Below are 72,089 nucleotides of genomic sequence, written 5' to 3'. Positions count from 1 at the left end.
ACCGGCTCACCTACATACATAATATAAACTGTAAGCGAAAGCTCAGTAAACAATAACAGAGTAAAGGGGTTTCAATGAATGAGTCTGTACAGATTCAAAAATCATAATTCAATTTCTTATCAAATTCATAATTTGTCCAGATCATATACAGAAATCATGAGGTATGCTTAAGTATACGTGATACATCCATTAGCATTAACAGAGCAGATACAGAACAGATGCAGACACGTGAGTGTAGACACCCCATTTTTGACCATTCTCAAGACTTGGACATCATCATTTGAACACTTGATGATTATCCACGTTCGTGTTCGTCTTGAGTTCTCGGAGGTTTCGACCGCGCGCCTTGCCTCAAGACCTCTCGACCTGTTTATTTTGGTCTTGGTTGTGGACCAAACACTTGTGTTTTTTTTGCTTCTGAGGGCAGGGAATGGCTTTTTGGCCATCTCCACACCTCACCGGCCATGGCTTGAGGACACCGGCCCTATTTTATTGCTACCGGCCAAAAGTATTAGCCGGTCGGCATTGTTTTTGGTCGGCCGGCCTTTGTTTCGGTCAACCGGCTACTTTTTCTGGCCAAGCCCTTTTTTTAGGATGCTTGACCCTCTTGAACCCCTATTCTAGCTTCTTGAGGAAGCTTGAACCCTTTGAACATTTGTTTTAGCTTCTTGATGAAGCTTGAATCTTTTGAACCCTTTTTTTAGCTTCTCAAAAAAGCTTGAACCTGTTTTTAGCTTCTCCAAGAAACTTGAACCCTTTGCTCTAGCTTCTCTAAGAAGCTTGACTCTTTGCTCCAAGTTTCTAAGAGAAGCTTGAACCTCTCTTAGCTTCTTAAGGAAGCTTGACCCCTTTGCTCTAGCTTCCTCAAGAAGTTTGACCCTTTTTGCTTTAGCTTCTAAGAGAAGCTTGGCCCCTTTGCTCCAAGCTTCTCTTAGAAGCTTGGACCATTGTTCCTCTATAAGAGAGAGCCTCTCCCTCATTAGAAAAGGTTCCAAAAAATTTTGCTAAGGCATACACATATATCTCTCTTTGTCTCTACACTTAGGCTTAGAAAGAGTGAAGCTCTTGGCTCCTTTGCACACCAACTCTTAGCCTAACACCTCCATCATCAACCTAAGGATCTTGGAAGCCATTTTCAGAGGTTGAAGGTCTGGTTTTTTGGTCTCAAAGCTGCTGGTTTTGCTGAAGCTACAAGGGTAACACACTTTACCTTCTTTTGGTCTTTATTTTGCTTCATCTTTTAGCCATACTTGCAAGAATTTTCGAGCTTTGTCATAAACTAAAAAAAAGTCTTATTTTGAGCACCTTTTGAAGTTTGTTTAAGACCACTTTTGTGTTTGGGGTTGTCTACCACCTCTTAGGCCTTGTTTGGCCTCATTTTTGTGCCTTTTTTGTGAGCTTCGGGACCACCTTGTATTGGCCTTCTCACCACTGAAATCCAAAGGAATTTCAGTGGTGGGGATGATGTTTTGAGGTCCTAAGAAGGAGAGGGCCATCCCCTCTTCTTATTGTCTTGTTTACTTGCATTTTTGGCCTTACAAAGGAGCCCATATTTGCATGCATTCCAAGTTTGGTTCAGGCCCCTTTTGGGTGAGTTTTAGGACCTGCATAAGCTCTATCCAGAGCTGGTTTTGCCATATTAGATGTCCTTCTTGCATGTGTAGAACAACTCCTTTCATGGCCTTTTAAAGGAGCACCTCATTCTTGCATGTCTTAGACACATTTCAGTGGGTATTTGGTCATATTTTGGCATGCCATGAATCTGTTTTTGGCTGGTTTGGTGGTCCCTCATATGCTCCATGTGCTTGTAGTGTAAACCATTGCTTACTAGCTTACATTGCATGTTATTTTGGCCCTCCATTCTAGCACATTTTGGCCATGCCTTAAACTGATTTTGTTCATGATTTAGGCTGCCTAAGCTCTATTTTGTGGCCTCATGGTCAAAAAATGCTTGCCATGCATACTTGTTGTGTAATAGCCTTGCATGGCTTTGAGTTTCAGGGTCCCTTGCATGCTTGACTTGAGCTATTTACATGTTTTGGCATCATTGGGTATGATATTTTAGAGCTTATACTTGTGCCATACTCCCATGTTTTCCATGCTTTAAGTGCTATTGAGAGTTGTGCTTGTATGCCCTGTTACAATGTGTTGTGCATGTTATGTTGTTAGCATTGTGTATGCCATGTCACTCCTTGCATTGTGTATGCTAGGTGGTTAGTTGCATTGAGCATGCCATAGTTCATATAGCATTGTGTGTGTCATATAGTCCATAGTATTGTGTATGCTAGGTTGCATGTTTGCATATTTAGGTTGTATGCCTATTGCATATTGCTTGCTAGCATACTCATTTTGCATTAGTTTGTCTGCATGCTTAGGTTGCATAGCATTGAGCATGCATCCCTTGTCTCTTGATCAATCATGATAAAGGTTGGGGCCCTTTGTGTGTGTTGTGCATTTCATTCCATATTGAGTTGCACACTTGGCTTCTTTGGCCACCATGCATTGAAATGCGTGATTGATGGTCCGAGGGTCGAGAGCCATACTCCCTTGAGTCCATAACATGATAGGGAGGGTGGTTGTGCACACATTGCTTTAAAAATGCATTGACATGCCTTGTCTGTCCTCTGCTGCTGCAAAACAGGGTTCTGCAGGAATGAATGGTCGACCGACCATATTCAGTGCCGGCCGACTACAAATCTCTGGCCGAGAGCCACACTTCTGGTCAATGACCACTTTTCCATGGCCGGTGACCATTTCTCTTGGCCGGTGACATCCCACAGTGATCATGGAGTGATTCTGAAGCATCCTTGGGACTTGTGCCGTCTTCAGATGTGCAGAGCAGTGCAAACAGAGGCAACATGAGCATGGCGACGGATTTTGGAGCAAAGCCGAGCATACATGCATTCATCCCTCTTCTCGGGGCCTCTTTACTGCTTTCTTAGCTTAATTAATTCATTTAATTAGTTAAGTGTTGTGTAATAATTAATTAGCTTGTTAGTTGATTAATTTGTATTATTCATTCGGTCCCTCCGAGAGAGGGCAAATTGTGTAATAAGCGTGCGTGTGTGTGATGCATGTCTTCCAACCCCCACGTCTTTCTCCCTTTTATTTAACCGCTTACAATGGTTAGTTTTAGGACACGTTTCAATTAGCATACTTATGATAGCATGTTTGCACACATTCATTCGTATTGCATGCACTGGGCTCGGCGCATCATGCTAACTGCATTGTATTTCAATTCCAATTTGAATACATGTATCAAGTTGCATTTCACATGACATCTTAGAATAGCCGAGCCTATTTCTAGTTGCATTTTGCATGTGTTGCATTAGCCATCTTAACATGAACTAAGATCATGCATTTGATTACTAACTATTTTCTGTTTTGGCTTGGAGTACTAGGTAAGCATTTACGCTTTAGCATCCTTGCATGTGTGTGAGTGTTACCATGACAGTATGCTTACCATGAGGCTATTTACGTACGTGATGTAATTGTCTGAATGCCTGTGGGTGAAGGTTGGATTGCTTGAATTGGGACAATTCATTGAAATCCGTATTTTAGCCTACTTGCGAGTAGCAAAACTCAAACCATTTTCCCAAACAAATGAATATGCAATGCTTTGGTTCAAATTTGGCGATCTAGTCTATACTTGTTTTGCTGCGCGCATCACATAGTAATTCTAGCTAATTAATCAGAATAAGAACGCATGTGTTTTCAAAAATGAGATATCATGTTTAGTAGTGGCCGATCTTTGATCGGGCGAGCGGGGGTGCTCATAGCTGACCTTCTCCAATCGTACCCAAGTTCCCGATCCGAGGCAACTTTGGTGATGATGGACATGTGGCCTTAGGCAACGAGTCAGGGTTTCCTAAATTTTTCAAAAAAATAAAACATTTAGATGGCGACTCTGTATCTGGCAAAGCAGTCCATGTTTGGCACTTCTTTCTAAAAATCTGTTTTTCAAAACGATTTGCCAGATTTGGACTCTTTAGTGATTTATCAATCTTACATCGCACATTGTGAGATCAGATTAAGAACCGTGACTATTTCAGTCCGAACTGTAGCCTGAGGCCCACGGGCGCGTCTATAGTGAGGGTTACGAATAACCAATTCTATAAAGGAACCTCCGGATCCGGGTAACAGAGAATAAACACGCTGAGCCCTATGATGGGGCCTCCGATACGGGTAACAGAGTGCAGACATATTAAGTTCCATGATGGAACCTCCGATAGCGGGTAACAGCCAACACATATCACGTGATACTAAGGATACCACGAATACATATCAGAAATTGGACAATCATTCATTGTACAGAACATATCATTTCAGAAAACATATCTTAATTTATCACACAGAAAATAAGTAAAGTTGAACATAGCTTTACTATGTTATTACTCACAGTTGGCCTTGAGACAAATAGACGGAGCAGATTAGTCAAACGATACACGACACGTGACCTACATGACACATAACAAACACACACTTAAAACACACGTTCTAATTATACATAACTTACCTCGTTGGCTCTTAGTGTGTTTCTAACCTTTAATCCTCATTATGGAATCTTAAACATGGCCTAGGAATGCCTAGGATGGAATGAGAATGCAAGAATGCATTGGAAAACATTTCTTGAAACTTGCTGAAAATAAGGTCCACGCTCGAGCGTGGTTTTCCCCGCTCGAGCGGACATGCAGACAATGAAGCTCCGCTCGAGCATGACTTTCCCCGCTCAAGCGGACTGCAAACATTTTGAAAAAGTATTGGATGCATGATTTTCACGCTCGATGGCCGCTCGACCAACGCTCAAGTGTGAGACTCAGAACCTCGCTCGAGCGTGGATTCCCCCGCTCGAGCGGACTGTAAAACACAAGAACTTCTGGGCATATGCATTTCACGCTTAAGCGTAAACATCATCGCTCGAGCGGAAGTGCATGTTCTCAGAGTGTACGCTCGAGTGTGAAGTTCCTCGCTCAAGCGTGGATCAAAAATCTGGAATTTCCAGATTGATCCTCAAGCTCAAAACTCAACCTCAAAAACATTAAACTCGATTTTTCTGGGCCAAAACTTGAGAAAATACATGAAGACCCTTAAAACAACATAATTTAAAGATCCATTCAAGAAGTCATTGTTCAATGGCTTGCCAATTGTACAAAATTCCAACACAAACTTTATGAATATGTCATTAATACAACATGCAAGAACCTCCTTTAATTCAAACACTCCAGCACATGATCAAACTTGGTAATTTAATGGAAAACAACATAAATGACCAAAATGTAAGTGGGGTTAACACATGCATGAAAGAAACCTTTGAAATCATGCTCAATTTGTGAGGAAATGTACATGCATGCATGGTATGGTCCATTTCTCCCGAACTCTAGTGCAATACCTACTTAAATTCACTTAATTCACCGATAATCTTGTAGAATCTAAGTTAATTACTCAATTAAGAGTCTAGTCCCTTACCTAGAGGCTTTAATTTACAAAATTAAGGTTAAAGCTCCACAAATCTTCTTCAACTATCAACAATTCTTAGCACCTCCTTGAATTTGAGCTCAACCTCCAAATCTTGAACCAATTCCCCTACTCTCACCCTCTCTCACATTTTTTGGAGCTTAGGGGACTCAAAGATGCATGTAGATGGAAGAAAGGAGTGAGTGGAAGTGTAATTAGACCACTAAGGCTTTAAACCAAAAGTGTGGTTAATAGGGTTAATTAGTGGGCATTAATTTAATCTAATTTAATCGCTCCAAATCAAATTTCAATTTAACTTACCATAAAATTCTATAAATCCAAATTAGCACATAAATCAAGTCAATTTCTAGTTCGGACGCCGATAAGGCTTTTAATTCGCAAATCGAAACTAAAACATGAACAATCTTTCTACGCCTAATAGATATAGACACAAACAATGCAACACACACATGCAGTTTGATTCAGAATTTCACCTTAATTGCTAATTAGGCATAATTAATCATGGATTAACATTAATCGGAGGTCGGGGTTGTTACAGTCTTCCCCCCTTAAAAGAGTTTGGTCCTCCAAACTCGAATTACCTTCATTCTGGAACAACATTGGGTCCAATAGGAACAAATTCGGATATCTCTTCATCATGTCTTCTTCTGTTTCCCAAGTTGCCTAGGTTCCTCTGTGGTTTTGCCAATCAACTTTTACCAACGATATTTCTTTATTTCTCAATCTTTTGATCCTGCGATTCACAATATGGATAGGCCTTTCCTCGTAAGTGTATGTCATGGTGTACCGGTGTCTATTGTATCTGAGAGGGATTCAAAGTTTGTGTCAAGATTTTGGTAGAGTTTGCAACAATCTTTGGGGACAAAACTAAGGTTGAGTAGTGCCTATCACCCACAGACAGATGGACAAACTGAACGAACTAATCAAACTTTAGAGGATATGCTCAAAATGTGTGTGTTAGACTTCCAGGGGAATTAGGAGACCTATTTGCCATTAGCTGAATTTGTGTACAATAACAGTTACCATTCAAGCCTTGGAATGGCTCCTTACGAAGCTTTGTATGGAAGAAAATGTCATTCTCCAATATGTTGGGCTGAAGTAGGTGATAGACCTTTGTTGGGACCGGCACTTGTGCAAGAAACAACCGAGAAAGTGAAACTGATCCTGTAACGTCTGAAAACTGCACAGAGTCGGCAGAAGAACTATGCTGACGTCCGAAGAAGAGATAGGGAATATGAAGTTGGGGACCATGTGTTCATTAAAGTGACCCCGATGAAGGGTCATACTCGGTTTGGTGTTAAGGGCAAATTGGCACCAAGGTATGTTGGAGCTTATGAAGTCCTTGAAAAGATCAATCCAGTAACCTATCGTGTAGCCTTACCATCAGTAATGGAGCATATGCGCAATGTATTTCATGTATCGATGCTTCGAGAGTATTTGAGAGATCCGCTCCATGTCATTGAACCAACACATGTGCTCTTGAAGGAAGTTCACATACAAGTTAGCCAATTTATCCACATTATAAATAGTTTTGACAGGCAGAAAATGGGCAGACTTAGTTAAACGGTCTACAATGACCCAGATAGAGTCCATACCTCGAGAAGAGCAAGGCAATCCCACTATGAAATCCATGGTTATGTGCTCTCATTTCCATTCTGGTATTAAGAGTGGTTGTAGCAAACCAGCAAGTCGTTGATGTTCAACTTTAACATGTTGACAATGTAGACACCTAGCCACAAAATCTACAATACTCTTTTTCATTCCAGGCCACCAAAAATTCTGTTTTAAATTGTGATACATTTTCGTGTTCCCCGGGTGCATGGCAAACTTACTGCTGTGAGTTTCGGTCATCACACGTTTTCTCAAATCACAATAATCAGGTACACAAAGACGGTTTTGAAATTTTAGCACGTCATTCTCAAACACAAATCCCAGCCTCAACTTTGAATCAAATTCCTCTATGATCTTTTTCAAGTATTCATCTTCGTATTGTTTTTGTTTGATCTCGTCAAGAATTGTAGGTTGAGCGGAAATAGCAGTTAAGATCCCACCTTGTTCTCGCACGACAATCTCAATCTCCTTCTGTTCCAGGTCATCTAGCAATTCCTTTCGGTTGGATAACAGACATGAAAAATTTGCAATAGATTTTCGGCTCAAGGCATCTGCCACGTCATTAGCTTTCCCTGGGTGATATAAGATCTGCAAATCATAACCTTTGATTGACTCTAACCATCGCCTCTGCCTCATGTTCAATTCCTTTTGGGTGAAGAAATATTTCAAGCTTTTATGATCGATATACACCTCACAAGTTACTCCATACAAGTAGTGACGCCAGATTTTCAAAGCAAACACCACAGCTGCTAATTCAAGATCATGTGTTGGGTAATTCTTTTCATGAGGTCGGAGTTGTCGAGAAGCATAGGCAATCACTTTTCCGTTTTGCATTAATACACAACCCAAACCTTTGTAGGAAGCATCATTGTAAACTTGAAACCCATCAGTACCATTGGGCAAAGTTAAAATTGGTGCAGTCACTAACCTGATTTTCAATTCTTGAAAGGCTACCTCTCTTTGTTCGTACCAGTCAAATGGCACATTTTTCTGAGTTAACTGGGTCAATGGCTTGGCAAGCTTGGAAAAGTCTTTTACAAATCTCCTGTAGTAACCTGCAAGTCCCAGAAAACTTCTAATCTCTGTCACATTTGTCGGTTTAGGCCAATCCACAATAGCTTCAATTTTCTAAGGGTCAGCAGAAACACCATCTTTGTTGATTACATGACCCAAAAATGCCACACTATCAAGCCAGAATTCACATTTGGACAATTTAGCGTATAATTTATTTTCTCTCAAAGTCTGTAGGGCAATTCTCAAATGATTCTCATGTTCTTCCCTGCTTTTGGAGTAAATCAGGATATCATCAATAAACACAACAATAAACTCATCCAGAAACAATTTAAACACTCTGTTCATAAGGTCCATAAAGGCGGTAGGTGCATTGGTCACCCTAAACGACATTACTAAAAATTCATAATGCCCATATCTAGTTCTGAATGCAGTTTTCTCTATGTCTTCAGCCTTAACCTTTAATTGGTGATACCCAGATCTGAGGTCAATTTTGGAAAATACTTGGGCACCCTGAAGTTGGTCAAAAAAGTCATCTATTCGGGGTAGAGGGTATTTGTTCTTGATAGTTACTTTGTTCAATTCCCGGTAGTCTATACATAGCCTCAAAGACCCATCTTTCTTTTTGACAAATAGGACCGGAGCACCCCAAGGTGAAGTGCTCAGACGGATGAATTTCTTGTTTAGCAGTTCCTGGCGTTGAATTTTCAATTATTTCAGTTCTGAGGTAGACATTCTATAGGGAGTCTTGGAAATAGGTTGTGTCCCCGGAAACACCTCAATAGTAAATTCAATTTCTCTATCAACTAAGTCCCAGGTAAGTCATTCGGAAACGCATCGGGAAATTCACAAGCAACAGGGATAGTTTCTACATTAGTACTGTCAAATGGTGCAGTTAGTATACAACACAAGTAACCCCTACATCCTTTCTTAAGCAGTTTTCTGGCTTTCAGAGCTGAAATCAGATATGGGGAAGGAACTACCCCATTCCCAGTAAAAGTAAATTCAGGCATACCTGGTGGTCTAAACACAACAGATTTACTTGCACAGTTAATGGTAACACAGTATTTAGTCAACCAGTCCATTCCCAAAATACAATCAAAATGATCAATGTTCAAGGGTAATAAGTCAACATATAACATCATATTGCCCATCATAATATCACATGCAGGATAAACATGAGCACACATCATAGAACCCCTAGACGGCGTAGACACAGATAACATATATGTCATAAGTTCTAATGGTCAAGTCAATTTCCGAGAGAAAGCATGTGATACAAAGGAATGTGTAGAACCAGAATCTATCAGTACACACGCATTTTGAGAACATACAGAGAGTGTACCTGACACCACAGTATAGGTGTTTTGTACATCACCGGGCACTAAGGCAAGCACTCGACCTTGTCTCAGAGGTTTTTTCTCAGTATTGGCTTTTGCATTTGTTTTGGCTGTAGAAGCGGATCCAGCTGAAGTTGTCGTAAGACAGCTAGTATTCTCAGACCTGAGTGGGCAATCCTTCACTATATGACCTGGCTGGCCACATTGGAAACAAGCACCGGATACTCGGTAGCACACACCCCTATGCCTTCTACCACATCAGAACAGACCGGGATAGACCCACTACTCTGGCTCGAGCTGCTTGTAGACCCCGTGTTCTGCTTCTTATTGACATAAGACCGGCCTCTTCTAAAACCAATCCCAAACCTTTTTCCTCTCCAATCAATTGCTGTAGCTGTTGGGGCATTACTTTGTTTCATACCGGCTAGGGTGGCTTCTGCCATTAGGGACCTGTCTAAAACTTCCACATAAGTAGGCAATTTCAGTACGCCTACTCGATCAAACACCTCCAAATCCAGTCCACCTTCAAATTTCCGTGCTTTCTTGTAATCAGTACCCACCATATGTGGAGCAAACCGTGCCAGTTCGGTGAATTTGGCTTCATACTCAGCTACGGACATCCTTCCATGTTTAAGTTCTTGAAACTCAGACACTTTCCGATCCCTGAAACATTGGGGAAAATATTTATCATAGAAGAAGGCATTAAACTGTGCCCACGTCATATTCCCATCGCTACTTCGAATTAGTAACCACCACCTTTGGGCTTCATCCTTCAGAGTATAGGTGGCTAGGAGGACTTTCTGGACTTCAGAACAAGGAAACACTTCATATAGCTTTTCCATTTCAAGTAACCACGTCTCTACTTTCAACGGTTCAATTCCACCATAGAATGTCGGCGGTTTCATTTTCATAAATTTCTGTGTCAAGTTGATGATGTCATTATTATCTGCTTCAGCCAGTGCCGGGGGAGGTGGAGGGGGCAAAGGTTGTTGTCTTTGCTGTTATGACAAAGTTTCAGTCAATGCTGCAAGCATTTGTTCCATTCGGCCCATGCGAGCCTCTGAAGATTCATTTACATTACTTCCCCTTGCATTCTCCATGTTACTATAGAGACATCAAACGATACTAAACACAGGCATAATCTTATTCATTTTTTTCAATCCATTAGCTCAAATTTACATTCAGTTTTCACATTCATTTGGATTACCACACACTCACACATGCAGATGGAATGCCCCTAACTCTTACTAGGACATCCTAAGCTCATATGGACCTGTGTGTGCGGTACGACACGTGCTCTGATACCACTCTGTCACGACCCAAACCCGCCCCTGTAGGTTTAGCATCGCAACCGACTAGTAATCCGTGGATTACCAAAGGCCTTTTAACAAAAAAGCACATAGTAAGGGGCTACAGAAGCAATTATACAAAATAGACAAGGTCCAATGAGCTGTGATAACATACATGGGACAGAAGATTTCAAAACTTGCATATACATAAGCGTCTCAGTCGAAGGACATCAATATTTACATAACATTTACAAAAGTGTAATTCCCAAGACCCGACTTTACAAAACAGACAGAGACTAGCATAAGTACAAAAACGGCCATGTAACTAGACTTCGGTTAGAACTGACTCGGGACGCACAATGGTTGGCTGACAAAAACAAAAATGAAGGCCATCAACTGTGACCTTGATCACGCGCCGGCTCACCTACATACATAATATAAACTGTGAGCGAATGCTCACTAAACAATAATAGGGTAAAGGGGTTTCAATGAAGGGGTCCGTACAGATTCAAAAATCATAATTCAGTTTCGTATCAAATTCATAATTTGTCCAGATCATATACAGAAATCATGAAGTATGCATAAGTATACGTGATACATCCATTAGCATTAACAAAGCAGATACAGAACAGATGCAGACACGTGAGGGTTACGAATAACTAGTTCCATAAAAGAACCTCAAGATCTGGGTAACAGAGAATAAACACGCTGAGCCCCATGATGGGGCCTCCGGTACGGGTAACAGAGTGCAGACATATTAAGTTCCATGATGGAACCTCCGATAGCGGGTAACAGCCAACATACATCACATGATGCTAAGGATGTCACGAATACATATCAGAAATTGGACAATCATTCAATGTACAGAACATATCATTTTAGAAAACAGATCTTAATTCATCACACAGAAAATAAGTAAAGTTGAACATAGCTTTAGTATGTTTTTACACACAGTTGGCCTTGAGACAGATAGACGGAGCAGATTGGTCAAACGGTACGCGACACGTGACCTACATAACACATAACAGGCACACACTTGCAACACACGTTCTAATTATACATAACTTACCTCGTTGGCTCTTAGTGTGTTTCTAACCTTTAATCCTCATTATGGAATCTTAAACATGGCCTAGGAATGCCTAGGATGGAATGAGGATGCAAGAATGCATTGGAAAACATTTCTTGAAACTTGCTGAAAATAAGGTCCATGCTCGAGCGTGGCTTTCCCCACTCGAGCGGACATGCAAACAATGAAGCTCCACTCGAGCGTGACTTTCCCCGCTTGAGCGGACTGCAAACTTTTTGAAAAAGTATTGGATGCATGATTTTTACGCTCGACGGGCGCTTGACCTACCCTCGAGCATGAGACTCAAAACCTCGCTCGAGCGTGGATTCCCCCGCTCGAGTGGACTGTAAAACACAAGAACTTCTGGGTATATGCATTTCACGCTCGAGCGTAAACATCGTCGCTCGAGTGGAAGTGCATGTACTCAGAGTGTACGCTCGAGCGTGAAGTTCCCCGCTCGAGTGTGGATCAAAAATCTGGAATTTCCAGATTGATGCCCAAGCTCAAAACTCAACCTCAAAAACATTAAACTCGATTTTTTTGGGCCAAAACTTGAGAAAATACATGAAGACCCTTAAAACAACATAATTTAAAGATCCATTCAAGAAAACATGGTTCAATGGCTTACCAATTGTACAAAATTCCAACACAAACTTTATGAATATGTCATTAATACAACATGCAAGAACTTCCTTGAATTCAAACACTCTAACACATGATCAAACTTGGTAATTTAATGGAAAACAAGATAAATGACCAAAATGTAAGTGGGGTTAACACATGCATAAAAGAAACCTTTGAAATCATGCTCAATTTGTGAGGAGATGTACATGCATGCATGGTATGGTCCATTTCTCCCCAACTCTAGTGCAATTCCTATTTAAATTCACTTAATTCACCAATAATCTTGTAGAATCTAAGTTAATTACTCAATTAAGAGTCTAGTCCCTTACCTAAAGGCTTCAATCTACAAAATTAAGGTTGAGGCTCCACAAATCTTCTTCAACTATCAACAATTCTTAGCATCTCCTTGAATTTGAGCTCAATCTCCAAATCTTGAACCAATTCCCTACTCTCACCCTCTCTCACATTTTTTGAAGCTTAGGGGACTCAAAGATGCATGTAGATGGAAGAAAGGAGTGAGTGGAAGTGTAATTAAACCACTAAGGCTTTAAACCAAAAGTGTGGTTAATAGGGTTAATTAGTGGGCATTAATTTAATCTAATTTAATCGCTCCAAATCAAATTTCAATTTAACTTACCATAAAATTCTATAAATCCTAATTAGCACATAAATCAAGTCAATTTCTGGTCCGGACGCCGATAAGGCTTTCAATTCGCAAATCGAAACTAAAACATGAACAGATCTTTCTACACCTAACAGATATAGACACAAACAATACAACACACACATGCAGTTTGATTCAGAATTTCACCTTAATTGCTAATTAGGCATAATTAATCATGGATTAACATTAATCAGAGGTTGGGGTTGTTTCACCAACTCCTTTCTCCTACCAAATAATCATTCATACATATGCATTGTATTTAAACACAACATCAAACAATAGATCACATCCCCTTTCCACTCCCATGTAATCATACATGTACAATGTATATAAACATAGTCATATTCAATGACAAACAACAAGAGATTAGTTTCAATTCACCTAATCCTCATGCAATTTCTACAACACTCATAGCTATCCTCCATCGATAGCCCAATACATTTATTTTTAAACAGGTATTCAATCTCATGACAGATAATTTATTCAAATTTCCAAAGGATGAGTTAATACATAACTTATAGCACCATTCATATCAATACTCTCTCAATTCCACATTTTCAATAACAATTTCAATTATCTTTATAACATAATCATGATAGTCATTTTAGGGCAAAACTTCCCCTTTCTCTAATTATCAACCCAAATATCATTTCCAACCATTTTGACGCAACATCATTTTATTTTCACAACCCACATTCATGTATTCATGTTCATCAACAATCCTTCTTTCCATATCATACCCAAACCCTAGGTTTGCTTGTAACACCCTCATGTCACATCATTGTTACAAAGATACACATAACTAAGCTAAATAACATATGAAGGTGTAGAAGCACAGCAACAAAAGCAGCACTTCTGAGCCAAAATCCAGGTTTTAGGCTCCCAACAAGACCTCCAAGTATCTCAGCAACAAGGTAGAGTGTTTGGGTAAGAGAGTTGTAGGCAAAAATGTGAAGAACACTCACTTTTGAGCACAATGTAACATAATATAGAGAGAGAGGGAGAGAATTCTAGAGAGATAGTGAAATTTTTTACTCTCAAAACTTTGAACCCTTCTCAAGGGGGAGGAAGCTCCCCTTATATAAGCAAAGCAAGAACAAGCTTGCTTGACAAGCTTAGAGCTTGTTTGAATCCCTCTATACACGTATATGGAGGATGCATTTTGTGCCTAACAGCTGGCACAACTGGCACCAAAAATATCTGCAAAAATAGAAAAAAGGTCATAGGCCACTTCAAGTAGCCTACTGGCCACTTAAAGTGGCCTATAGGAGGAAAAAGAGGCCTACAACCACCAAAAGTGGCCGACGGCCTCTCATCTCCCTCTAGGCAAGGAGTAACAAGGTATGGCACAAAAACAAACCAAAAAGAAGGGATCCAAGAGACCCCAAGACAAGGCACTCAGCCGAAAGCTCCCGAAACTAGCCTACCAGCCACCGCAAGTGGCCTACAAGAGAGAAAAGTAACCTACAACTACAAAAAGTGGCCTACATGCCTCTCTTCCTCTGGGCAAAGGCACCAAGGTCTAGTCCAAAAACTAGGCCAAGAAGAAGAGAGTTAAGAGGTTCCGAGAGTAGGTGCACAGCCGAGAGCTTCAGAAACTCATAACGAGCACAAACATGCGTAATCACCGAGTGCACAAACGATGACGTCTGAGTCTTAAGGTCAGTCAAATATGGGGTGTCTACAGATGCACAAGAAAGCGCGAGTGTAAATTGCACAAGAAAATGCAATGCATAAGAAAGCGCGAGTGTGAATGCAAAGTGCACAAAATAGTGTGAGTGTGATACAAAGTGCACAAAATAGTGCGACCAAAGTGAGTAATTGTGTGATAGATGTACTGAGTAAGATTATTGTGCCATAAATGCACAGAAGTGAGATTATTGGTTCACAATGCAATACATTGACAATGCATGTTCCATGCAAGATAAACAACTGATGCATGATGTTCATTGAAAGCATGCATGAATTGAAAGCATTTTCTATGCATGAATCATAAACGATGCAAGGCATGCGTGCAACATAAGTTTATGTGAAAGTGCACATTCTATGCAGTAGAAGAGAATCAAATATGTACTTTGGTGCCTCCGATTTACCTCTCGAAGGACTTTGCAACATGCTCAGCTCAAAAAGGATACATCCCGTTCATATTAGCGAGGGGTAACATCTGCATGTGAAAACCATGGGTGCTGCTTGGACTACCATTCTGACTTGAAGCAGGCTTAAACTTGGGGTCGAGATACACTTATACTCCAGCGAAAGGCGAGGCCTGAGAAGGTGCACCTGGAATGCAGACTTGGAATTTGCTGAAGTTGAAACAAACTCAGATGCTCCAATTTTCCCTCTTTTCTTTTCCTTTGCAGTCCGGAACCTATATAGCTTCAGATAAGTCATAGTTCAGTTACTCCTCTTGATCTGGGTTGAACCCTGCAGTTTATGAAAGAAGAAATTCTATTTTGCACATATGTTGAAAATGGCACAGCACTCTGAGCACAAAACGATTTTTTGAAATTGAGATTGAGAATGAGTCCTTGACCAGGTATTGAGCCTACAACTGACCACAGTCAAAACGACTCAACAAAGGAAAACAAAGGTAAAACAACCTAAACACATAATACACTCGAAACAACTCAAAACAAGAATCGAGACAAACAAAAACACACACACAATACTCAGATACTCTGCTATCATCGGTGGGAGACCTCTCGATTCACGAGGAGAAATAGAGGAGCCTGTTTCTTCGGATATTGTTTCCCACCCTTTATTATTTGTGATTCTCACATCACTCTGGCATTCAATCTCCAGTTTTCTAAAAAGCCCTTTTCCTCACTTTTTCTTTCAGCACACATCTCTCTATTCTTCAATCTCTCTTATATTTTATCCCTCCGCTAGGTTGTTGATGGATAAGTAGGAAGTTGTGGGCTCTTGCCCCTAGTATTCTACTAGATTCTCATTCTTTCGCTCACAACTAGTGAGCTGCCCTATAGAGGGGTTGTGGTACGACTGGATTAGCAGCAGATCTGCAGCTGACATCGATTGATGATGCCCTTGGCTTAATTTGACCGGGATGAGTTACAACATGTCCCACCAGCCAGGTATACAATTGATTAGTCTGATACATTGCATTTTCTACGTCCCCATTCTGGGCCAGATACCAATTTGGGTGTGATCATCCAGATAAGGGACGAACATCCCGCTCCATTTTTAATTCGTGCTTCGCACTTGGCTTGATATCTCACTGCTTAGAAGATATGAGAGCTTTTGGCCTTCTGTTGTTAGCATTAATAGTGCCCTTTTCTAGCAAGTATGTTGATAATGGGGAAAAGACAGAAAACCTGACTCAACTGTGTTCATTATTTCGACCATTTTTTGTTTTGCTTTCTGTTAAAACAATTTTGACCAACTGAGAGTTTGATTAACAGGCTTATTCAACTTTCTGATTTGAAATCATGTAAATCAGGTTGCGAACACTGAAAATTTCCTTTTTTGGGTCCAAGAAATAGTCCAATTTTGGAAAAATAGAATACTTTTCGAGAGAATTAGTCAACCTCATTAAAAATTCTCAAAAACTATTTTTGCAAATGGCCACTGCTCGACCAACATAGAATTTACTCTTGAGATGCACAACCTCAGATCTGAACTTGAATTGTCTTGTAGCTGAATCTTTCTAACGGAATAGGACTGTCTGATTTTGAATGAAACTGAGCCAATTTGCACATGAATAAGATAGCCGAGTTTGAACAAGGATAAACCAATCAACATGGATGAGCCAAGCAGGCTGAAAATGGTTGGGGCCAAACTTCAAGATGAAGTTGCCTACGTATCCCAAACATGGAAATCAGGCCGTATGTAGTTCTGGGTTGAGGTTCACTCGGGTGTTGACACTCTCGTTTTGCACTGTAACTTTTGCCAAGGCCATCCTTTCAGGTTTTCAACCTTGCGAGCTCTGTTTTTCTTTTCTTTTCATTTCTTTTCTTTCTTTTTTCCATTTGTTTGTTCTTCTTTTTTTCTTTTTCTATTTTCATTTTTTTCTTTTTCTTGCTCTAACTTTTACCTGGGTCACCCTTCCGAGTTTTCGACCCAGTGAGTTTCTCAAGGATAAAAAAAGTTTAACTTGCCCGTGTTGATCGATTTTGAGATCTCGAAGCCATCTGAATCCAGGAGAATGGCTACTGTTCGTTGATGATGTAGGAGTCCATCCAACCGAGTCTGAATTGCCCCTAATGTTGTGGATAAGAACTCGATTGTCTTTTCAGCAAAAAAACTTATCTTCTCTCAGATTTTGGGATTTGGCTTTCTTGCCGGTCTTCATTAACTTGAGAAATGACTCATATTTGACTCTTCGAGCACATCTGACCTTTTTGCCCCTAGTTTAAGGGCTACTTTTGATCTAGCTTTGCAAGCTTCCTTTGATCACATCTAATCTTCTTGCCCCTAGTTCAAGGGTTGCTTCTGATCTGGCCATACAAGCCTTATATTTTGGTTGATCGTTGACTATTCAGAGTCAAGGTTCAAGGTTTGAAAGCACAAGGGGTCAAGTCTTAAGGCCGAGAGTGATCCTATGTTGTACAATCTCAAAATTAATTCCACTCATGTCTTCGTAGGACCACGCAATAGATTTTTTGAAATCTTTTAAGAAAGTGACTAGTCGCTCGTGAAGACAGTGTAGAACCAATCTGGACTAAGCCAGGATCCTTCTCATTACTCACATTAACAAACATGATCTCATTCATTAAGGGCTTAGCACGCCTCTCTCCCTCTCTTAATTGATCAAATTTTTACAAATCCCAAGGAATTCCTTCCTCTTTGTTTTCATCACAGTGTTCAAAAAGTTTTGAAAAACTTAGGTCAATGCAATGATTTCAAGGCACAGAAAAGTAGGTGAAAAATCTCTGCCATTTCATTCAGATCTTCTAGCGCTATTGGCTCAATGGCAGAAACAAACGCAAAAAGAAAGGGTGTAAAAGGCAAGCATAAAACAAGATAGTGATGTCCGAGGTAACACCCCCAAAATCACCCGACTCTAACACAACAGGACTAACTCGATACAACAAGATAGACTCAATACAACACAACAGAACTAACTCAATACCCAAGTCAGAAAGTACAATAAGCAACATTTTCAAAGTGCTCAAAATAGTGCGTGCCATCCACTATATCTAGGGTAAAATGAGCGCCATCAGTAGGTGGTTCATCCCCTGATCAAATGGTCACATTATCCCCCAAGTTCACTGATCTAGTGCCGATAGACTTTGCAGAGCCTGGTACGCCGATGACCTCCTTATCAATCAAATCTTGTATTTCATGGCGAAGACGAAAGCAACCATCAATGTCATGGCCGATTTGTTGATGGAAGGCACAATAATTGGTAGCATTTTGCTTGGCCGAAAGGGGATCCGAGAGAGGCCGAGGCTCTAGGGGTTTAAGATGGCCCTTTTTGATCAACACACCCATGGCTTTGGATATGGACATGTAAAGTGGGGTGAAGACCCTTTGGCCTCGGGGTTGGTGCTTCGAGGTTTATGGAGTTGTGTTGGATGTACCGGTAAAAGGGTTGGCAGGTGCTAACTGGGTTTAATGCTCTCTTCCGAGTGTAGGATTGGACCTAAAAGAGGTGTTTTTGGTATGACAGCCTTTTTCCCGACTTGCCCCTTGATTCAAAATGCCCCCAACTTGAGTGGCGAAACTGCCATCCATAGTCTTTGCAACAACTACCAACACTTGTTGTTTGTTCAGTCCTTTGGCTTTCAAAGCCTCAACAGCCCACTGAAGGTATTCATAAGGACCAATACCTGCCCCAACCTTGTTCTTGCCATTTGCCTTCACTTTGCCAAGGGATTGGGTCGCTATATTAGAGCGAAGCCCAGTTATTGTCGACATCTTATTACCCAGACCTAGGATGGCTTTAGGTTGGCCATTTTCAATTGCAGCTTGCCCCAAGATCGGGGAGCCTTTTGGCGTGAAATTTTTGGCATGTGATTTGGTTAATGATGTAGCCAAAACCCCAAAGGCTAAATCTTCCATTGTTCTCTGCAAATCTTTAATCATGCTCATCAGCTCAGAAGGAGTGGGTTCATGGGTTTGAGATGATTGGGGTTCGAGTGCATCCATCATGCACAAGTTCGTACTTTCTGGAATGAATACCTTAGGCTTGGGAAAATGGGCTGGGGTGATGTATATTTTGGGGTTGTAAGTAGATGGCAGTGTATGGATGAGGTTAAGATGTGGATGAGGTACTTGGTCATTAGGGTCTTGAGGTGGAGCTATCATCTGGTTGTCAATGAGATTCTAGACCTCATAACGAAGGTGGTAGCAACGATCGGTGCCATAACCGCACTGCTGATGGTACACACAATACTTAGTGGGGTTATGTTTGGCAGGGAGTGGGTCAGGTAGAGGTTGAGGATCAAGGGGTTTGAGATATCCTCTTTTCATCAGGACTTTTAGTGCGCTAGTTAGGCTCATATAGAGAGGGGTGAAAGTTCTGCCTTGAGCTCGGGTTGGGCTGGCTGTTTGTAGGCTTGATTTGGCAAAAGGATCGGTTGTGGCGACTGTGTTGATTTCAGTGGGTTTGGGAATAGTGCTACCGCCGGCATTGGTACTCTTGGAAATCACCCTCATTGTCGGTTCGATTGTTCTGGAAATAATCCCTCTGTTGAATGCTCTCTTGATCTAAACCCCCAATTCATGTAAACTTTTGAAAGTGAATAGTAGAGCAACTATCAACTTTTGCAACATATTAGGCTCAAGGTTATGCACCATTATTCGCACTTGGTCCCTCTCAAAAGGCCGATCTGTCATCTGTGCTGCCTTTGCTCTCTACCTTATAACAAATTCCACAAAAGGTTCTGTAGGATTTTGGTGGGTTGCTTCAAGCACTTGAGTAGTTATTTCAACTTGGGTATTGTAAGAATACTGATCGATAAATGCCTCAGCCAATTCTTCCCAGTTTTACTTCACTTTATCCTTCAACTTAGCGTACCAAGTGGCTGCTATGCCCGACAGTGTTCTTTCATATAGAGAGAGTTTTTGCGGCTTAGTCAGACCCATCGGTTTCAAGACGTCCAAGAATAGCCGGATATGTACCATAAGATCTCCAGACCCATTGAAACAGTCAATATGTGGCATTTTGAATCTGTCTGGAAGTCATACGGCAGCCTCAGTGTACCCATCCTCAATGTCGGGAATGGAGTTAAGGCCCTGTGCCTTTTTTAATTTCATCTCAAGGTTAGCAATTTTTAATGAGGTCGGGTCGAGCTCATTAATATCAATGGAATAAAGCCTCTCATTAGGTTGCACCAGAGGTGTGAAAACTCAAGCTTGAGCCAACCCTTCTCAGGGATCTGGACCTTGTGAATCTTCAGCTGGCGAAAGTGGGTCAAAGTTCTGCTGGGGTCCAAAGACTGGATGTGTGGTAGGTGCCCCAGATGGGTGTTGCATTTCAGCATTGGCCTCATCCGGTATGGTGATTCCCTGGTTTAATGTCGCTATCAGGGCCACAACTTCTTCCGAACTCTGTCCCATCACGGTCTGCTGAGTTTGAACAGAGGTAATCTAACTAGTGACTCTCGGAATAGTGGAACCGGTGAGCCCTAACTGGCCTTTCTTTGCCTTGCCTCTAGCAAAAGAAACACTGGTTGCCCTTGAACTAAATCTCTGACCTAAAAAAGTCTATCGATACAAGTCTAGAGTACTCGGGAGATATCGGAGCCTTTTGAAGCTATAGTTCCAGGACTACCTAGCAAAAGAGAAAACAGATAGCACCTCAGCCTGATTTCACTAGAACAGATATGAGCATAGCTAAATGACTGTGTTCTCTACTGAATTCTGCCCCAAAATAGATACCAACTTGGCAACTGATATGCACATCCCTGTACAGGTTCACTGTAAAGCACATACCAGTTAAAGAGAGCCAAAACACCCCTGTGATGGGGTAGGGTTACCCTATCCTTGTTTCGTCCGGAGCTAGGGTTTCACTATGCACAATAAGCGGCTTCACAGAATCTTGCATTTAGGTAAGCAACCTGTCCTAGTTTGGAATAGTCTCTATGGCTTCCAATATGCAACTAGGCTGATTGGTCAAAAAGGGTACCTCAGCAAGACCACCAAATATACCTCTCACACCTAACACCGAGAAGTGAAAGGAGGATCAAACGGTACAGCGGTAGTCCAGATCCAAGGCTTGTGTTACCATCGTGGTAGGGCACGCAACCAGTCAGCCTTATGGCAAGCTTTTCCAAGCAAGCCTCCGGCAAACCGCTCAGGAATAGCAGATGGCAAACACTGTGACTTAAGCGCACCGACGTAAATGCAAATGCAAATGCAAAGAAACACATAAGTGTAGATAAAATAACATATCATGAATTCGAGTCAAGTTCTCTAAATCCCCAGCGGAGTCGCCAGAAACTGTGGACTCGCCTTTTTCTGCACCCCGCCTTTCGGAAAGGGTTTGAAAAGAAGGCCTCAAGGCTCGGACTCCTGCAATTTTGAATCTAGTCACACAAGTGCAATGTGAAACTAATAATCACCAAAGAATCCAAATCTGGCAAACCTTTTTGGAAAATTGATTTTAAATCAAATAATGCCAAAATTAAACTGCTTTGCCAGATACAAAGTCGCCATCTAAATATTTTATTTTGGAAAAATTTAGGAAACCCTGACTCGTGCCAAAGGTCACGTGTTCGTCATCACCAAAGTTGCCTCGGCTTGGAACTTGGATACGAAAGGGGAAGGTCCTAAAATGAGCACCCCCGCTCACCCGATCGAAGATCGGCCTCTACTAATCATGATGTGTTCTTTTATAAAAATTATGTGTTCTTATTCCAGTTATTAGCTAACTTTACTATGTGATGCGCACAAACAAGTATAGACTAAATTTGCAAGAATTGGAACATTTCAAGTCATGTTTGTTTGTGAAATGGTTTGAATTTGCTACCCTCAAGTGGGCTTAGAAATGCAGATTTACAACCAAACATAGTGGGCTTAAAACATGATTTGCCACAACAAAGTGGGCTTAAAACTCACATTCATTGAATCATTCCAATTCAAACAATAAGCCTTCATCCACAAGCATTCAAACAGTTTAGAATTTAAGCACATAGCCTCATGGCAAGCACGCTAATTATGGCAATCACTCACATTCATGCAAGTATGCTAAAGCGTAAATGCTTACAGAGTATTCCGAGCCAAAACAAAAGCTAATTAGAAAAATACATGATCCTAACTATACAAGATGTCTAATGCAACACATGCAATAATGCAATTAATAGGCTCGGCTACTAATATGGCATATGAATCAATTCAAACAACATGCTATTAAACACGTATTCAAAGAAGTATTGAAATTGCGATGCAGTTTGAATGATGCACCGAGCCTCAGTGCATACAAGACAAATGAATGAATGCAAACATATAAGCATAAGGTATGCTAATTGAAAATGTCCCTAATCTAACCATCAAAATCAATTAAATAAAAAGAACAAATATGCAGGGTTAGAAGACATGCACACACGCACGCACACTTATTACAACATTGTGCCCTCGCAAAGGAGGGTCTGAATAAATAAGAGCTAAACTAATCTAAGCTAAGCTAATCAAACTAATCTAATTAAACTGATTAGACTAATTATTACAAATCAAATGAATAACTAGCAAACTACTAATTATTACAACACTTAACTAATTAGTAAACTAGTTAATTAAAGTGAATGCGCACTAACTAATCATACAAAGCACTAAACTACACTGCCACAACTCTGCTTCAGGAAGTGGAAGATGCATGCACTTGGTTTTCGCCCCAAAAAGCCCTCCGTTTTGCTTCCGAGGGGCTCTATTTGCAGCATTGAGTACACTTCAAAACCTTTCTGCTCCAACTTAGTAAATCTCGGTTGAGGATTGCACCAGTGGCCTGTTGGCCACGGATGGCTGATGTTGGCCCCCTGCCAGCCAAAAGGATACCTTGCCGGCCAGAACTAAGGCATTGCCGGCCACTGATGAGGCACTACTGGCCATAGATGCTCTGGATCACCACATGCAACAGAGCAAAAGAAAGGTTTTTCCAAGGGTATGTTTGTACTGTACTCCTTATCATCTCAAAACATCTCCAAGGAGTGGTATTCTTGGCTCCAAAACCACTAACCAAGCATTTTCAATGCATGATGGCCAAAGAACCAAGGACTACAATTTCATTGTATGCAAAACAAGACTCAAGACTATCACCCTATCATGTGTGATCAAGCGTAATGGAGACCAAGGAAAATGGCACATTTCATCACTACTGAGTATGAAACATCCCATTTGCCTTGTGTTCGAATTAACGTCCGATCCGAACACATGCAATGCAACACGAAAGATGTTTTATCTTGCCTCTTTTACTTGTTCATTTTTGTTTACTCATTTTAGTTACCAAACCATTCTTTAATTGATTAGTCCAAAAGTGAGTGTCCTCTAATGGAAAAGGAGTTATCCAAGGGATGGTTTAAGGAAAGAGAGAGGTCATGCCTTTCATTAGTAGAAACCCCCAAAAGAGAACTAAAACCATTAAGCATGAACCTCGATCTCAAGCTTAAACACAACCCGAAGGTTAACCAACCCTCAAAGCAAATGAAAAAGTAAAGAAATGAGGGAGATTGTAGATATTTAGGTGCTGGAATTAGGCATGAAAAGCATTAAAACATGCAACCAAGACATACAAATGATGGTTAAAGCCTTAAAACACGAAGCTGGTGAAGGAATCAACACTACAACTATGCCATACAAGGCTCAAAAGCAACAACCAGCCCAAAACATAGGTAAACCAGTCCAAAATATAGCTTAAAACATTCTGAAATTAAGCAAACACAAGCTAGAATAATAGGCTAAAACATGAAGCATGTTAGACTAGTAAGCAAGACACAAGGAGGGGAGGCTAACCCCTCCAATTTTGGACTTCAAAACATGATTTTAGCCACTGAAATAGCTCTGAAAATCAGCGTTTAAAAGCTCTGAAAAAGATGATGCAAGGGTGGGAAGCACAAGGGCAAAGGCCTCCAAAACAAGGTACAAAGAAAGGCTATCAACCCCTCAACCTTTAATGGCCTTTGGACCCAAGCTTCAACCCAAAAACCCAGAGTTTTTATAGCCTAAAATCAATTGAAAGACATACTGGAATGAAGACAAAACTAGCTAAGACAATAAGCTAATACATGGGGCTACATTGCAACTATGCAAAGCAAGACTCAAACAAACTAACCTGCCCAAAACAGAGCTAAAATAGGTTATTTCAGCGCCTAAAACAAGCTAGACTTAAGCCAAGTTAAACTAGAAAAACATGCTAACATGTGAAGCTATCTAGGCAGGCAAACAAGATACAAGGAGGGGAGGCTAACCCCTCCAAATTTGGACTTCAAAAGTTGGTTTTTACCACTGAAAAACCTCTGAGATTTAGTGGTTAAAAGGCCCAAAAAAGTTGGCTTGAAAGTGGTGGATAATGGCACAAAAAGCTTAACAAGCTAAGAAGCAAGAATGGTGGACCACCCCCTAAATCAAAAGGGCATTAAACCACCATTTTTAGGTCATAAAAACATAGGTTTTTGTAGTTGAAAACTAGGCCAAAAACAGTACAAAAAGATGGTAAAACAAGTTATGCAAAACAAGTTTTAAAGGTGAGTCTTATACCTCTTGAAGCACAACACAATTTCAGGCAACAAAACCAAGCAAAATTACTTTCAAGAGCTCCAAGAAGACCTCCTAGAACCTCAGCTCAAAGATAACCAACTTTGGTCAAGGATGTATAGGCCAAGAAGAAGTGTATCTCTACTTGTATGCACAAAGGTTAAAAAGAGAGAGAAATGTAGAGAGAGAATTGCAGAGAGAGAGACTCCCAAAATATTTCACTCCTAAAATGTTGTAACCTTCAAAACAATAGAGAAGGCCCTCTATATATAGAAAAATATGAGCTCAAGTCGAACATATCATCAAATGGACAGCTAGAAACAACTTGAGGTAAATATCTGTAGAAAATCTGACTTTTGACATCAATGGCCGGCAAGGCATCATTCATGGCCGGAAAAGTTCATTTGTTGCTGGAAAAAATCCACCCCAAGACGTCACATGGCCAGAAAAGCCCATCCATGGGTAGCAACCTCCACCTCTGGCTGGCTAGAAAAATCTGTTTTTTGGGGGCAACTTCAAATAGGCATATCTCCTTCGTCTAGACTCCTTTGCAAGTGATTCTTGTGCGTAAATTGAAGCCACAGAAGTCTTCTTTCCAATGGTGGCAGCCTCACATCAAAATTCAGAGTTTTCAAGAAGATATGCTTATTTTAGTGAAGACTACTCAGTTTCGATCCTACTCGGATTCATGCATAATTGCTCCTCAGCTGGTTTTCTTCTCTCTCTTCCAATTTTCTTCAACTCCAAACCTCTAAACAAGGGGTTTTGAAAAAAATTTCAAAGAGTTCACCTCTCTTTCATTCATTTCCAATTTGTCCTTGCTCGGTTTACCGAAAAGCGCAACATTTAACAAAATGCGAGCCTCGGAACATCGAAGAAGATTTTTCAAAATTAGTTTGAAAGAGAGGGTTTTAAGGTCTAAAAATCATTTTGGTCAAAAGGCTTTGGTCCAAAATGGGGTGTAAGGTTGGGGTTTGAAGCTCCTCTTGCCGAAGAAATCGAACATTTGCACAACATAACCTTCACCATCAAGTAAGCAATCAATGGTGCCGCAGTCTTAAGGGCGGTCAAAAATGGGGTGTCTACACAACCCCTTCTCTAAAAAAATATTGAGAATTCTGATAATAAATGTTCACTTGAGGGGCATGATGTTTTACCAAACGTGGCAAAAAGTGACAAGCCATTAATGGCTAAAAAGAATAACAACATTTTCTCTCAAAAAATGTTAAAAAATATCACAAAATGATGAGGGGCGTGATTTTAAGTCAAAGATGGCTAAAAATTATGAACTTGGGGGGGGGGGCATGATTTTAAGCCAAAGATGGCTGAAAATTATGAACTCGCGTTTATTAAATGTGATTTTTTTTGTATTGTTCAAAATGCTTAAATTTATGAATTTGTCATGACATTCAATTATGTGAGTTTTGGGATCCAACATTCACTTTGGATTTGTGGATCACACTAAAAATTAATTTTCATAACATGGTTTGAAAAACAACAATGGTTGAAAAATGTTGTATTTAGTGAATTCTCTTTAATTAGCCAAAATGTGGCTAATAGAGAATTGTATTATTTTAAAAATAAGGGATGTGACTTTTTGTTATGTCACTCAACAAAACCAAAGATGGAGTGTTCGCCAATCGACAGTGATAGATTAAAAATTACAATGGGTGTAATTTAATTCTTCAAGAATTTGAATTATTTACACTATAAAATATTTTATGTCAATTGTGGTAAACCGTTTTATAAATAATTTAATTGAATTTCATTCTTCAATCCATTTAAATAAGGGGACATTGTTTGCACCACATTTTATTTTTCTATCGATTGTGGCCTATTAATTATGGCCAAGTTCGATTATGGTCTGTCGATTGAAATTATAAACTATTTTCAAATAATAATCTTGACCACATTTGCTTTCATTATTATTATTATTGTCATCAGGCATGCTAACGTGGCATAACAGATGTGTTAGGGACATGGCATGATGACATATTAAATGAAAGGTCAAAAAGTTAACAATTGTAACACTTTGAAAGTTAGTTGCTGAGATTAATGAGCCAAGATCAGATTAAGCACCAAATTTGCAAAATGATTCCTATCAAACATGCGATATGGATAATGTTAAGAAAATCAGAAGCATGTTGAGAAAATCATAGGCTTAGGTTATCTCTTTCTCCCATGTTGCTGAGCCTATAAATAGGCTAAGAGAGATACAAAGAATAATCAATCAATAATATCAACAACCACCAATCACACTCGTGAAGAGTTATTTAGGAGTAGTTCCAAATTAGTCATTTTAGGAGTAGATTAAATTAGTAATTTTTCTAATCCCTGTTTCTCTTTTTTCTATCGATTGTTGTATTTATTTAATTTTTTATTCATGTTTAAATTCTTGTAACTAGTGACAAGTGACAATTTATTCGAACTAATACATATTTTGTTTTGTTCCAATCCTTCTTTACTTAATTACCTCCAGGAAAGTCTTTAATCTGCTTAAGGTATAGGACTCAACCAGTAAGTTTGATAATTTTGTTGTTTATTTAAAATCAGTTGAAGCCTGTCGATCAATCACTGTCGATTGAGCCTAAACTGAATTGTTGCTAACAGATGCGTAACAGCAATATATTTGTTTTTTTAGTGTTTGCATTGAGTAATTTTTTTTTCCAAATTATGTGTGTTTTGAATTGGGTGTTGTGATATCTGAATTTTTAAACACCTCTTTTTTGTGTACATTTACATAATTGGGTAAGCCTTACTTTGTAAAATGTTTCCATATATTCGCATGGATTTCTATTCTTTGTTTGTTTTTTTTTTTTTTTTTTTTTGGGGGGGGGGGAGGGGGTGGGGGGGTTAGTGTTTGCATGGATTATCATTTTATGTGTATGTTTGTTTTGAAATGGATGCTCTCTTTTGAAATTATAATGACACTTTAGAGAAATGGCTTTATGAAGCATGAGCCCTTTATCTGTGGGTTTGGCAGGCTTGCAAAGGTGAGTGTGAATAATTAAGCGTGGTGCACATTGTGCATTATGGGTCATTTGCACAATCTAGGCTTCGTTCACATTATTGGGCCAATGGATTTCATTTAACCCAAACTAATGAAGGGAAAATGACCCACAGGTCCTATTTGAAATATGAGCACACTATTTAATCCAACAACTTTTTGAGTAGACCCAAAAGTCCTACTTCTCTCTCTCTCTCTCTGTGCTTTTTGCCTCACTCTTTATGTATTCCTCTCTCTCTCTCTTTTTTTGTATTTTTCTCTCATCTTCTTTGTCATGGATGATGACCGGTGATCACATCTTTCTCCATTGATCGGGGTTCACCGGTAACCACCAATCATCGAAATCAACTCGTGACTTCACCCTCACCGACAGCGAAAAAGATATATTTTCGACGAAGAAGATGAGTAGATCTACTTAGATCTGATGTAGATCTACATCAGATCTGAGTAGATCTAAACAAAAAAAAGTTGCCGGAGTACAATCCTCTCTCTATATCCGCCTCTCTCCTTCAATCTCATATTTTTTTCTACATTTTCTCTATTATACACTTCTCTTTTTCTATTCTAATGGAGAAAATTTTCAAGTTCTGAACAAGTAGTTTTTGAGTTTTAGTTACAGGCAGTGAAAACTGTAAAATTTTGCAGTTTCAAATTTTTTTTGGTACTGGAATGAATCATGGTATAAAATTGTAAAATTTTGCAGTTTCATAACATGTTTTTCAGTTTGATTAATAAGGATAAATGCTTAATAGATTTTTGCTTTGAAACTGTAACATTTTACAGTTTCAAAACTTACTTTTTAGTTTGATCAATATTGGAGATTATTTGCTTAAACCTTACAAAAATTGAAATATAACATATGTTTTTCCCATTGTTGCTATTTTTTGTTGTTTCATTTTTTTTTTCTTTTAGTTTATCAATATTTAACACATTTTGCTATGTTTTTTTTGCTCTAATTTATTCATTTATTCTTTTTCTTTTTTTTTCGGGCAATATTCTAGACATTCCGGTGAGTCTCCAGTGATATTCTTAACGTCCAGTGAACATTCTGAACATTCCGGCGACTTCTATTAACGTTCTTAACACTCCAGTGAACTTCCGGCGATACTCTGGCGACTTTCCGGTGCTGTTGAACATTCCGACGAGTCTCCGGTGACAGTTTGACGGAAGTCCGACGGTAGTAAGATATAACAGTGTCTGTAAATTTTAAAAAAAAAAATAGAATTTTTTGGTAACAATTAAAAATGTGTAGGACTAATTGGTGCAAGTGTTTTGTTTGAGGATTAGATGGGCCTTGAACTTTGTATATGGGACTTATTGGTAAGTTCCCCACTACTTAATAAGAGGACGTTTCCATAAATAAACTCTATGAACTTTTGTTCCTCTTCCAATGTGGGGCAACAACACAAGGCAAAAGTTTTATATGCTATTTGTCTCAACAACTGGAATATACAATTGATGAATCATTGGAATTTTCATATGTTTGTTATTTATTTGTATTACGTCTCAAAGTTGTAATACCCCTGTTCCGTAATATGTCAATTGGTCCTTAACATGATATGATTATGTGTTTTGATATGATTTTGTGTTCCATTATGTGAAAATATGTGGTTTTGGAGTTCTATCTGTTTACCGTAGGAATATCTGTTGAATAATCTGCCTTGGGAATTAAATTGAGGGCCCTATTAGCCGCAGAACCCAAAATTGACTACGCCTTTGTGATTAGTGTAATTTTTAGAGCCTATGGTGAAATTTAATTAGAAATTGATTCTGGTCAGATTAAATTGATTCATTTAATGGCATTGTGCTCAAATTGTTTAATATTCTTAAATTGGGACTTAGTGAGATTTGTTGGATAGGAGCATTACACCCCAATTCCCTCCTTTCTTGTATATTGACTGACCTTGGACTCAAAACCAGAGGAAGGGCCGGTTGTAGAGAGAGAAAGGGAGAGACTTGTGTAATTTGGGCTCAAGACTTGGGAATTGGAAGATTAAGCTCAAGATTTGGCTAGAACTTGGGTGTTTAAGGCTCCTAGGTGAGTAATTATCCCTTGAATCATGGATTCTTGGTTGCTATTTGTAAATTCAGAGTTGAACAAGGAGAAAGAGCATGAGTTGAGTTAATTTTGTTGAATTGAAGCTTAATATGTGCATGCATGTAAGAAATTACCTTGAAATTGCATGTTTGAGCACAAATATGTATAATCCATGTGAAATGTTAAAGGAAACTCATGTTTTGACCACCTCTTCACCAAATGAGTTGAGAATGGTGAGCATCTCCCACATGCATGTACAAATTATGGGAGAGAAAGTCTTGAATGTTTGAATTTGAGCATGTTGGTGATGAGGTTGACATATTTTGGGGCATACATGCGAATTATTTGTGAATTGAGCTTCATTGGGTTGTGATTTAAGGTTTACATCATGTTAGTATAATTATATTTGAGATTTGAGCCATAACATGCATGTTTTGTTAGTTGAAAATCGAATTGGAGCTCAAGAACGTAACCTGGAATTTCCAGAATTTTGACATCCGCTCGAACGGGGAAAGTGCCGCTCGAGCGGAGAATTCGAGCTCCCAGCATTTTGACAGACATAGTGTCCGCTCGAGCGGGATATCTCACGCTCGAGTGGGGAGTTTTTGTAGATAGGCCTTCCGCTTGAGCGCTCTATTCCACGCTCGAGTGTATTTTTCATGCAACCAATACTTTTGCAGGCCTTAAGGGTCCGCTCAAGCAGGGAAGTTGACGCTCGAGTGGGGACCCTGTTCTCTGAAATTTTGTATGCTCGTTTTGTGTTTCGTTTTCCGTTCTCTTTCACTTGTAAGCACTCTTAGGCATATGTTAAGCATTGTAAATAAGTTAATAAGATAAGAATAAAGCCTAAAGAGGAATATGTGAATCAAAGAATGAATTGAACTGTTAGTGACCCCTTTTGTGTTCATGAAATGTGTAGGGTCAAGCTCCAGGGCAAATCCACAAGCCGATCACTGTGAGTAATATCTATATTTGAAAGCTTAGCAATGTCCAACTGTTTATTCCCTTATAAGCTTTATGAGTTGCTAATTGGGATTGTGGACAAAAGTCTAACATGAACGAATGAATGGACCGAAGGTCGTTTCGATATGAATAAATGGACCTAAGGTCGTTTTGATAGAAATAAATGGACTTGAGGTCGTTTTGACATAAATGAGTGGGCCGAAGGCTGTTTTGACACGAATGTATGGGCCGAAGGCCGTTTTGATGTAAACGAATGGACCGAAGGTCGTTTTGACAGAAATGAATGGACTGAAGGTCGTTTTGACAGAAATGAATAGACCGAAGGTCGTTTGGACATTTATGAATGGACCTAAGGTCGTTTTGACATGAATGAGTGGGCCGAAGGCCGTTTTGATACGAATGTATGGGTCGAAGGCCGTTTTGACGTAAACGAATGGGCCGAAGGCCGTTTTGACACGAATGTATAGGCTGAAGGCCGTTTTGACGTAAACGAATGGGCCGAAGGCCATTTTGATAGAAATGTATGGGCCGAAGGCCGTTTTGACATAAATGAATGGGCCAAAGGCCGTTTTGACATGAATGGAAATCTGAATGGGCCAAAGGCCGTTTTAACATGAATGGAGATCTGAATGGGCCAATGGCCAGAATGTTTGGGACTACAGTCATTTGATTTGAATTTCGTATAGTTACATATCTGTTAAATAGAAATATGAACTGGGCCCAAGGCCGTTTGGAACGTGTTATTCTACATTGTTATGTAACTTTTGTATTTGATTTGATATTATTCGCTGGGCTTTCGCTCACGCTCATTCATGAGTTTGTAGGTGAGCCAAGAGAAGTCCAGACCCAGCTTCAGTGAAGTCTGTATGGAACAACTAAGGTTTTGAGAGAGTCAGTCCTTGTGTCTCACGCACGAGACCCGTCTTTGCCCTTTTGTTATGTATTTACATTTTGTCAGGTTGGCGAAGTTTTGAATACGTCTGCATATAGTTTTCATGGGTTGACTTAGTTTGATGATCCTGTCTGTATAGAATCTTATGTCATTACACTTTCTGTTGTGAGTTATTAACATATGTACATACGAAATGTTATGGTGTGCATATAAGCACGGCTCTATGGACAAAGTTTTAAATTTGCTTCCGTTTGGCCCCTTTTACTCTGATGAGTCTTGTCTTATTTGGTTTGAGGCTGTAGGTAATCTCATGATTACTGGCCGGTTATGGCCTTAACCCATAGGGGCGGGTTCGGGTCGTGACAAAAGTAGTCGTTGGTTTTGATTGGATTCAAATTGGTTAGGAATACTTTTAGGCACAAGTCATTCTTTAATATAAATTAAGAAAGGACACGGATCCTTAGAGATATTTGTCCAACAAAAACTTTTAGACAATTGAGATTATTTCTCAATCCGTGATCTAACGGCCTAAAAATGTGTATGAGATACAAGTGATATGAATAGTAAGTCGATATGAATAGTTAAAACTCTTTTGTATCTCTCTACAACACTTAAACCCATCAAATCAATTTTATCTCCAAAGCAAATAGAGAATTGAAAAGCAACTAACATAACAAACTCTAGAAATAGAGAATCAAAAACTATTAAAAAAACAAAATCAAATAACAATTATATATATTGAGGCATTTCCCCGTACCTAATTCAAACAAAGAAATAGAGAGATTAATGGTGTTCTTCAAGAGCTATGAATCAATCTTCAAAATCAATGAAATCATCAGCACTTGTTGAAAAACTAAGCCCCAACTCAAGTCCTTTTTGTCTCACCATAGAAATCGCACAAGAAGGATGTAGTTCAAAATTTGAAAGCCATTGGACACAACATAAATCTCAACCTCATGTTTTTGACCGTTGAATTAAAAATTGAAATCATCTTATCTATTTTGATATTTCTTAGATAGAGATATTTTCGAACCATTGGATTAGGAGGAAAAGCAATCCTAACCATACATCAAATGTACACATATGACATCTATCCCACCAAGTTTCAAAAACTACATTTCCCTTGAAGTAATGTTAAAAAATACAGAAACTGAGACCCCAGTTCTTGTGCGAGAATTATATCTAATTTCTGTGCACATCTGTATTTAATTTATGTGTAAATAAATTTACTCTTTCCCTTATTATATAAATTTCTAATAACTCCATTGATTGAACTAATCCTGACTTACCAGGGTAGCATGAACAAATGTCCAAACTAGAATTCAAAAAGAGTCTTTCATTGTTATATAGATTTAACTATCAAATTGTTCATCTAGACACAAAATATCAAAAATAAAATGACGCATTGGTGGTGTTTGGGAAGAAAAATTTTAGCATTTTTTAGGCCAAAATTCACAAAAAAACAAAATAGATTAAAATAGTTAATAAAGCAAAATGTCACATCAAATCTATAATCATTTCACTTTTTCTCTCACAAACATCACATCCAATTACAAAAAAATTCAATCATCTTCCCAAATACAAAAATTTTAACCTACTAAAATAGCCAAAAACTAAAATAACCTACTAAAATAACAGCTTACTAAACACCCACATTTTCTTTTTATTTATTTATTTATTGGTTATCCAAATATAATAAAAATAAATCACAATTATTTCATCCCTTTTACATGTTCCAATACCGGAATTTAAAACCATATTTTCAACTTAAAACTCAACCTTCATGAACACATCTACTGTTTTTGGAGAGATACTCAACAAAATTGTGCATGTACTGATCATGCAGGACCTTGTCACCAAATAGGGCACTCATTTCTCTAGCTTTCTTCCTATAAATTAATCCCTCTTTATTGTCTACCACATAGTTCTAAATATCGGCTGATTCGTACCGGAAAATTAGACCACCGGTTCGGATATAGACCGATATAGCGGGGAGAATGAAATTCGCAGCCGTAGCGGTCGAGTCCTGGTACATAGCGGCCTGAATCGGATACACAGGGCGATACAAGCCGGTTGTCGCCGGTACGGCTGAAAATCAACGCAGAAAACTGCTCGTGGCACTGAGCTATTTTTGGTTTTGGATTGCTAGTCTTCGCTAAAGTGAGAGTGTTGCTTTGAGGTTCATGAGGAGGTCATGCTGTCCTTCGATGGCTTCCGACGTGCTTCAGAATGCTTCTCTGGTCGTAAGCCGTTGAGCGCAGCTTTGAGGCTGCAAGAAGCTAGGTATGATACAGTCATGGGGCGCAGTGTATATATTTTCTATTTATATTTTATATAAATGTATGTTCGTAGTTTTGGGCCAAGACATTTTGGTGAAGATAGTGGGTTGTTTTGAGTAATCTGGGCCCATATGTTTCTTTAACCAACTCATGGGTCTACTTCGTGGTGTACAGCTGTGGCTTTTTTTTAAATTGTAGATAATTAAAATTTATAATTGAGATTAAAATAAAATATATTATTTAGTTGAAAATGAGTCAAAAGTATTCATACATATCAAAATTTTGATTAAAATGTGACAAATTAAGGCTAAAAGAGTCCAAAACATGTATAAAATTGAGTTTTAGAGGATTGCTAATGATTTTTAAAATTTCACGGCCAATTCCCGATACGTAACGACCGATACTACCGATACCGATACTCCGTGATCGATACCGTTACATTACCCGATACCGCGATTTAGAACTATAGTCTACCATAACCAATCTGATTGAGTCAGCCACTGAGTTCCTGGTGAAAAAGCTATCTTCTTCATCTCTGGGTATCTCAATCCCAACCTTCTTCTCGTGGAGTACCCTTGCATTTAAACCTTGGTCTACCATGAACGGCAACATAATAAGCGGCTTCCCAAACTGGAGTCCCTCTATCACGGAACTCCATCGACAATGAGTCAAGAAACCTCTCATTGATTCATGACCCAATATCATCAGTTGAGGTGCCCAACTCTTCCACACTACCCCTCGACTTCTGGTTCGCTCCTCGAACCCATCGGGCAGCTCCCCAAATTTAGACTTGTTCGAACCAGGTGGCTTCCTTAATACCCAGAAAAAGGGCACACCAGAGAGCTCCAACCCAAAGGCCAACTCGGTGACTTCTTCTTGACTCAGCATGGCTTTGCTCCCCAATGCTACGTAAGCCACAGAACCATTGTTTTGGTTGTTGAGTCGCTCACTGATTGAAAGCCACGTCTCATTGACATCGCTGTATTCAACCACCGCCGATGGCATTTAAGCCGAGTGGAATTACAGGTTTGGGTTGAAGATCTTGTAGGAGAGTCAACCATTGGGGCTCAAACTCTCTGCAGTGTCGTATTGCGAACACGTTACACCCCAACACCGCCGATCCATATCGATACAAGTCGGAAACCCCAAAAGCATTATTTGTTGCACCGGATAGGATTCGCTTTATCTCATAAAGGCGAAAGGCTACGTTGGTAGGAAATTGGACCCACTTAGGTAGGACAGTGAACTGTTCCGGCTTCATCAGGGTATCATCAGAACCGTCGATCAAAGCCGATGTAAGACCAAAGAAAGCTGCAAACTAGGCATTGATGATGAGGGAAAAGGCACGAGAAATGCCGAGTTTGGTGGCGATAGGTGGCAACCAGTGAGGAACAAAGTCGTAAATGATCCAATCAAGTGTGGAAGCTTGTAGGAAGCCAGCCAACCCAGTCTCGAGTCCGTCAAAGGCTTTCTTCAGGTAAGGAATATGGTCGGAGGGGACGTCCATGGTGGCCTCTGCGTTTTTAGGGAGGTGGTCGTCGACGCGGGGCAACAGGAGCTCAACAAAATGTATGAAAGAAGATAAATTAGGAGGCAGCTTTGGCAAGCGTTGGATGTTTCTGGGTGTGGATACAAAGGAAATCTTGTGACCCTTTTGGGCAATGAATTTGGCAAGGTCTAAGTATGGGATCATGTGACCAAAGGCTAGCCATGGGAACATAACTATGTGGAGCTTCTGCTGGCGACCGGCCATTGGTGAGGGAGGCACAACAACAAACTCCATAATTAAGATGGCTGTGTGATCTGCTCTACAAAGAACACTACTACCATTCCATACATAGATGCTTTTTGACTTCTTTTTAACTTGAGTTGAATTTAGTAGTTGCTTAGAATAATGTAAATAATTGTATTTTTTGATTTTTTTTACTTAAAAAATTATTTAAAAAAATGTAAATTTGAACTAATTTTTAAAAATTTTATCAAAAAAATATGTTATATAATATTGTAATGAGTAGCTAAATTACGTTTTTACCCTTGAAGGACGTCCGACACAACAACATCACCAGCCAACTTTTGTATTTGAAATATAATTTTTTTTTTAGACAGTTGGAATTACAAATTTCTGAGTCCGAATTCTCTCCAACTACTCCCTCCGGTTGTTCCTTCAGGGACGACTCAGATAGAGCCACGTCACCTCGCAAGGAAATAAATAGTTCAGATTTATTTCCTTAAACAAAAAAATTTAAAACACACCCACACTGAATCATTTCATTTTGTCTGACACTGCTCTCTCTCCCTCACCTCACTGCACGCACACGTCACAGTCATATCCCACCTCTCTCTCTCTCTCTCTCTCTCTCTCTCTCTCTCTCTCTCTCTCATTTCTAATAAAAAATTAAAAAAATTATTTTAAACTTTTTCATAATATATATATATATATATATAATTTTTAATGCTATAAAATTTTAATTTTATAACATTAATATCATTGAAAATATACCTTTAAAATGAGACTGATATTAAATATATTTAATAAAAATTTAAAATAAATAAAAAGTAATTACGATGTTTAGTTATGTTTTCAAATTATTATTTTTTAAATATAAAAAATATTTTGATAAAATAAACACACAAAAATCATATATTTTTTAAATTCTAAAAAACAATCTTCATTCCAAAAAAAAAAATCATATGAAAATAATGACTTTTAATTTAATTTTATTAACCAAAAAAGTTTATAATTTTTTTAAAGGAAATAAAAAAAATTCTATATTTGATTTACGCCTATGCATAGATTGAATTTGTGTTTTAAAGAAAATAAAAAATTTACATCTATGCATAGTAGCCATTATTTTCATATATATATATATATATATATATATATTTGGATTGAAGATTATTTTTGAGAATTTAAAAAATATATGATTTTTGTGTGTTTATTTTCATCAAAATATTTTTTATATTTTAAAAATAATACTTTGCAAGCATAACTAAACATAATAATTACTTTTTATTTATTTTAAAATTATATTTTCAATAATATTAATTTTATAAAAATTAAAAATTTATATTAAAAATTTTATATATATATATTATGAAAATGAAATGAAAAAGATTAAAATAGTTTTTTATTTTTTATTAAAAATGTGATAGAAAGAGGGGGGGGGGGGAGAACATGTGCTGTGAGTGTGTGTTAGTGAGAAAGGAATGTTCCACGGAAAGAGAGAGTGTGTGTTAGTGGGTGTAAGTGTGTACTTTTTTATTTTATTTTTTTTGATTTAAAGAATAAATCTGAGCCGGATATTTCTTTAGAGGTGATGTGGCTCTATCTGAGCCGTTGCCCAGAGAAACTGCTGGAGAGGATCCGGATTTCTATGTGGGCGAGGGGGTGCCACATCTGTATAAATGGTTTTGGCTTTTGTTGTTGACTTCAATGAGAGCATAATTGAGGCAACATAATTGTACAATTATTGGACTGTAATATTTAAATAAATAAAATAAAATAAAAAAGCTACAATATTTTTTGAAAAAACGAGTGATGTGCTATTATTGGTCAACAAATGTACATTTTTTTGGATTCCACTTTGGCAAATTAGTTTTTGATAAAAAATGGTAATTTAGCCCTTGCATATATCCCTTGCAATTTTATCAATGTTTTCAAACAACTCATAATTTTTTGGTCAATATATATTTATTTATTTTTTTGTCCGCTTTTTTATATTTGGCAGAAGATGAGACTTCACGCCACAAAGCCATTAGCGTAGCCGTCACATGAAATATACTCATACTTCATATTTTTTAAGTTAATTTTTGGTAATACGTGTCACAATAATTTGATAAGTTTGTAAATTATTTCAATAATATTACTAACGACAATGAAACAAAATTCCCAAAATTACAACATAAAAATTTTAATTTTAATTTCAAAAGTCTTTTTTAAATTCTTTTTAATAAATCTTAATTTTTATAAAATACAATTACAATGTTAAAAGCTCACATGTTTACCAATGTATCATAATATTATTGGTCTAATTTATTTGAAATACACATGTGAAGATTATTATACTCTCTATGTTAGGCAAATTATTTGTACTTTTTATTATTTTTGGTTATTTATAATTTTCTAATACAAATTATATCCTTCTAAGCTATGATGATGTAATAAATTTTTTTCAACAACATATAGAAACATGTTGAAAATGAATACTTTTTTTAGCACATGCAGAAGAGTGGATTCTATTAAACAAATTAATAAACTCGAATTTTACGTTATCTTCACTTGTTCGTATTTATGTTCATTTTTTTAATTTGTTATAATATGAATTCTCAATTAAACATATTCGAATAAAAATTCTAAAAAATAACAAGATAGCTAAAATAAGAAATTAAGAACAGTACTACATTTTGTAGAATTCAAAATATTATACAACATACATCGAAGATAACACCCACCACACCAACAAATGCTCCGCCTCTACACGTGTGTTTGCCGTCCCAGAGCGTATGTAATATTCACTCTTACAGCGCCCATTTCTGGATCTGAGTCCCCTAGCTCCATCATATCAGCAACCCATATGTATTTGTGGTGGCCGGGCATTTGCGGCACCACGTAATCGTCGTTGTCTAGGATATTCAATGTGACCTCATCAGTTTCATTGTTTCTGCGTATGAAGTTATGTAACGCCATCGATACACATGCAAAGGACACTTGATCAGAAAAACACAACTTCGACATATTCCGCAAAGCTCCCTACCTTGACTTCCAGGCACCGAACGTCAGCTCGATACAACTACGCAATGACGAATGTGCCTCGTTGAGCCGTTCGAAATCTTTCTGTCTTATTCGATTCTGATGGGCATTTTGGTGATATCTATACCACTTGTATGGGGCTATATAGTCTGTTTTGTTGCTATTGCCGCTATCAACCAAATAGTATTTTCTTGCACAGGTGAAAATAGTATTTTCTTAACAGCAATAGGAAGTATACGTTTAAATCAACTCGTTCAACAACTCGAATATGATTTGGATCATTTACCAATGAATCCATTAAAGTTTGTTTAAAATACGATTTGTCTCGTTCACTTTATCGTAATATCATAATTTTTTTTTGCAATCACCAGGTGGTCCAAGTAATTTTATCATTGTGTATGAGACCAATTATGATTTTCTAATTTGTCGGCTAATTTTGTTAAATAAACAAATCTGACAAGAGGGAATTTGTTACCAGGTGCGAGGTATTTTTACCGTCGCAAAAAAATTCGGTGTCTAAAGCCGCTTTTCTGGTAGTATAGATAGAATAATTGATGATATATACTGAAAAACTTGAAAGAAATTGGTGGACCATGTTTTTACACACACAACAACAACAACAACAACAACAACAACAAAACATTAGTAAAATCCACGTTAGTCACGTGTGATTCTCATATACGAAACATTTTGGCTGCGTTTGATATGTCACTATTATACACGCTATTTGTCCATAAAATTTGTACAAAAATTAATCAAAGAAAAATATTTGGAAATTTTAATTGAATATTCTTAATTTATTTTTAAAGAAGTAAAATGAATTTCACTTCTCACTTTTCATCATTCCTCTCTCTATCTCTCAAGTGATTATTCCATAATAGTATGATTGATGTAGAAGATGAAGTATTAATTATTTATGTTGGGTAATTGACGAACATGATAGGACATAATGAGTAGTGATTGGTGAGGAGATATGGTCTTGTGATACTCCGTGGATACCTAATAATTTTTACTCTCTCTATATTCTATCTAACGTGTATCCACGTAGCAAAACGTATAGTCTCATTTGTTAATAGACTATTTTAATCAAAAAAAAATTATAAATGACATAAAATTCTTTTTATTTTCTTACATATCTCTTTATAAAAAATTTAAAAATTTATCAAAATAATAAATTCACAAACGAGACGTAAGTAGACAAAAATGTTCTTTTATTTTTCCATTTCAACTGCGGTCGATTTTTGTTTCCCAGACAACGCTATTACATCGCCAGAATAAGTAAGCTTCATTACTGCTTTGTTAAAAAAAAAAAAAAAAAAGCTTCGTTACTATGACATCATCACCCAAATGCATAGTAGACTAGCCCCTCCTAGATCTCTACAGGAGTGTAAAAATGACTCGCTGAGCGGCCCGAAGATCACCCGCGGCCCAAGGTGGGCCCGGCTCATTTAGGCATGTTTAGGCCCGGGCCCAAGCCCAGTCCAAAACCCTAGACCTGGGCCTGGGCCCAGGCCGGCCTGACGCCTAGTTTTTTTTTTTTTTTTTAGTGAAAAATAATAAAATTTTGGTAGAAAAAATTAAAAAATATAAAAATTTGCTCAGGTCGGCCTGCCCAAGGCCCGAATACCCCTGCGCCTAATTTTCTAGCCCGGGCCAGCCCGAATTTTGGCGAGAGTCCGTGAGGCCCAACATGGGCCGGGTCGGGCCAGGCCAAATTTACACCATTAGATCTCTACTATTTTTGTTCTCCGTTATTTTTTTAATTTATTTTGAATAAATTACAAATATATCCTGTAGATTTACTTAACCTTCGCTTGGGATGTGGGTTGACTTTTTGGTTTTTAAATTTTTTAACTATTTTAACCTGGGGCTAAAAAACCTTGTTTGGGATAGATTTTTTTGACTTTTTTAATTTTTGTAAGAGAAAAAATGAAATGATTATGGGTTGGATGTGACATTTTGTCCTATTTGGCTAAAATAGCATATTTTGTTCTATATGACTATTTTAGCCCAAAGTTGCTTCCCAAAATAGCCTTAAAATACTAATCAGCATGGTTGGTTTGAATTTTCAAATTTCATTTTTTTAAGAAAATTGAGATTTTTTGTTTTTGTATTTTTTTTTGTTTTCATTGAATTTTTAAAAAAAAATTAGTAATTTTTAGATATATCTAACATAAATACACTTAAAAATATATAATATTTGTGAAAAAAATCTTTAAAAAATTCACTAAATACCAAAAATATAAATAAAAAATGCGAGAATTTAGTATACTTTTCGTATTATTGTGTATTTATTGATTTTTTAAAATATTTTGTTACAAATATTTTACTTTTTAAATACATCTACGTAAGGTGTATCTACAAAGTTTTAAAAAAATGCTTAAAATTTTAAAAATATTCACTAAAAACAAAAAAAAAATTGAAAAACAAAAATCTCAATTTCCATGAATCCAAAAAATTGAAACCAAACACACTGAATCATTCTTATAATTTTGGAAATTACATTCCATTTCACCATTTTGAGTTTTTTAATTTAATTACAGATGACCCTTTTTTTAAACAAATCATTAAGTCAAGTAATAGTTTTTAATTCTGTTAAATAAAAATTTTTGATAAGAGGGTAATTGTAGTTTTCCAAATTATAAGGGACAATGTATATTTTAAACAAATCTCAAAAAGTGTATTTATAATTTATTCTTTATTTTATTTTCTGGTCGACATCAACAAATTGTTTACCACTGTTGGTAATTATATCTTATATTCTAATTAAAAAATATTAGAAATCCCCTAGACATTGATTTGTGATTAGTAAATAGCAATCTCAATCAAAAAATCAAAGACAAATCGACACAACAATTTTAACGTGAAAAAACCACAATTAGAGCGCCTCCAATTATGATAAAAAATCACGGGGCCAAAGTCACAAAACAATCCACTGAAAAAACAAAAGGAATTACACAAGTGTACTCTCAATTAACTAACGAATCCACGCCTGAATTAAACCAACACCTATATGCCTCTTCCACCACGTCTTCACCTCGAAAATGTCTTGCCCAACGTTGATTCCACAACGCCGATGTCGAATCACGACGATGAGCCACTCCGGAATCCACCAAAGCTTCAGGCCCAAATTCCACGGAATCCACCGAAGAACAACTCTCTCTTTTGTATTGAATGAACCAAACAATCCTTTGATGTATACTTCTCAAACCATGAGTTAAATACTCAATTAAACATCAAAGAAAACTAGCAAAATAGCCCCAGAGAAAAACCCTAGAACCCTCTACCCTAGAACCCTCAAAGAGGATATGGAAGTCGTATCCTAAAATCTGATTGAAACACATATTTATAGAAAACTAAATTGCGTTCTCCCCTCGAGCGTAGGAATGGCCTCTCAAGTGGACCTTGCTCGAGAAAAGTTTACTCGAGCATAAAATCCCAACTTCTAGTACTTTTGCAGACAGGTCAAACTTCTAGAACCAAACATTCTTCGCTCGAGCAGACAAGCAACTTCGAATGTATTTTTGCATTTTTGCTTTGGGGGTGTTGCCTCTCAACCCTGCCGTGGCGCTGTCCCCTGGACCCCCGCGAGCTGACTAGGCAACTCGACCCCCGACATAGTCAGCAAAGTGGCAAAATAAGAAAGAATTAACTTCTGAAACATCTCTCTGTAAGGCACAATTCAGGTTAGATTCGCATCTAAAACTCAAAACCTCACTAAAATCAAAGATCGAATATAATTACAACTGAAAAGAGTTTTGTCAAACGGGATTGCCAAGAACAAAAGCCTAACACTAATAGTTTTAAAAAATAGGTTATTTTATTTATTTACTTTGAGTAAATTAAAAATATATCATCTTCATTTACTTAAAACACTAATTAGGTTGTTTGGTTTGAATTTTCAAGATTCATATTTTAGAAAATTGAGATTTTTTGTTTTTCATATTTTTTTTATCAATTTTTTTTAATATTTTAAGTAATTTTTTTAATTTTTAGATATATCTAACATAAATACACTTAAAAAAGTATAATATTTGTAAAAAAAATCTTTAGAAAAATCACTAAATACAAAAATATAAAATAAAAAAATACGAGAATTCAGTATACTTTTCGTATTCTTGAGTATTTATTGATTTTTTAAAATATTTTGTTACAAATATTTCACTTTTCAAATACATCTATGTAAGGTGTATCTAAAAAAAGTTTAAAAAAAATGCTTAAAATTTTAAAAATATACACTAAAAACAAAAAAATGAAAAATGAAAAACAAAAAACTCAATTTTCATGAATCTAGAAAATTAAAACCAAACACACTGAATCATTCCTATAATTTTGGAAATTACATTCCATTTTACCCTTTTGAGTTTTTTAATTTAATTATAGATGACCCATTTTATTAATAAATCATCAAGTTAAATAATAGTTTTTAATTATATTAAAAATATATTTTAATTAATAATTCATGTAATTTTATTGTTGTATAAAAGAGTAGTTAGGAATTTTTTTTAATTAATTCTATTAAATAAAAAAATTTGATAAGAGGGCAATTGTAGTTTTCCAAATTATAAGGGACAATATATATTTTATACAAATCTTAAAAAATATATTTATAATTTACTCTTTATTATTTTATTTTTTTTTGGCCGACATCAACAAATTGTTTACCAGTGTTGGTAATTATATCTTATATTTTAATAGTTTTAAAAAATAGGCACGATATAAGTATTTTACTATTAGATGTTGGATTTGGTTTAGTGATCTTATAATTAAAATGTGATGAGGAGAAGGTTAGTGATTCAAGTTGATGGAGTAACGGTAACCACTTTAGTTGTAATCAAATTTTACTAACAAATTTATATCATACAATCTTGAAAGAAAATATTCTAATTATGCCCCAAATTGTCGAAGCCATACAAATCGTGGACCCAAAGTATTTCACATACTCTGTGGGGATATATTTTCTGAGTCCCAACACGTGGCCAAGGTGACGCCGACGTGTCAGCCGAGGTGCCACGTGTCCAGGCTATGACGCCGAGGTGATCTCGGTTAGGCCGAGGTTATCTCCAAAGATATTGGAATCCGAGATAAGCGGATAAGACACAAGAGTCCTAGAATGAGGAAAGACTTCAGCATGGATAAGGATAACACTCTTAGGGAGTTTATCTTTATCTCTTGGAGAGTTCAGGATAAGCACTGAGCTAAAGTCTATTAAAGCTAGGCTTCTATAGGGACTAGGATTGAGTTAGCTATAAAAGAAAGGTACCCCCGATGGGTCTAAGGTACGCAATTTATATTCTAAACAGTGAGTTTAGCACTATCGATTATCTTTAAGAGATATACTGACTTGATCGTCGGAGTGCCCCCGAGTGGACGAACCACCGTCGGAGTCTTCTCTTTCTGTTACAGGTTAGTCAGGTGCCATCTATTCTGCCAGTGCTCTCCAGCTGAATATTGAGTTTGGCAGTGTCGTCGGAAATTCACTCACACAATTTGGTGTCGTCTGTGGGAAAGAAAGGAGAATAGATGGCCAGTGACGGACAGAAGAATAAGGTTGGGAACGAAACCCCCTGCTAGGAACGGTAAGCACACCGATCCTAATATGGAGGACGATGGTCACAACGAAGAGACTCAGAACCAGAATCACGGCAGGAAAGAAGTCGGCCAGGGTGGCGACGTGCCAAGGGAACCAGATCGGAGCGGGTACTACAACGAGGATGACCTCCAGGTATAGAAGGATAAATGCCTGCGGAGGGACAAAGAGGTGAAAGAGATGGCAAATAAATTGGCAGACCTGCAATCGGTGGTCAATTTTATGATGCAAAACAACGTCATGAAGCCACCATTCCCACTGGAGGACACACTGATTCCAGCGGCCAATGCCAAGAAGGAAGGGCAAAAAACAATCCCTGCAGCCCCTCAACACACCAGGAGCGAAAGACACTCTCACCGACCTTCAAGGGAGGTCGGGCAAGGAGAGTCAAGGAGGGAAGAATCGCAGAGGACGCACCGCACCAAGGAGGTAGACCCCAAAGAACATCGGCATGTTCAAGGACAGGCGCTATGCTTCGACACAACTCATGGAGAAGGGTCAAAGAGGGCTCACAACGAAGTTGAGAGCAGTGCACCTAAAAGACTGAAGACAGGAGATAGCTGAGCTCCTGGTCAGACCAAAAGAGACTTGAGAGATTACCTCAAGAGGAAGCAACAAAACGCCGATGCCGAAGTAACCTCCCCTGATAAGCCGAGAACACCATTCTCAGTGGAGTTAGACAAATTCGAGGCTTCAAAGAGATGCAGTATGCCGAGGTTTCAAATATGCGACGGTAAGTCAGACCCTAACTTCCACGTTGAATTGTACCTAAATTCGATGGCATTATATATTGGGAACGAGCCGTTGCTCTATAAAGTGTTCCCATCGTCTTTTGGGCAGATTGTATCAGATTGGTTCTACAAACTGCCGAAGGGAAGTATAAAGACCTAGGAAGGCCTGGCCAAGATGTTCGTGGCCAAGTTCGTGACAAACAAGCTACAACCATTGAGGGTGGATGCATTAATGGCTCTGAGAATCAGGAAGGATGAAGGCCTCAGGGCCTACACAAAAAGGTACTACGAGGTGTTCAACTGAATACCCAAGTGCAATCAAGAGGTGGTGGTCGTATCTTTCAAGAACAGCCTAAAAGACGACTGTCCACTATGAAAATCTTTGACAAAGACATTGCCAAAAAGCATGGAAGAGCTCATGGCTAGAATTGAGAAGTATGCCAGCGCTAAGGAAGATGCGTCGGGGACGAAGGAGACAAAGCAAGAAAAAGCAAACGGCTCGCCGAAGCGAGGCCAAGGTAACAATGGATCCAGCAAGCAAGAGATAGGACTGAGGGCTACACAGGCAATTACAATTGTGTTTCGAATCCCGATTCACAAAGTCTTGGACAAAATTCGGAGCCAGCCTTATTTCAGAGCACCAGTGAGGGCACCAGGAGAGTTTATGGGAAGAAACCTTGGCAGACATTGTGCATACCACAATGAAGATGGGCACATGACTCAGGGTTGTAGAGCCCTGAAAACACACTTAGAAGACCTGGTGAGGCAAGGCCATCTGAGAGACCTTGTCGATGAGGCCAGGACAAGGAAAGAAAAGGCAAGACTGCCTCAGGCAACAGCAGCTCCGCCTCCCCCAACACAACAACCTCAGGCAGGAGGACCACGGGTAATTAATGTAATTTACTCGAAAGTCAACGAAAACGAAATTCGGGGGGAGACCCAAAAAGTAAAGCACTTACAGCATGTCTACCAAATCTAGGAGAAGAGACATCAGGCAAAGGAGTGCCAGGGACCAGTAGTGTCCTTTACAGAAGCCGACCTTGAGATGGTGCAGCATCTACATAACGATGCCATGGTAGTATCCCTCCAGGTTAGGTAATGCCAAGTGAAGCACATCTTGATTAACCAAGGCAGCTCTTGTGACATCATGTATGTCAGGTGTTACAAAGAGCTTGGCCTTCACCCAAACGATATGGAGCAATCCAACGGCTCAATGGTTGGGTTAATAGAACGCCGACATGGCCACTGGGAGCAGTAAGCTTAGATGTGCAGGCTGGCACGAAGAAGATAAAAACGGAGTTCACCGTAATCGACACATCCTCCCCTTACAATATCATCTTGGGAAGGCCATGGTTACATGCAATGGGGGTTGTTCCCTCAACATTGCATCAACTATTACGGTTTCCAACAGAGCATGGGATTGAGGAGGTCAGCTGCAGGCAAAGAATTGCTCCATGGCAACAATGAAATCCACCTGCAGCATAAGAGAACCAAAGAAGGCAGAGATCGAAGACGAGGACGTGGAGATCCTAGAGGATGTCCCCCGATCCTCGCACGATAAAACACACAACTGGAATTTAAAAGAATTAAAGCCGTGCGCTTGTCGAAATCGTTGGAAAATATAATTCTGAAGGATTTGGTTCTCAAAAAAAAAATAATTCTCAAGGATTAAGTACGTTTTTAGTTCACAAAAATATGAAATTTGTGTAATTTTGTGCTTTAATATTTAAAATTGTGTAATTTCCAATATATAAAAAAATAATACTATATGTACCAATTAATGTACTAATTAGTATACTAACAGATGATGTGGCATAATTTTAGAAGTTTTGAGTATTTATAATTTATATAATGGGCGAGGTCAGTAACAGTAACATAACACTAGTTGATACACTAGTGTGTAGATTAATTGGTGTATGTGGCGCTAGCATATATAAAAAGTATTTAAATTTAGTTTGCCTATCAATTTTCGTTAATAGATGCTATTAAAATCAATGACAAATGTGAAAACTCACTTAAAAAATTATACTTTTAGTCTTCAAATTATATGATGTGTCATTAATGTGAAAACTTACTCAAAAAATTACATTTTAGTCCAAACATATTTGATCTTTGTTATTTTAATGTTCAAAATTATACATTTATCCCTGACTTAAATGGAACGAAATTTGATTACTAGACGAAATTGAAACATTTTCACATTTAGGACCAAATAGACAATTTAAACATTATGGATCAAAACGACATAAACTTCAAATTTTGAGAACCAAAAATGTAATTAATCAAAATTTGAAAGTTCAGTTAAATACCCAAAGTTGTTATAGAAGTGTTTTAGGAAGTTAGTAAAAAATTGGCTTTTTGACGGCTTTTTTTGGCAAAAAAACTAGCTCGTTTTGGGTAAAAAAAGGTGGCTTTACAAATTTTTTAAAGTTTATTTATTAAAGTTTATTCATTAAATGAACAGTTTTGTTCATTAAAGTTTATTCATTAAAGTTTAGCCATTAATTCTTAGTACTCGAAACGAACAGTTTTGTTCATAGGATTTACAAATTAAATGAAAAACTTCAATTTCGTTGACTCCATCAATCCATACTTATTACATAAATTTCAAATTCATCGCCTATAAATTCACATATTTATGTTTAGAATTTCAAGACACAAAATTACCTAGAAATTTTATCATTTCCTTGAATTGTAATTGTCCGTATAACACAATAACAAGTCACAGATTATCGATACCAATTTGTGTCCCGATTAACACTTGTAACCATGACAAATGACGGTAAGCAAAAGCTACACATAGTGGTGTTCCCGTGGTTGGCCTTTGGTCACATGATCCCATTCTTAGAGCTAGCCAAGAACATGGCGAGAAGGGGTCATCAAGTCTCCTTCCTGTCGACCCCAAGAAACATTGAGCGCTTACCAAGAATTCCATCAAATTTATCCCCACTGATAAGCTTAGTGAAGCTTCATTTGCCCCCAGTTGATGGCCTCCCGGACAACGCGGAGGCCACCATTGACCTACCCTCTGACAAGATTCACTTCCTCAAGAAGGCCTATGACGGTCTCAAGGACGAGTTGACTCAATTCTTACATGCTTCATCCCCGGATTGGGTTGTTTACGACTTTGCTCCTTATTGGTTACCCCCAATTGCTGCGGAGCTTGGCATCGCACGTGCCTTCTTCAACGCAGTTAACGCCTGGTTTTTGGCATTTTTAGGGCCGTCATCTGCTTTGATTGACGGCTCTGATCCGCGGACAACGCTGGAAGACTTTACGGTCCCACCTAAATGGATCCCGTCTTCTTCCAACTTGGCCCATCGGTATTACGAGATCAAGTGGATCGTGGAGGCCGCACAAAACATTACCTCAGATGTTTTGGACACGTATCGACTTGGGTCCGCAATTGCTGGGTGCGACGTCCTTGCCACACGTGATTGTGAAGAGTTCGAAGCCCACTGGTTGACACTCCTCCAACAACTTAACAAAAAGCCTGTCGTACCAGTGGGTTTGATGCCCCCATCGGTTGACATTAGCAGGGAGGAAACAAGTGACACGTGGTTGTCAATCAGTGGTTGGCTAGAAAATCAAACCAAGGGATCTGTGATTTACGTAGGACTCGGAAGTGAGTTGACTCTGAGTCAAGAAACACTTACTGAGTTAGCTCTCGGGCTAGAGATATCTGGTTTGCCCTTCTTTTGGGCCCTTAGAAATCCGTCTGGCTTGAATGAGTCAGACTCAGTGGAGTTGCCAGACGGGTTTCAGGATCGAACCAAAGGTCGTGGAGTTGTGTGGACGACTTGGGTGCCTCAACTTAGGATATTGGCTCATGACTCAGTGGGTGGTTTCTTGACTCACTGTGGTTGGAGTTCAATTATTGAGGGCCTTCAATTTGGACATCCACTTATTATGTTGCCCTTCATGGTAGAGCAAGGGTTGAATGCTAGGATTTTTGAGAAAAACAAGGTGGGTATAGAAATACCGAGAGATGATCGAAACGGGTTATTATACCGAAACTCAGTAGCTGAGTCACTAAAGTTGGTAATAACTGACGATGAGGGAAAGGTTTATAGGGATAAAGCTAGAGAGATGAGAGCTATATTTGGTGACAAGCTTCGACATGACCAATACATAGACAAATTTATCGAGCATCTACAAAACTACAGAAGTCTTCACAAGGATTAAGTTAATGGAGTTCTTAGTAACAAATATTATGTTTTTAAGTAATATGCATTTTATTTGAAGCAAAGGCTTATTTTCATTATCTTGTAAAACATATGCAAACAAATTATTGGTGGCTTTGAAAATAAAATGCCATTAGGTTGTTTTCTAATCCTCTACATTTAACCTGTGTCACACATATCTTATAATTATCAAGTGTCAATGGATTGGATTTAATCCGAATCCGAACGGAACCTGACTGGAAAATCAGAATACATTTATAAAAATCCAACCCAGTAATCCGATAATCTGGAACCGTTTAATCCGATTACTAAACGGATTGGATATGCAAAAATTGGTCCGATCCGATTATTCTAAATTTGAATGAAGAAAACACAAATTGAAAAAAAAAAAAATTATATAAAATTATAGCTCAAAAAAAAAAAAAAAACTAAATGAATCAGTTCGGATTATCAAGTCAGATAAATTATCAGATTCGAATTCAAGTGATTTATAATCAGATATGGAATAAATGGATTCGGATCGGATTCGAATTTGTCTTAGTCAGATCTAACATCTCCAATTTATTCAAGCCCTTTGTTCAATTCTAGTATGGTGTTGGAACTTACAAGAGAGAGCAGGAGAGCACCAATTATTAGAGTTGGTATAACTGAGAGTTCACTAAGCAAAATGTCACGTACGACTTGTAAGAATATTTTTAATAAAAATAATAAAAATTCAACTTAAGACCTCCATTTCATAACAGCTTTAAGAATGAATAACATATTCATATCAATTTATTACATTTTGGAGTTTCAGTTTATTGCTTTCAACACTGTTAGAATAGTTTTAAATTTATTATTATTAATTGTATAGTGTTACATAGCTTTCGGTGGTACTCAATTGTATAGCTTTTGCTTTCGGTGGTACTCAATTGTATAGCTTTTGCTTTTGGTGAGTGTGGCATCCAATGCCCATGTTTCTCTCTATAAAGAGAGACTTCATTCCCTTTGTAATTTAATCTATATACAAAACATTTCAGAGTCTCTCTCTCGCTCTATAACTTCTCTCACTCTCTCAAACTAATCTTTCATGGTATCAGAGCCCAGTATTACATTTCTGGCAATTTTCGATTTTGGTGTTTAGTCCCGTACACAGTGGCATACATCAAATTGCTCGGAATTTTCTCACGATTCCAACGGCACCTAGCCCGTTCTCAGAACACCCTCCACGCGCCCACACGCGCCGTCTTTACCTTCTGCGCGTCACCAGCTCCGCCACCACTCTCACACGCGCCCGCACGCGCCATCTGTTGCTCCTCACCTCCGCCACGCGCCTCCACGCGCCCACACAACCGCGGCTGACGTCAGCCCTGCCACTCCCGTACGCCGCGCCTGCTATTGTGCGCCTTTCGTGCGCCGCTTCACTACATTGCACCCGCGTGCGCCAAAACGGCTATTGTGCGCCGCGCCTGCGCCTGTTCGCTACCGTGCGCCGCCGCCTTTCTGCTAACGTGCTCCTCCCTGCACTCTGCTAACGTGCGCCGCTGACATCATCGCTGACATCATCTCTGTTCAGCAGCCTTTTCTGGCTATTTTCGACCTTCCGGACTCACTGGTACACTCTGTTTTACCAAATTTTGCTCCTACAGGTCTCTTCCTGCTGCTTTAATCCTACTTAACTAGTATTATGGATCGTCTTGACACTTCCCATCCCATTTCCGTTATTCTGAATGGTTCAAACTATGTTCTGTGGGCCCAAGCTATGTCTTCCTTTCTTAAAGGGAAGAAGCTCTGGCGAATTGTCACCGGGGATGTGACTAAACCAGTCAAAGACAGTGTCACTACTGAAACTCCTGTTCATACTGCTACATATGAAGACCGACTTGAGGAATGGGACAGTAAGAATTACCAAATCATTACCTGGTTTCGTAATACCTCTGTTACCTCTATCAGTCTTCAATTTGGCCGGTTTCAGCTTGACTCTGTAACTACTCCTGCGAAAGACATCTGGGATTTTTTGAAAGAACGATACCAGACTACTGGTCTTGCCCATCAATATCAACTTCAGAACCAACTTCACCGCATGCGCCAAGAATCCACTCAGTCCATTAATGACTTCCTTTCTCAAATATACTCTGTTTGGGATCAGCTTGCTCTTTCAGAACCAACCTGGCATGACCCCGAAGATGCAGTTTTATTTACTAACCATCGCAACCAGCAAAGGTTGGTGCAATTTCTCATGGCTCTTACCCCCTCTTTTGATCCCGTACGTGCCTCTCTGCTTCATCGCCATCCCTTGCCCACTCTTGAACAAGCCATTTCTGAGTTGCTATCAGAGGAGACTCGTCTAGGTACTCTTCAAACTCATCATGTGGACTCTGTTCTTGCCACTCCTCCGTCCCGGCCATCATTTACCCAGCGGACAACTGCTTGCCTCTATTGTCAGAATCGGGGCCTTCCTTCAACCCATCTCCTGGTCAATTGCCCTGTCAGATCCTGCCGCTACTGCAACAAACTTGGTCCTGGTCATCTGCAACAGGATTGTTTTCGCAATCCATCCCGCTCATCCTCCAATAGCCACTCCTCTCGCGGTGGCTCTTCCCGGGGAAGTTTTCATCGTTCTGGTAACCAGTCTCATCACACTGCTACTTCTGCTTCCGGGAATCAGTCTTATCACACTGCTGCTGCTGCTTCCGGGACTCAGTCTCATCCCACTGACACTGCCCCCTCTGCAGGGTTCTCTGAGTCACCTGCTCCATCTACTCCTCACTTTTCTCCAACGGATGTAGAGGCCATGCTCAAACAACTTCTCTCCTCATCTGGTACACCTCCTCCTACTGCTTTGTCTGTAATCCCAGGTAACTCTTCTTGGTATTTTGACTCTGCCTGTTGTAATCATATGACCTCCAGTTCTACTATCTTTTCTTCCTTATCTTCATCTCCTCATATTCCCTCAATACATACTGCTGATGGTTCCCTCATGTCTGTTCGTCATGTTGGTACTGTTTCCACCTCTTCTTTATCTCTACCTCACGTTTATCATATCCCTGCTCTTACCTTAAACCTTATTTCCATTGGTCAATTATGTGAACTTGGTCTAACTGTCACCTTTTCTGCTACTGATTGTTTGGTACAGGACCCTCAGACAGGGCAGACTATTGGGATCGGCCGTAAGCGTGGACGTCTCTATGAACTCATTCACCTTCATGTTCCTGCCTCTCTTCAGATTGCTGCTCCTACATCTACTTCCTTATTATCTCCCTTTCATCTTTGGCATTGTCGCTTAGGGCATATTTCTGTTACTCGTTTAAGGTCTTTGGTTTCTAGTGGACAGTTGGGTCATGTAATTCCCGATCATTTCGATTGTATACCCTGTCAACTTGCCAAACAACCTGCTTTATCATTTAATAAAAGTACTTCTGTTTCTCTTGCCCCTTTTGATCTTATACATTCGGATATTTGGGGGCCCTCCCCTACTACTACTATGGGGGGATCCCGCTATTTTGTTGTTTTTATTGATGATTTTTCCCGGTTTACTTGGCTTTTTCTCATGAAAAATAGGTCTGAACTTAAACACATTTATTATCGATTTGCACAAATGGTTCACACCCAATTCTCCAAAACCATCAAAATTTTTCGCTCTGACAATGCTATGGAATATCGGGATTCAGATTTCCTTTCCTTTCTTCAGCATCATGGTACACTGCCTCATCGTTCCTGTGCTGGCACGTCCCAGCAAAATGGCCGCGCTGAACGGAAACATAGGCATATTCTTGACACTACTCGCGCTCTCCTTCTCTCTTCTTCCTGTCCTGAAAACTTTTGGGGGGAAGCTGCCCTCACTGCTGTTTACACTATCAACTGTGCTCCTACCCCTGTCATCCATAATCAAACTCCCTTTGAACGTCTGCATGGCACTCCCCCTCCTTACGCCAATCTCCGGGTTTTTGGCTCTGCTTGTTTTGTTCTACTTCAATCCCACGAACACACCAAGCTTGAACCTCGCTCTCGTCTTTGTTGCTTTCTTGGGTATGGTATTGAACATAAAGGCTTTCGCTGTTGGGATCCTCTCTCTAAACGTCTTCGTATCTCCCGCCATGTCGTTTTCTGGGAACACCAAATGTTTTCCTCACTATCCTCCTTTCACTTACCCAGACTTTCCACTACTGCATTGTTTACTAATCCTTCCATCGATCTTTTCTCTGCTGATTTTGATACAGGTTCCTCCTCCATCGAGACGCCCCTGCTCACCCCTGATCCTGTCCAGCCTGCTCTACCTGAAGGTCTACCTCTTGTTGCCACACCTCCTTCTCCACCGACTCTTCCTCCCACCGATCCTCCTACGGGTCGACCCCGCCGGGTAACTCAACCTCCTATCCATCTTCGTGATTATATTGTTGGATCTGCTGCCTTCTCTACTTATGAACCTACCTCCTATCGTGAGGCTTGTACTAATCCTCTTTGGCAGCAAGCTATGACTGATGAACTCCATGCCTTGGACAAAGCTCATACTTGGGATCTTGTTGATCTTCCTCCTGGCAAGACTGCGATTGGCTGCAAATGGGTTTACAAAATCAAAACACATTCTGATGGCTCTATTGAACGCTACAAAGCTCGTCTTGTTGCCAAGGGTTTCAACCAAGAATATGGCATTGATTATGAGGAGACATTCTCTCCTGTTGCTCGGCTTACCTCTGTTCGCAGTTTACTTGCTGTTGCTACTGCTCGCCACTGGGGGCTCTTTCAGATGGATGTCAAAAATGCTTTCCTCAATGGTCATCTTCTTGAAGAGGTCTACATGCAACCTCCACCTGGGTCCACTTTTCAACCTCATCAGGTTTGCAAACTACAGCGTGCTCTTTATGGTCTCAAGCAAGCGCCTCGTGCTTGGTTTGCTAAGTTCAGTTCTACCATTCATGACTTCGGATTCACCTCTAGCTCCTATGACTCTGCTCTTTTTATACGGACTACTTCTCATGGTACTACTCTTCTTCTTCTGTATGTGGATGATATGATTATCACTGGTGATGATCAAGCTGGTATTCTCCACCTCAAACAATTTCTCCACCAACAGTTTGAGATGAAGGACCTTGGTACTCTTAACTACTTCTTAGGCCTTGAAGTCTCTCATGATTCTACTGGTTCCTATTTGTCCCAGGCCAAATATGCATCCGATCTTCTGGCTCAAGCTGGTCTTACTGATTGCAAAACTGCCTCTACTCCGGTTGATCCTCAGATTCGTCTCACTCCTCTCGATGGGACTCTTCTCTCTGATGCTACTCTTTATCGCCAGCTCGTCGGCAGTCTTGTCTATCTCACAGTCACTCGTCCTGACATTGCCTATGCTGTTCACATTGTCAGTCAGTACATGTCGGCTCCTCGCACTCCCCACTATACTGCTCTACTCCGTATCCTTCGCTACCTCAAAGGCACTATGTTCCATGGTCTTCACTTCTCGGCTTCTTCCTCTCTTGACCTACGTGCCTTTTCCGATGCTGATTGGGCTGGGGATCCTACGGATCGACGCTCCACCACGGGATTCTGTTTCTTCTTAGGGGATTCTCTTCTTGCTTGGCGTAGCAAAAAACAATCCCTCACTGCCCGCTCTAGCACCGAAGCTGAATACCGAGCTCTTGCTGATACTACTCAGGAACTTCTCTGGCTTCGCTGGCTCCTTGCTGATATGGGTGTTTCTTCATCTGCTCCTACTCCTCTCTACTGTGACAATCAGAGTGCCATTCAGATTACTCACAATGATGTTTTTCATGATCGCACCAAACATATTGAAATTGATTGTCATTTTATTCGCCAGCATGTCACCTGTGGAACTGTTCATCTTCTTCCTATTGCTTCCGTCGATCAACCCGCTGATATCTTCACTAAGGCTCATCCTCCTGGCCGCTTCACTGATCTTGTTTCCAAACTCAACTTGGTTGATGCTTTCCCTCCTTGAGTTTGCGGGGGGCTGTTAGAATAGTTTTAAATTTATTATTATTAATTGTATAGTGTTACATAGCTTTCGGTGGTACTCAATTGTATAGCTTTTGCTTTCGGTGGTACTCAATTGTATAGCTTTTGCTTTTGGTGAGTGTGGCATCCAATGCCCATGTTTCTCTCTATAAAGAGAGACTTCATTCCCTTTGTAATTTAATCTATATACAAAACATTTCAGAGTCTCTCTCTCGCTCTATAACTTCTCTCACTCTCTCAAACTAATCTTTCAAACACAAATGTACTTCATCCGTTTTGTAAAATGAATTCCTAATGGCAGAAGTGGAAGTTGCACGCTTTACAGTCGAGGAGGGTGTTAAACACTGATAGAGGCCTCGAATTCGAGGCTCGAATTTGCCTCGAAAGTGCCTTTTTTTTTTTTCTTTTTTTTTTCTTTTTTTGACTTTGTGTATTATTTTTTTTGTTTATTTTATTTTTTTAGGGTGGTTATGTGTAGGAATGTATCAAAAAAATTAAATATTTCGTACCAGTTCATCGTATAAAAATATATAAAATTAATAAATTGATCAGTTAATTTTGGATCAGTCAATTTTATCACTCAACCAGTCTAACCTAATTGATTGATCACTGCTAGTTAAAATTTATTAATTCCATATAATTTTGTATGATGAGTTGGTGCGGGATGTCTATTTTTTTGGCACACCCCTACATATGACTACCTTTAAAAAAAATAAAAATAAATAACACAGCCCAATAAATAAAATAAAATAAAATAAAATAAAAAAATTTATCAGTCAATTTTATCATTCAATCAGTCTAACCCAACTCACTTGCAAAATATCTAATTTTTTAGCACATCCCTATACATAAACTATCCTTGCAAAAAGAAAAGAAAAAAAAAATACCAAACTAGCTGTCTTAAGTGAAAAAAAAAAAAATATATATATATATATATATATAGGATTCGAGGCCTCAGATTCGAGGCCTCAGGCATTTCCGTAAAAGAATTGTTACATCTATACTATATATTAAGTAAAATGGGATTTTAACCCAAGCCTTATGAAAGCTCCAACCTCCCAATTTAATTTTCCTGATTTTTTGATTTTAAAAAAAAAAAATCTTAGCATTTATTAACGTCTCTCAACTCCCAAGTCTTACCCTCATAATAACACTTTAATGCATTAAGAACAAACATAAAAAATATTCTTTGAAATCCAACACATATAAATTCCTTGAAAAGTCCCAACACATATGATTATTATCTTTCATAATAACACTTTAATGCATTAAGAACAAACATAAAAAAAAAAAAAAAAAAATTGTTGAAAAGTCCAATACATATGATTATTATCAAAATATTAAACTTTAATATAATATAATAAAAAAAAACACATTTAATTCCTTAAAAAATCCAACACATATGATTATTATCAAAATATTAAACTTTAATATAATATAAAAAAGGAAAAAAATAAGACATTTTAAAAAATATATATTTAAAATCACAATTCACATATATAGATAATTGTAAACACAATAAAATAGGAAGACATTCTACACGTTTTTTTTTATAAGATCTCCTCCATTATAATAAGATAGCACTTTCTTTCTCTCATCTTATAATTTATATATATATATATATATTAAATTATATATTATCTATACTATATATTAAACAAAAAGGGGTTTTTAACCCCCAAGGTGTGAGAGCTTCAATATGCCAATCTTAATTTTTTAATTTTTTGGTTTTTTTTTTAAAAAAAAAAAATTTAACCTCAGCATTTATTAACTTCTCTCAACCCACAAGACTTTTTTACTTCTCTCATAATTACTGTCATATCTTTTCCAAAACAAATATTTGTATATTAAAAAAAATTTAAAACAAATATAAATATCTATATCTATATCTATCTATTTATTTATATCTACTCTAACCCACAAGTTTTGTGGGAGTTCCAATATCTGAACCTTAATTTCTTAATTTTTTTGATTTTTTTTGAAAAAAAAAACATAGCACTTATTAAATTCTTCCAAGTCTTTTTAACTTCTCCAATTTATACACTCTTTTAAACTTTTCACACACCTATTGCAAACAGTGAGTCTCCTTTTTGTTTTCTCCTGCTTGACTTCTCACTTTTACACTTTCAACTTTAGTGACCACATATGCAAACAGTAAGTCTTCTTTTTATTTTCTCCTTCTTGACTTTTCCTTTTGTTTACTGTTTTAATATTATAGTTAGATAGCGCATAAAAATATTTGTGATTTGTCTAGCGAATAAAAAATTATAATTTGATTTTTTAATATGATTGAAGTTAGATAAATATAAACCCTCACAAAGAGAAAAATGTGATTATAATTAGTTGAATGATTTTTTTTTTTTAATATGATTGTAGTTAGTTTAATAGTTCTTTTTTTTTCATTTATTTATTTTGTTATGGAAAAAATGTGATGTGATTGTAATTTGTTCAATAGCTCTTTTTTTTAATATGATTGTTATAGTTAGTTCAATGGGTTTTTTTTTAATGTTATTTAATCTTTTTATTTACTATTTCAATTTTATTTTTAATATGATTGAAGTTAAATAAACATAAACACTCACAAAGAAAAAAATGTGATTGTAATGTGATGTAATTGTAGTTTGTTCAATGACTCTTTTTTTTAATATGATTGTTATAGTTAGTTCAATGATTTTTTTTTTAATGTTAGTTAATCTTTGTATTTACTATTTTAATTTTATTTTTAATATGATTGAAGTTAGATAAACATAAACACTCATAAAGAAAAAAAATGTGATTGTAGTTAGTTCGATGGTTCTTTTTTTTTAATGTGATTGTAGTTAGTCAATGGCTCTTTTTTTTCATTTATTTTTTTTTTATTATGGGAAAAATGTGATGTGATTGTATTTTGTTCAATGGTTCTTTTTTTTAATGTCATTTAAAATTTTATTCACTGTTTTAATGTTTTATTTACTGTTTTAATGGTTTTTCTTTACAATTATTTATGAAAAAAATATGATTGTAGTTAGATAGCATAAAAATATTTGTGATTTGATTTGATTTTTTTCTGATTTGATTTTTAAAATATCAATTATTGATAATGATTAGATTGTATTTTGAAAAAAAAAATTTGTAATTATTTTTTTCAACTCACTGTGTTTTTTGAAAACAAAAATTATTGTGTTTTTTTAACTATCAATTTACTTAATTTGTGATTTGATTTTTAACTCACTATGTTTTTTGAAAAACAAAATGGATTGTACTAATTAGGGTCACATAATGTACCAATTATTACTGATAATTAGATTGTATTTTGACCCAAAAAAAATTGTAATTGATCTTTTTAACTCACTATGTTTTTTGAAAAATAAATTATTGTTTTTTTATTATTATTGATGATGATTAGATAGCATAAAAAATTGTGATTTATATGATTGAAATTATCTCCTTTTGTTTATAATTTTATTTTTTAATATAATTGAAGTTAGATAAATATAAACACTCACAAAAAGAAAAATATGCTTGTAGTTTGTTCAATGGTTCTAAATTATCTTTTTTATATACTATTTTAATGGTTATTTTTTTCAATTATTTTTTTATTATGAGAAAAATGTCATTGTAGTTAGGTAGCATTAAAAAAATTGTGATTTGTATGATTGAAATTATCTCCTTTTGTTTTTTTAATATGATTGAAGTTAACTCACAAAAAGAAAAATGTGATTGTAGTTTGTTCAATGGCTCTAAATATTCCCAATCTGAATTTTCTAAATTTTTTATTGAAAAAAAAACACAGCATTTATTCAGCATTTATTAATTTTTTCAATCCACATATCTTTCCACATGCCTGTATTTATTGATTTGGTCAAAATCCCTTTATTAGCATTTAAAATCCCTACATACAAATAATTATAAATACAATCTATGTATAGTTACTGCAGTACCTTTTTCAACTTCCCTCATACACTATGATTAGCGATAAGATTGTTAAATTATTTTTATAAAAAAATCTTAAAAAAACATAATTTATATATTAAAAAAAATCTAAAAAAAATATAAATATCTATAATTACCCCATGCATAGCACGGGTGACAAGTTAGTATATATTAAGAAAAATGGGATTTCTAAATCCCAAGCCTTATAGGAGTTTCAATCTCCCAACCTTAATTTTCTAAATTTTGTATATTGAAAAAAAAAAAAAAACCTCAGCATTTATTGATTTGGTCAAAATCTCCTGATCAGCATTTATTAACTTTTTTCAATCTACATGTCTTTCCACATGTCAGCATTTATTGATTTGATCAAAATTCCTGATCAGTATTTAAAATCTCCTCATACAAATAATTATAGATACAGCCCGTGCATAGTTACTGCAGTAGCCTTTTTTAAAAAAAAATTATTTAAGAAAAAAACTCAACATTTATTGATTTGGTCAAAATCCCCTGATCAACATTTATTAACTTTTTTCAATTTACATGTCTTTCCACATGTCTGCATTTATTGATTTGATCAAAAATCCCTGATTAGTATTTAAAATTCTCTCATACAAATAATTATACATACAGCCCTTGCATAGTTACTGCAGTAACCTTTTTAATTTCTCATATACACTATGGTTAGTGATAAGATTGTTAAATTATTTTTATAAAAAATCTTTAAAAACATAATTTATATATTTAAAAAAATTAATAACAAATATAAATATTTATAATTATCTCATGCATAGCATGGGTGATAAGCTAGTATTACATAAGGGAAAAGGTTTTTTTTTTTTTTTTTGTGAGGAGTCATGTGAGAGTTTTAACATCTCATACTATTTTTTTATTTTAAATAATTAAAAAAAAATTCATTGGCTAGCTTTTATTTGATAATCCTACATGTGGAAAAAAAAAATGAATTGTTTTACTCATATGAAAAGAATCTTATACTCTAATCCTATTTAGTGAGGAGCCTTGTGAGAGTTTTAATATCTCATACTGATTTTATTAATTTTAAATAATTAAGAAAATCTCCATTGGTTAGCTTTTATTTGATAATCCCACATCGGAAAAAAAAGAAAAAAAATAAGTTAGTTTACTCATATAAAGTGAATCTTATACTTCCATCCTATTTAATATTGTAGTGTTGTGCATGTGTCAATTCAATATTGTTTAAATTTTAAAAGTTTTAATTAATTAATTATGACCTAGCTGATTAAGCTAAATAATTTTTTATTTCATTGATTTGTTGGTTTAACCGCGATTTTAGTGGTTTTATCAAAATATATTGATTAGATTTGAAATAAACTAAAGATTGATTTGATTAAATGTTGAAAGACTGAGATTGCTTAATTAGAAATAAACTTTCCATCCAAATAATTGTTAACTTTTATTTTATAATTCCACATCGGAAAAAAAAAAAAAGTAAGTTGTTTCACTTATATAAGGTGAATCTTAATAGTGTAGTATTGTGTATATTTCAATTCAAAACAGTTTAAATTTTAAAATTAAAATAACATTTAAAAGTTTTAGTTAATTAATTTTTGTACAAGTTGATTGGTCATTTGACCTAACCGATTAGGCTGAACCATTTTGGGTTTGACCGATTCACCGATTTAATCGCGATTTCTCAAATTGATTTTATTAATTTTAAACAATTAAAAAAATTTCATTAGTTAACTTCCATTTAACCATATAAAAGTATTCTCTAATTAGTATATAATTTATTTTATAATCCCACATCGAGAGAAAAAGAAAAAGGAAAAGGAAAGTTTGTTTCGCTATCTATCTATATATTGTATAAGGAAAATGGGGTTTGTAAAGAGAAATCTTTAAGGAGCTCCAAACTCTTATTGTAAAATTATTGAATTTTCTTAATTTTAAACAATTAAGAAAATTTTCGTTGAGTAACTTCCATTTACCTTTCATTTTACAATCTCATGTCGGAAAAAGAAAGAAAAAGTAAATTATTTCACTTATATAAAATAAATCTTATACTCTCATTTATATAAGTAAAAGGAGATTTTTAATAGAAACCCTATAATCAATATCTCATACTCATTTTTTTGATTTTCTTAATTTTGAATAATTAAAAAAATCTCCATTGATTAGCTTCCCTTTAAGTTTTATTTTACAATCCGACATAATTTGATTTTAAAAATAATTTTGTATGAGATTTTGAAATTCTCATAATATTTAACTTTAAAATAATTACAATCTCACATCGAGAAAAGAAAGAAAAAATGAGTTGTTTTACTTATATAAAACGTTATAGTCCCACATCAGGAAAATAAAGAAAAGTTAATGGTTTCACTTATATGAAATGAATCTTATAAAGGAAGTTTTAAAGGAAACGCATTCTAGAAACTTTAAACCCTCATTCTAAAATTATTGAATTTTATTAATTTTAAACAATTAAGAAAATTCACATTGGCTAACTTTCATTTACCTTTTATTTTACAATCCCGAATTAGGAAAAAAGAAAAAAGAAAAAAGAAAAAAATGAATTGTTTCATTATATCACTACAACAAAAAAGGTTTATGGTGACAAAAACGCGTGACGAAAAAATAGTTCGTCTCCAAATATACATGTTTTAGTGATGAAAATAAGATTTCGCCTCCAATTATACTATTTTTAGAGACGAACACCAAATTTTGTCACCAAATGCTTAAAATCAAATAAAATAATAGGTGACAAAAATTTTATTCGTCTCTAAATTTTATTTTTCGTCACAAAACAATTTCCCGCCCTTGGAAAATTTGGTGGAAGATTTGGCGCCATTTTGGAGATGAAATTTGTCGTTACCATTGTAAAAAAATTTAGAGAGGAAATAATTTCATCTCCAAATGTATTATTTTTAGAGAGGAAAACCAAATTTTGTCACCAAATGCTTAAAATCAATAAAAAAATACAAGAAATCTAGGCTATTGTGACAAAATTTGGTGACGAATTTTTTTTATCTTAAAATTTAAGCCAAAGATGACGAAATATTAATTTTGTCATTTGTTTTAATTTTTCTCAAAAGTATAGGCGACGAAAACAAAATTTCGTGTGCAAAAATGAGGCGCCAATTTCATTTTCATTGGCGCGAATTATTTTAGCTCATTGGAGACGAACATTTTTGTCACAAAATATTTTTTTTTTGTGACGAACGTAATTCGTCGCCAATAAATTCCATACCTATTAAAAGATGTCGTTGCATATGTAACGCCCTCAAAATAAACCCATTATATATTTATCATTGACATGCAATATTTAAAGAAAACAATTCATTATCTCATTCATCAGAGTATTACTAAATAAAAGCATTACATGTAACATCAAATTAAATGCCCTAAAGGCTTACATCTTTCCAAGCCAACACTTGGACACTAAAAGATGAGTTCTAACTCAAATACAAGTAAAGCCCTAGGTTTGAATGTTTACATGTACTATCAAATAAAAACAACTAGCTGAAGATAGTCTTCAAAATCCAAAAGTCAAATCCTTCCAAGCTAAGTCCTTGGAGGTAGCTTATCACCTGAACCTGAAATTGATGTTCCCATATAGGGTGAGCCACAGCCCAGTAGAAAAATACTAAACCAAATATAAGCATTGAATAAAGCTATAGCATTCAATAGATGGTTAACCAAGATAATCAACTATAACTTAATACAGTCTCATGACACTAATGTCTATGACATGTTTCAATTCCCATTATTATCAATATGGCTCAGAACCTGGCCAAACTTACAACAGTGATCTATATATCATATTCACATTACTTCCAATATCACATTACTTCCAATGTCAACAACACAGATGAGACTCAGGCTCATATCAAAACACTTCATACTTCCCGTTTGATACACATTGTAGTGCTGTATCAATAACATGTAAAAACACTTCAATATAATAAGCACACATAATAGTGATGCTAATGGAGTCCATCCCCTATCTCCTCCCAAACAAAATCCGGTTTAGAGGTCCATCCCCTATCTTCCCTTAAACCGTGGAGTACATCCCCTATCTCCTTCCAAACAGTATGCATATGCAATACTCAATCAATACATGTATTTTCTGTATTGATTCAATAATCTAAATTTATGACTTAAACAAATTGATTAGTTTCAATTTTCCCTAATCCACATGCAATGTCTACAACAAACACAACTATCCTCCACCAATAGCCCAAAACAGTTATTTCTAGACTGGAAATAAATATATCAACAATTCAATAGGCGAGTGATTTAAAGAATCCAACTACACCATTTAGTCAATGAATTCCTCAATTTCATGAATTTAACCGAATTCCCCAATTTCCTTAAATTAATTAAACAAATTAATTTATTAATACAACTAGGGTTTTTCCCAAAATTACCAAAGTACTCCCAACATATTAAAATACCAAAACTTAGAACAAAACTTATAAGATGGAGTAGGAAATCCCTACCTCGAAGAAAATAACCCAAATGGAGAAGACGGAGATGAAGACCCAAATTCCAAAGTGCTCAAAACCACCAAACGTTCAGATTAAATGGAAGCCCTTGACTCACTCTATCTTTTTAATAAAGGACTAAGGTTAGATACTCACTCTAGGTAGATCAATTCTTAGAGAGAAGACAGGTTTAGAGAGAGAGAGAGAGAGAGAGAGAGAGAGAGACTCTCAAGGGGCGGTTTTTTAAAAGTTAAAAAAAAAAGTAGGTCAAAAAGTGATCCAAAAAGTGAAAACTCGGACTGATGTAATCGACTCCTCGCTCGAGCGTCCAAACTCCCGTTCGAGCGTCGAATACGCACTCCCAGTACTTTTGCAGAACCAGATCCCCGCTCGAGCGGCAGTCACACATTTCCGCACGAGCGTCCAATCCCATGCTCGAGCGTCCAACACTGCACAGGAAATACTGGATGGGTGATAATCCCGCTCGAGCACCAAAACCCCCGTTCGAGCGGACAAGCAACAAAAGAATCCCCGCTCGAGCGTCAAACCCCCGCTCGAGCAGACAGGTCAAAATCTGGACATCTAGTTTTGGCATCTAAACTCAACCGACCTGTAACAGACCCGTCCAACACATCCTATACTCAAATACAAAGAGATTAAAGGACAACAACAACCAATATATAATGACAGGATCCACGGAACCTAAGTCCGGATACAATAATCTAAAGGGAGAAGATCGGGGTCGCTATAGCATATTTCCATTTATTAGGCAACAAATATATTTTTGTCTGAGAAGGATAAGTTATGGAAGACAAAAATATTTCGTCACCAATAAACACTCCATCATGCAGACAATATCATTTCATCTTTCTATTAAATAGGCGACAAATATATTTTTGTTTCAGAAGAATAAGTTGTGGGAGACGAAAATATTTCGTCACTAATAAATTCTAATTGATTGCGTGACAAATATATTTTTCATCTCATAAAGTTAAGTTGTGGAAGACAAAAATATTTCATCACCAATAATAAATTCTTTGTTCTGGTATTGAAGGATACAAAAATATTTTATCACTAATCATTTCTCTTTATTAAAATGCCATGGTTTTGTGTTTCGAAGCATTGAAACGGTGACTCCAAGAGATACACTCTGACACTTATCACTCATTTTCATGTACACGGACCTTGAAGTCGTAACCCAAGAAGACACTTTCTACAAACCCTCATTTCTCTCTCGCACTTGAGTCTACTCCTCTCTCACAAGTATTGAAGTTGTGACTCAAGAAGACACTCTATAAACCATTTCTTCTATTTCGCGCAAAAGCCCCTCTCTTCTGTCTCACACTTAAGCCCTTCGTGCATGTCAGCATTGAAGCTATTATCCAATAAGGCACCCTATGTACGCAAGCACTTTTTCTCATTGTCTGAACCAACTCTACCCTTTCGGTCTAGAACACCCATTTCAGAAAAATCAAAGGTCAAAACCTCTCTCCACAAAAAAAAAAAAAAAAAGATAATTAATGTAGCTATTTTTTTTTGTGAGAAAAAATACAGAGAAACAAATAATAAAAAATTTGTAATTTTCAAAATTAATAGAAAACATTATCTTGTTTAGTATGGAGTTTTCAATAATTAATTTTTAAAATTTGGTGATAAAATTTATTTTCGTTTTAGAATGTAACCCAAACATGACCAAATATTACTTTTGTCGTTTCTTTTAATTCTTCTCAAAACTATAGGAGACGAAAAAATAAATTCATCAGAAAAAAAAAAAGAGGCTCCAATTTTTTTTCTTGTTGGCGCCAATTATTTTAGCTCATTGGAGACAAACATTTTTGTCACAAATTTTAAAGTTTTTTGCGACAAAAGGAATTCGTCACCATTAAATTCGAAACTTATTAGACGATGTCGTTTCATTTTCTTATTTATTTGGTGACAAATATATTTTTTGGCTGGGAAGGATAAGTTATGAGAGACAAAAATATTTCGTCACCAATAAACTCTTCATGCTCATTTTATCTTTCTATTAATTAGGCAACAAATATATTTTTGTCTCGGAAGGATATGTTTTGGGAGACGAAAATATTTCGTTGTTAATAAATTCTTCATGTGTCGTGTTGCATTTTGAGTGATTGTGCGACGAATATATTTTCGTCTCATAAGGTTAAGTTGAAGGAGACGAAAATATTTCATCACCAATAAATTCTTCATCCCCACACAACGTTGTTTTTGTATTTTTGTTGATTAGGCAACGAACATATGAGTTTGAGATGAAAATATTTTATCACTAATTATTTCTCTTTATTAAAATGTCATTAGAAACTAAGAGATCACTCTCACCTTAATCACTTACTTTCACACACACATAAATACTAAAGTCATGACCCGAAAAGACACCCTCTACAAACCCACTTTTCTATCTCGCACTTGAGTCTCCTCTCTCACAAGTATTGAAGCTGTGACTCAAGAAAACAATCTCTATAAACCATCTATTCTATTTCGCACTGAAGCTCCTCTATTCTCGCCGTTTGTGCATGCAAACATTATTATTCAAGAAGACATTTTGTGCAAAGCTATTATTCTTTCTCATAGTAAACCCCTCACCGCAATATGAAAATAATAATAATAATAATTAAACAAGGAAACAAAATACAAGAAATCTAGGCTATTGTCACAAAATTTGGTGACGAAATTTTTTTTTGTCTTAAAATTTAACCCAAAGATGATAAAATATTAATTTTGTCGTTTGTTTTATTTTTTCTCAAACGTATAGGAGACGAAAAAAAAATTCATCTGCAAAATTTAGGCGCCAATTTCATTTGCTTTGGCGCGAATTATTTTAGCTGATTGGAGACGAATATTTTTGTCACAAAATATATATATATTTTGCGACGAACGTAATTCGTCACCAATAAATTTCCAACCTATTAAACGATGTTGTTGCATATTTCCATTTATTAGGCGACAAATATATTTCTGTCTAGGGATGAGAAGTTATGGAAAACGAATATATTTCGTCACCAATAAACACTCCATCATGCAAACGATGTCGTTTCATCTTTCTATTAAATGGGCAACAAATATATTTTTGTCTTGGAAAAATAAGTTGTGGGAGATGAAAATATTTAGTCACTAATAAAATCTGATTGATTGCACAACGAATATATTTTTCGTCTCATAAGGTTATGTTGTGGAAGACAAAAATATTTCATCACCAATAATAAATTCTCTGTTCTTGTATTTAAGAAGACAAAAACATTTTTCCACTAATTATTTCTCTTTATTAATATGCTATGGTTTTGTGTTTCGGGGCACTAAAACCGTGACCCCAAGAGACACACTGTGACCCTTATCACTCATTTTCATGTGCACGGACACTCAAGTCGTGACCCAAGAAGACACTTCCTACAAACCCTCATTTCTCTCTCGCACTTGAGCCTACTCCTCTCTCACAAGTATTGAAGTCGTGAAGCAAGAAGACACTCTGTAAACCATTTCTTCTATTTTCGCACTAAAGCCCCTCTCATACGTCTCAAATTAATAGAAAACATTACCTTGTTTAGTATGGAGTTTTCAATAATTAATTTTTAATTTTTAATCTATATTTTTTTGTGAACATTTTTTAATATTATAATATTTTGTTCTTTTTTTTTTAACTTTTTAAATCCCTTTAATTTAGATGAGAGCAAATTGCAGCAGTTGTCCTGGTACTTTGGTCCTTGTGTCATATAAATGGTATGTGCCATATCTATATCTATCTATCTATCTATCGATCTATATCTATCTATCTATATCTATATCTATCTATCGATCTATATCTATATATATATATATATATCTATACTATATATTAAGCAAAAGGGGGTTTTTAACCCCAAACCTTGTGAGAGCTCCAATCTCCCAATCCAAATTTCCTGATTTTTTGATTTAAAAAAAAAAAAAAAAAACTTAGCATTTATTAACTTCTCCCAACCCCCAAGTCTTACCCTCATAATAATACTTTAATGCATTAAGTATAAGCACGAAAAAAATTCTTTGAAATCCAACACATATGAATTCATTGAAAAGTCCTAACACATATAATTATTATCCCTCATAATAACACTTTAATGCATTAAGAACAAACATTAAAAAAAAATTCTTGAAACGTCCAACACATATGATTATTATCAAAATATTAAATTTTAATATAATAGAATAAAAAAAAAGAAGACATTTAATTCCTTGAAAAATCCAACACATTATTATCAAAATATTATACTTTAATATAATATAAAAAAAGGAAAAAAAAGGACTTTTTTTTTTTAAAAAGACATTTAAAAATCGCAATTCACATATATAAATAATTGTAAATATATTGAGGAAAATGGGGTTTCTAAACCCCAAGCCTTGTGGGAGCTCCAATATCTCAATCTTAATTTTCTAAATTTTTGATTTAAAAAAAAAAAAACTCAACATTTATCGATTTGGTCAAAATCCCCTGATCAACATTTATTAACTTTTTTCAATCCGCATGCCTACATTTATCGATTTGGTCAAAATACCTGATTAGCATTTAAAATTCCCTCATACAAATAATTATAGGTACAGCCCATGCATAGTTACTGCAGTAGCCTTTTTAATTTCTCCTGTACACTATGGTTAGTGATAAGATTGTTAAATTATTTTTATAAAAAAATCTTAAAAAATATAATTTATATATTAAAAAAAATTAAACACAAATATAAATATCTATAATTATCCCGTGCATAGCACGGGTGATATGCGAGTATATATTAAGGAAAAGGGGGTTTCTAACCCCCCAAGCCTTATGGAAGCTCCAATATCCCAATCTAAATTTCCTTTTTAAAAAAAAAAAAAAAAAAAAAAAACCCTTAACATCTATTAACTTCTCCCAACCTCAAGCCTTACCCTCGTAATAATACTTTAATGAATTAAGAACAAGTATATAAAAAAAAATCATTGAAAAGTCCAACATATGAATTCCTTGAAAAGTCCCAACACATATGATTATTATCCCTCATAATAACACTTTAATACATTAAGAACAAGCATAAAAAAAAATTCCTTGAAAAATCCAACACATATGATTATTATCAAAATATTAAACTTTAATATATAAAAAAAGAAGACATTTAATTCCTTGAAAAGTCCAGCACATATGATTATTATCAAAATATTAAACTTTAATATAATATAAAAAAAAAATTTACAAAAAAAAGATATTTAAAAATCACAATTCACATATATAGATAATTGTAAACACAACCCGTGCGAATATTTACATTGGCAATATAAATATTTACATTGACGGTATTAACATTCACATCAATATATTACATTGGCAATTCACATATATAGATAATCACAATTTATTATTATTATTATTATTATTATTATTATTATTATTATTATTATTATTATTATTATTATCTATATCTATATCTATACTATATATTAAGCAAAATGGGGTTTTTAACCCCAAGCCTTGTGGGAGCTCCAATCTCCCAATCTAAATTTTCTGATTTTTTGATTTAAAAAAAAAAAAAATCTTAGCATTTATTAACATCTCCCAACTCCCAAGTCTTACCCTCAGAATAACACTTTAATGTATTAAGAACAAATATAAAAAAAAATTCTTGAAAAGTCCAACACATATGATTATTATCAAAATATTAAACTTTAATATAATATAAAAAAGGGAAAAAAAGAAGACATTTAAAAACAAAATTTAAAAATCACAATTCACATATATAGATAATTGTAAACACAATAAAATAGGAGGGCATTCATGTCTACACGTTTTTTTGTATAAGATCTTCTCCATTATAATAAGATAGCACTTTATTTCTCTCATCTTATAATATATATATATATATATATATATATATATATATATATATATATTATTTATATCTATACTATATATTAAGCAAAAGGGGGTTTTTAACCCTAAACCTTATGGGAGCTCCAATCTCCCAATCTAAATTTCTTGATTTTTTTGATTTAAAAAAAAAAAATCTTAGTATTTATTAACTTCTTCCAACTCCCAAGTCTTACCCTTATAATAACACTTTAATGCATTAAAAACAAGCATAAAAAAAATTCTTTGAAATCCAACACATATGAATTCCTTGAAAAGTCTCAACACATATGATTATTATATCTCATAATAATAATTTAATGCATTAAGAACAAGTATAAAAAAAAAAAAAAAAAAAAAAAAAAAAAAAAACTTGAAAAGTCAAATACATATGATTATTATCAAAATATTAAACTTTAATATAATGTAATAATAAAAAAAACATTTAATTCTTTGAAAAGTCCAACATATATGATTATTATCAAAATATTAAACTTTAATATAATATAAAAAAGGGAAAAAAGAAGACATTCAATATATATATATATATATATATTTAAAAATCACAATTCACATAGAGCTCCAATCTCCCAACCTTAATTTTCTAAATTTTTTATGTAAAAAAAAAAAACTCAGCATTTATTGATTTGGTCAAAATCTCCTGATCAGCATTTATTAACTTTTTTTTAATCCACATGTCTTTCCACATCCCTAACCAACATTTAAAATCTCCTCATACAAATAATTATAGATACAACCCGTGCATAGTTACTGCAGTAGCCTTTTTAATTTCTCATATACACTATGGTTAGTGATAAGATTGTTAAATTATTTTTATAAAAAATCTTAAAAAATATAATTTATATATTAAAAAAAATTTAAAACAAATATAAATATCTAAAATTATCTCGTGCATAGCACGGGTGATAGGCTAGTATTATATAAAGAAAAGGGGGTTTCTAACCCACAAGTTTTGAGGGAGTTTCAATATCCCAATCCTAATTTTCTAATTTTTTTATTTAAAAAAATAAATAACCTTAGCATTTTTTGATAACTATATTTGGGTAACTATATCATTCATAAGACTTATTGAAATATAAGAAAATAATGTGACTAAATGGAACACAAGTAGCTGAAAAGAGATTTATAAAAAAGTGCCCTCACTTCACTTCATATTTAATAATAAATTGTATATTTGTCTTAATTTTTTGATTTAAAAAAATAAAAAAAAAACTCAAAACATAGTAATTTCTTCCAAGTCTTTTTGACTTCTTCCATAGATATCCTTTTCAACTTCTCTCATACCTATTTAATTATTTTAAAAATAATAATTATCCCCCCTTTTCAACTTCTCTCATACCTATTTAATTATTCTGTAAATAATAATTATCCCTTAATAAATGGATTTCAAATAGAAAGATAACAAAAATATTTCATAATCTCTCCATTGTAATTTCTCTCATCGAATTCCAAAAGAAAATTAAAATTTGCTTCCCATTACAATTGTTTTTTTTTCCATTATTATATTCATATTGTATTTTTAGTTATGGAATTAAAACCAAAAGAAATGTAACTTAAATTATTGGATTAATAACAGAAATATCATATCAATTATTGTTAAATATCACTTTACTTCATATTTAATAATAAATTGTATATTTGCCTTAATTATAACTTTTAAATTGGTATATTTTCATAACAAGAAGAGGTATATCATAACTAATGTAACCTCATTTAATTAGGTTTATTTCTTTTTTTATTACAAATTATCAAAATTGCACTAAATAGATTTATATATATATATTAAATTTTTTTAAACTAATAATTTAAAAAGTTATAAACATAAAAATTAATTTATAAATTTCATGTATATCACAAGATAAAATATTAAATTAGTTCAATATATTTATAATAATTTTTTTTTAATTTATAAAATCTCGTACATAGCACGGGTTACCACTAGTATCTATACTATATATTAAGCAAAAGGGGGTTTTTAACCCCAAGGCCTGTGGGAGCTCCAATCTCCTAATCCTAATTTTCTAATTTTTTGATTTAAAAAAAAAAACTCAGCATTTATTGACTTCTCCCAACCCAACCTCAGCATTTATTGACTTCTCCCAACCCACAATCCCTTTTGACTTCTCTCATAGTTATTGCAGCACCTTTTTCAATTTCTCTCATACACTATAGTTACACACAATTTTTTTTTAAAAAAAATAAGAATTTAGCTATAGATCTCAAAGATATAACATCTAAATTTAAATTATGATTTAATAATATAATTATGTATTTTTTTTTATGTATATCTATCAAAATTTTAAATCACTTAATGGGACAAATTAATCAATTTTCTAAAATTATTGATTTTTAATTTACAAAGTACATTAAAAAAACTATTGACTGATTTATTTATTTTTAATTTACAAAATAAATTAAAAAAACTATTGACTGATTTATTTATTTAATAACCAAAATATTTCATAATCTCTCCCTCCTAATCTCTCTGACAAATTTTCAAAAAAAATATTAAAACTTGCATTCATTTTCTCTTCCCAAAAAAATCAGAGAATATTTTTTATTAAAGTTGTAGATATCTACCTATATTTTATATATTATATTATAACATAACAAAAAAAAACTAAAAAAAAAAATCTTTAAAGTTTATCTAAATAAACTTTAAATCTTATATGAATAAACTTTAAATCAATAAAACTCACATGCCTATCACATATCTAACTC

At 36.1% G+C, this 72,089-nt stretch overlaps 2 pseudogenes; one reads left to right on the top strand and one right to left on the bottom strand.

The window, feature by feature from the left end:
- Positions 1-33,308: 33,308 nt before the first annotated feature.
- Positions 33,309-35,710, bottom strand: LOC114276271 (putative UDP-rhamnose:rhamnosyltransferase 1; annotated as a pseudogene).
- Positions 35,711-47,748: 12,038 nt separating this feature from the next.
- Positions 47,749-49,164, top strand: LOC114323694 (putative UDP-rhamnose:rhamnosyltransferase 1 pseudogene; annotated as a pseudogene).
- Positions 49,165-72,089: the final 22,925 nt, after the last annotated feature.

This window comes from Camellia sinensis, chromosome 4 (assembly GCF_055761805.1).
Source record: "Camellia sinensis isolate YWXY chromosome 4, ASM5576180v1, whole genome shotgun sequence".
Lineage (NCBI taxonomy): Eukaryota > Viridiplantae > Streptophyta > Magnoliopsida > Ericales > Theaceae > Camellia > Camellia sinensis.
The sequence above is the reverse complement of the archived record's forward strand: the minus strand, read 5'-3'. Positions and strand labels throughout refer to the sequence as shown.